Raw genomic sequence first — 72,089 nt, forward strand, 5'->3', positions numbered from 1 at the left:
AACCCCATAAATGCTTCCTTCTGTGCCAGAAGATGGAGTTCCTGGGTCATGTAGTGAGCACTGAGGGCATGGCAGAAGACCCAGGGAAGATCGCTGCAGTTAGAGACTGGGTCATCCCGTGCAGTGTCGCAGAACTCCACCCCTTCCTTGGTCTTACCTTGTACTACCGACAGTTTGTACGGGACTTCAACAATACTGGCAGACCACTCCACCGCCTCACCAAAATGGGGCGGTCCTTAAAGTAGACCAGAGAGTGCGCTGCCATCTTCGACCACATGAGGAATTATAGAAACCCCAGTGCTGATGTACCCCGATCTCGCACTGACTTCATCCTTGACAACGATACCAATAATGAGGGAATTGGAGGCATGCTGTCCTAGGCTGGGCCTCAGGGCAAAAGGGGTGGTGGCATTTTTCAGCAGTACTGTACAATCAGCTGCCTTGAGTGGAATTACTGCATGACCTGCAGGCAGCTTCTGGAAATTATGCAACCCTGTTGCCACTTCTGCCCCTACCTCTGTGGATGGCGATTCCAGCTGTGTACAGATCACACGTCACTCACCTTGTTACTGAGCTTCTGTAACCCTGTGGGACAGCTGATGCGCTGGCTGGAAGCCCTCCCGGAGTACGACTTCAATGTCCAGCCCCTGCCAGGCAAGCTCCATGGCAACGCTGATGCCCTCTTTCATTGCCCTGTGAGACGGATGACTGTTCCCACTGCCGCTGCACTGAGCAGCGCAGCCAGAGGTGTGTCACAGCAACAGCAGCACAGGAGAACACCAACAGTGAGGGACTGGTAGATCACCAGCAGCTGTGTGGGGAGCAGGCCAAGAATCCTGTGCTGACCCGAGTGAGGGACTGACTGCAGGCAGAGGCATGAGGCAGGGAACAACGCAGGATGGGGGGTCAGCCCATCGCAGGGCACACTCCAATCAGGACTTTTTGGACTGTGGAGGGAAACCGGAGTACCCGGAGGAAACCCCACGACGACATGGGGAGAACATGAAAACTCCACACACATGTGACCCAGGCGGAGACTCGAACCCGGGTCCCAGAGGTGTGAGGCAACAGTGCTAACCACTGCACCACCATGCCGCCCCCATTTCCCTGTATCAACTCTGGGAAATGCTACGTTCTCATGGCTATGGATTATTCCACTAATTGTCCAGAGGCATACGCAATTCTGGATCAGAGCACAGTGACTACGGCCGGGACGCTTGTCGCAGTTTTTTTTTAAAGTATAACTTGTCATCTTGGTCATTCACCACCAGCACGACTGGAACTGTCACCTGCTCCTGATTCACTGGGCGTGTTCCATGGTGCCGGAGAGCACTTGGTGCACACCAGCTGCGTTGATGTTCAGGCAGGAGCTGCATGCCCTGGTGGACTTAAGTGTTCAGGCCACACAAGCTGGACAGTGATTGGAGGGGACTGGGGGAGATCCCCAAGCACCTCTCCGATTTAGTTAACCACCTGCTGCTGACCAAGAGACATAAGACCGTGGTCCTGCACAGGGAATGCCTGGCACCTGTCACCCCATGCATAGAGCTGCCCCTGCTGCAGCTGAGGACGAGGATGTGGCAGAGGATGGAGGTATGCTGGGGACTCTAGGGACTGTCATTCCAGCTGCGGTGCCAGCCCCCGTAGTGTTTGCAGGATTTTGTGGTGGACTTGGGGGTTGCTGTGAGAAACCTCAAACACAATTAGCTAGTGTTTCAATTTGATTTTCCAATTCCTGTATATTTTATGTGAGAAAAATTATTTCCTTTATTGTGTATATATAAAATATATGTATATGTGTGTGTGTGTGTGTGTGTGTTTATGTATATATCACGATATTCGTCAATTCCAATCCAAATCAGGAAATAAAACTGGAGTTGGAATTTAAATCTTGCTGAAATTCGAATTCAATTCCAATTCTGTTCCCCATTGTTTTTTTTTCCAATCCCAGCTCCAGTTGCATTTCCTGATTTGCACTGAATTTGACGAATGCATTCTGGAGTGGCCCCAACCCTGACTTATGGCTCCAGAAATATTCCCATTTAATTTTCATGGCCAACTCACAAATACGATTGATATGACGAATGTCAAATTTGCAATTCTGGGGAGGGGGCGGCTGTAAATGTAAAGTTTTCATGATTAATGCAAGCCTAAATCCTTATTGATTTGTGTAGCCCCATCTGGAGAAAGCTTTAAAAAATACAAAAATGAAATTTAGCTGTTCCTTCATTTTATTAACCTGGTACTGAGTCAACATGGGCTTGATTTCGCCTGACATTTGCTTTGATTTTTATTTTTGTTCTGTTTCTGTCATGTAGTACCTCTGAAAGCCTTACTTGGAGACGATGATGAATAAATCACGTCCAAAAACAGGTTCCACTCTTATTTAAGTTTCTCACGCTGGCAGCTTGCATTTGCTGTCACCAAGTGCAAACATTTTCTAAAAAAGGTTCTGAATGTTTTATGACTGTTTCAGAGAAATTTGGTGAAGTTATTCGATTTAATATTTTTTCAGAGTGATTTGAATCATTACTGTGACAGGATGTAGGATCAGAGCTTAGATATATTTACAAAATACTGCTATTTGTTTCATTTTTTTATACTCTTGTTCCAAGATTAAATAGTCTATAGGAAGCTGGATAAATGAGAAAGATGGAATCCTATGAGGTTCATTGATAAGTGGTTATCGCCCGTTTTTATCCAATAGGAAGTGAGGCTTGGGCTCAGAGGGTTGTGCCAGTCAGCATGCTAACAGCCTTTGAGCCCAGTGGAGGCATGATTATCTGTTAGCCCGAGGAGCTGAAACAGCCTCATTCCAGACACTGTCCCAGCGGCATAACCTTTTGAGATATACTCCACCCCCTTCATTCTTGTGTCATTCTTATTTGACAGTAACTGGAAGTTACATGGGGGCGGCATGGTGGTGTAGTGGTTAGCACTATCGCCTCACACCTTTGGGACCCGGGTTCGAATCTCCGCCTGGGTTACATGTGTGTGGAGTTTGCATGTTCTCCCCGTGTCGTCGTGGGGTTTCCTCTGTGTACTTTGGTTTCCCCCCCACAGTCCAAAAACATGCTGAGGCTAATTGGACTTGCTAAATTGTCCGTAGGAGTGCATGTGTGAGTGTGCCCTGCGATGGGCTGGCCCCCCATCCTGGGTTGTGCCCATTGCTTCCAGGATAGGCTCCGGACCCCCCGCGACCCTCCCCAGTAGGATAAGCGGTTTGGAAAATGGATGGAATGGAAGTTACACAGTGACATCCACACAACAGCAGCTAATTAAGCATTAGAACTACACATAGTATTCACCATAGTTTGTGTAATTGATTGATTTATGGTCTTTGGTATGCATCTTGATATAATAATATGTAAGTTTATAAAAAAATTTAATATTTTGTTTTGGCTAAAATTCCTATAGCCAGATTAGGTAGCCGACAATTGGTCTGCCGAGGCCCCTGCCTTCAACTGCCACCTGATCTACACTGCACCCGACTCCCACGGTCCCTCCTATAGGTGGTGGGCCCACAGGAGGGTAGACCCTTATTACCCTTTTGGACTATGCCTGGCCAGGCCCCATGGGTGGAAGTCTGACTACCAGGCGCTCTCCTGCGAGGTCTCTCCCAGACCTGCTTCCAGGATGAGGTCATAAGAGTATAAGAGCTTATGCAAATCATACATAGTTAGGCCACTCTCCTAGGTGGGGGATAAGTTGCAGCTTCAGGCAGAGGAGTTTAAGTATCTCTTGTTCATGAGTGAGAGAAGAAGGGAGCAGGAGACTGACAGGCAGATCGGTACAGCGTCAGCAGTAATGCAGATGCTGTACTGTTCTGTCGTGATAAAGGGGGAGCTGAGCCGGAAGACAAGGCTTTCGATTTACCAGCAGAGATCTATGGTCCTACCCTCACCTATGGTCATGTGCTTTGAGTAGTGACCGAAAGGATGAAATCATGGACACAAGTGGCAGAAATGAGTTTCCTTCACAGGGTGACCGAGCCCAACCTTAGAGAGAGGGTGTGGGGCTTGAACATCCTGGAGGGCCTCAGAGTAGAGCTGCTGCTCCTCTGCATCTAAAGGAGCCAGTTGAGGTGCTTTGGGCATCTGTCAGCGATGCCTCCTGAATACACAAAGGCGTTCTGTCGGGTTGAGGTCAGGGCTCTGTGCAGACTAGTCAAGTTCCTCCACACCAGACTCGCTCATCCATGTCCTTATGGATCTTGCTTTGTGCACTGGTGCTCAGTCATGTTGGACCAGGAAGGGGCCATCCCCAAACTGTTCCCACAGAGTTGGGAGCATGAAATTGTCCAAAATGGCTTTGAATACTGCTGCATTAAGAGCTCCTTTCACTGGAAAAAAGGGGCCAAGCCTGACAAACAACCCCACACCATAATCCCCCCTCCACCAAACTTTACAATTGGCACAATGCAGTCAGGCAAGTACCGTTCTCCTGGCAACCGCCAAACCCAGAGTCGTCCATCAGGTTGCGAGACAGAGAACCATGATTCGTAACTCCAGAAAACACGTCTCTGCTCTAGAGTCCAGTGGCGGTGTGTTTAACACCACTTCATCCAACACTTTGCATTGCGCTTGGATGTAAGGCCACCACTTCATGGCTGAGTTGCTGTTGTTCCCAAAGTGCTTGATTTTATATCCCTGTGGCTATGGAAGTGGTTGGAACACCTGAATTCAATGACTTGCAGGGGTGTCCCAATACTTTTGTATATTATTCATGCGCAATGTCATGTTATATGTCATTCTCTTGTATACCAGAGAATATACAGAACATTGTGTAAAGCTACCACAGAGTAATATGAACTTTCATAAAATGAATACACCATGAAAATAAAATTTAACCCCTTAAATGTGTTTACAATAATCTTAAATGTAATTTAACTTGAGTCTGGTAATTTTGTTTCTTTGTCAAAGAATAAGTAAACACACAATTACTTGATGGTATATGAATAAGCAATAATTCTCTCATTCTCATTTTCCCATTTTTAAATATAACACTTCAATTTATTTCCAGCTCTTTTGCAGCACATGGAAGCTGTATTTTTCTCACTTCTAATTAACTTCTTGCCTGATCATGCACAGCACTTATTTCCACTTGCTCCCATTTGACCGGGTCACATGAAATTCTCTTGTGAGGATTCCCCATTAATAAGGATTAATGCAAAGTCTCCGCATCCCTGTTGTTATATCATGACTGCAGAAAATCTCATTTTCGAGTCAGTTTAACATGCAGCATGTTCAGAGGGAATTGCACAAATAGCGGAAGAAAGCATCTCCACAAAGACAAACCAGAGCTATACCAAAACACCTGGACCGTTACATTTGTGTCATAAACAGCCATTATATGTAAACATCAATTACAAAAAAAAAAATATATATATATACCTGCAGCATATAAAGCTTATATGTAACACAATTACTGAAACTTCAGCAGCAGAATATTCAATATAGTTCTTATTAAATTTTTATTTTATATAAACAAATTAAATTATTGTAAATACATGCTTGCTAGTACAATTGCAATAGCTTTAGATAGCCCACCAGTAACTGCATTATAGTGATTTTTATGCGTTTGAACATTGTTTAACAGTGTGTTGTTTTAATTTTCAGACTTATGACTAAGTAAAAGTAAATGGGAGGTCACATTGGTACATTTTTTCAGTGGGACATAAATCCATGTGTAACAATTTACTGATGCTTGGAAAGTAAAGCATTTTTCCTCAAACAGTTTGTAATTCAACATTTCCCAAGTAAGGTGCAGGAAGTCACATTAATTGAAACTGTTATAGTCTCATCATTAATGTGAATGATACTGAATTATACAGAACACACCCTTTAGACAAAAAAAGTCTAAGTCTAGTTGCATGGTATCAGCTTAGTAAAAAGCACCTAAAAATATAACTAAAAGTCCAGCAAGTTATGTTTATAATGCTGCATTGCTTCTTAAAGGCCAGCAAATGCTCTAACTTTAAGAATTTGGGTTAGTCTTTATGGTAGGGGATTGTCTCAGTTAAGTATTCTGTATTCTATGGTATAGCGTTAGTTAGTGTATTGGTGCCTCACTCTTGCTGGGGTGGGGGGGTTAAATTCCGTTCCACTACTGTAAGTGTATACGAGTTCTCATGTTCTTTTTGTGTTGCACAGGAAATGTAGTAGACTAATGTCTGTCTGTCTCTCTAATATATGCTGTGATGAAAATGCTGTTAATGCAAAATTTTAAGAAAAAAAACCTGCTAGATGTAGTAATGATTAAGCTAATCATTTCCCAAATAAAATGTGACTGTGCAGCCTTGCCGTGTGAGGCATTCGCTCAGTCGGCAATAAACTGCATTTTCTCAGTCTATGATTTAAGGATGTATTAACAAAAATAAATGTTAGTCCACGCGTTTAAACATCTCAGGCAAATTGGCAGTAATGAGTCAAGAGACCGTGCTTGTTCACATACATTAAAACAGCAATCATTATGAAATTAGGACCTGATTAATCCTGTTAATGACGCTGCGGTGCCTTTGGGAGTAGACAAGCCCAGATGTCAGGCGCGCGGCGATGAAGCTCCTGTGCATGATAAGCACTGTCTTCTGAAGAGCCCTTAAAGCGCGAGCGGTTTTCCGCGCTCTCCTGTGCTTGAAATGCTAACGAGGTGCGCGGCAGACTGCTAATGACAGCAGATTCCAGTGAGGGGTGGAGGGGGTGAATAAATTAAAAGGACATCTGAACTGGAGAGAAGAACCAGCAGCAAGAACCTTGATGTCCTCAATTAGGATGGATGTCACCCCCTGTCTGCGCGGCTGTAATAAAGCCCTCACTCGGTATTCTGGATCACACGGCTCCAGCACTGTTAACATTTTAATGTCTTGGGTGTGCTTGGTAACATTAATTGCTTGGCCATTTGGACGACTCCTGAATCCCTTTAATGTCGCCCCTAATGGAAATCTGATCTCAAGCATAGGACTGTAACATTAAAAAATCATAAGTAATATCTATTGAACTAGTGAGCTGTCATGCCCATACTGAGCTGTTTCAAATCTGATTTTATTATAATTGGCAGAGGAAAACTACTTTTTTAAAACTGAACAGCAATGTGGTCCAGCATTCGCTTTAATTATTTTGTGATATCCTCATCACAAAAAGCAGCAGTTTTTGGTTTCAGTGAAAGATTGTAAAAGTATGAAGGTGTCGTAATTTGCAAAAGCATCTATTTATTTTAGGCGCCGTTGAGGCAAATACTAAAATGTAGGGCTATACTTTGAGAAGGATACTTTGCTTAGATTCTTGTAAAATTCTAGGATGCTCATAGGAAGTCTTTTGTCTTTCTGATGTTTCAAAACTATGATGTAAAGAACTCCACAGCAATAGACCTTCCTAAGTTTCTCCAAATGACAGTGTTCACCTCAAGGATATGACAGTCACCGTATTATTTCAGATATCTGATATTCTGAACCCAAACACAAATTGGTAAAACCCCATTTGCTAGCAGTAGATACTGTTGATACAATTTGTTCAGATAAGCTGGAGGTTATTTCTTCTATGCAAATTCGGCAGGGGGCTACAATGAGATACAGGTTCTGGGAGAGATTTATATTTGTCGTTGTTTAATTGGTGATGCATTATTGATTTAATGGAAAGTGGATGGGCCCAGGAGACATGTGACTACTTAATGAACAACTCGATTTACTCGACAAAACAACCAAGTAGAAATAGTTTCCCCATAACGTTAGAAAAATTGTATATAATGTGCTTTTTTTTTGCTTAGCAAACATAACAATGTTAAAAGTGCCCAAGATATGTGGAGTTTTGTAATGGGTTTTTACACATCGCGCCATCTTAAATGACTGAATACTTGCTAAGCACGAGCAATTCAAATCCAATGGTTTGGCCTTAAACCAGTGTGTTTATTTTCACAAGAAATGAAGACAATGGCTTTATTGGTCAGTATTTTGCAGAAAATGCAAAGCAATTTCCAAGAACCCTTGAGTGACAGGGCCCCCAAAAAATCTGGAACATAATCAGATTCGTCTGAGTGGGTTGTGGGCCCGGTATGATATGCTTTCATGGGGCTCAAAATCTACTGCAGCTTCCCGAGTAAGTCGGGCGCTTTTCAATTTTCCTTTCATAACTTGGCTCCATTTCTGTGGCATCACAATTGTATTTAGGTCACATACTGCCACCTAGTGTGTGACTGTGTACCTGCAAGCATGTCACTGAGAAACATTAATGTAATTAAAAGTAATCTATTAAAATGTATTATTCTCCTAACAATGCATTCTAATGATTATTATTTTTTAAATTGTGTACATTTTCTTGTGTTTATTTGCATATGTGTTTGTGAATATTTGCAGGAAGTCAACAACAACAACAACAAATTTATTTTTATATAGCGCATTATCACAACATTACATTGTCTCAAAGCGCTTTACAGTATCCTCACCCAAAGCCCCCAGTGAGTAAGCCATAGGCGACAGTGGCAAGGAAAAACTCCCTAGAAGGAAGAAACCTTGAGAGGGACCAGACTCAAAGGGGAAGCCCATCCTCCAGGGGCCGGCAGGGATAGTCAAATAGAGAGAAGTCAACTTCGGCCTGCACAAATCAGGCATTGTATTACTTTTTGCTTGAAAAATCCATTGTACATTCTCTCTTCCAGTGCAGGGTCACCGGAAGGTGGAGCACGGTCAGCACAGGCTACAAAGCTGAGGATACCCTGGATGGGATGCCAGTACATTGTACATCACAGGCACGTACTCACACACATGCTCAGGCAGTATGGGCATTTTATAGATACCAGTAAACCTGCTTGCACGCCTTTGCATTGGAGCTCAACATGGAAAGGACTTGTAAACTCTACACACAGAGTGGGGGCAGGATTCTTACCCCCAGTGATGTGAGATAATCTGTTACCCTTGGAGCCACCAGGTAGCCTCTGTAACACTATGTTCAGATCACATTGAATATTTCCCAGAAAGTAGCTGTAGATTATTAAGATTTATTAGCTTATTCTCGTGCTACATGTTAAGTATTATGTCTTTCATATCTCATCCTATCTATAAAAATCATTGTTAAAGTTTTTGTTTACATTTTTTTCGGAATGAAAATAAAGTAATTTTAAGCAGATTATGTACCCGTGAGAATGAAAGTGAATTATCCTGAATTTCACATATGGAAAATCTGCAAAAAAAAGGTGTGACTCATTAATGTCATACTGATAACAAATGAGTCATTAAGGAAGAAAGGAAGAAGGTTTGTAGGCAGAATGGCACCTTCCTCTGCTGTGGTGATCATTCTCATCTAAGCGGATCAGCGCCATGTGATGCGCGGTATAAATGCCCACTAAAGATACACGGTAAGTGAGACTGCTGGCGGATTTTCTTCCGAATTTTATACTTCGTTGTCTCCTGTACCCTCAGACAAATGAGACTTCAAAAGGTCTTTGTTATCATGTAACAGAACAAAGAAGATCAAAATAAAATGAATGATTTATAAGTGGTTGATATTCATAAAATATTAATGCCTAATTTTAAATATGTATCAGGTATTTATCTGAGCACATTAACCCTCTTTTGTTTGATATCCAAACACCGTTCACCCTGGAGCAATGCAAAGATTCCTCAGTCTCACGGACCAAAATATATTTTATGAAACCTCTTAATTGTTTTCATAAGAACAGTATCTTCTTCTATATGCTCCATTCATTTGATTAAATCCGGTATTGTATCTGATGACCTGCAGAGAGCACACCTGAACCACACGGTCAGGAACAAACAAAACGAACAGGAACACCAAATACCTGGTACAGGTGTGTTGGGAGCTGGGAGGAAACTAAAATGTCAACTATGTGGGGGTCCCTGAGGACTGGGATGAGAAACACTGATCTAAGTATCTCATGCTCACAAAAGCCATACAGACCAATATGATACCGAGCAAGTTAGACTCTACTATCTGTCTAACTTCAGCCAACAAATGAACTTAAAAGCCGTGTTCCGCATGATGTCTTGTGCTGCTTCGTTTGTGGTTTGTCATAAACAAGCTGTGAGCTCTTCAGTGTTCTGGCAGACAAAACAGCCATGTTAACAAAGCCAGCGCCACCAGCCTGGTCTCGGGCAAACATGACGCCTGAATTTTTCATGACCCCTTCGAGCAGAGATGAGTGCCGTGAAGGTCATTGCCCAAAGTGGTGAAACAGATGCAAATCTTGACTTAAGGACATTAAATTAATGTGCAATGTGTGTCTGCAATGCTGCTGCGCTGCAGTCAATAATGAGTATTTTTTAATAAAGGATGTTTCTGATTATGTAATTGGGTATAATAAATACGGAGTGCCATGCATATATTAAAATGAATAAGATTAGAATAAGAGAAGATATGTCAGTTTCACTTTGTCTCCTAGTTTCAGTCACAAAGAGCCTTTTTTTTTTCTTGATGAGTCTTGACATTTGATCATTTGGCATTTATCAAAAGTCCAGTCTGAAAAGTCATAATCATATACACTGTAAGTTCGATATCACACCCCAAAATAAAAGCTTAAACCTGTAAGGCCTAAAGAAAAGCTTTTGACCCCTGGAGATATTTTGGACATAAACAGAGGCATTGTTTTACAATGAGGAAACTATGTGAATTCACCTTTTCCTTCAATTCCCTCCATAATCAATATAAAAAGGATGAATGAGAATTACCAGGGATCAAATCTCACAGCCTCACCTGATTCTGTAGCCCTTAATGAGTTGCCGTTGTCATTCTCTACAGAATTGTTTTATACAAGGGCCTTTGAACAGTTTGGAGTTACTGAGGGTTTTCTTTGATCATCGAATCTTTCTGACTTTCAAATCGCACAGAAGCCTTTCTCTCTCTCTTTCTCTGATGATTGTCCTTTAATCACTCAATTGTTCAGTGATTCTTTTTGCTAGCTATTTATTTGTCTTCCTTCCAGCCCTGGCCAACATTAAGTAATATAGAAAGAAAATGAATAAAGAAAGAAAATAAAGTAAAGTAGAGCTGCTCAGGTGAAGGGTAATGAGCTCAGGCATGGTGTAAATTTGATCATTAATGTTGATAAATGAACCAAAGAGAGAGAGCACAGCCCTAAGATTCCCGGGTGCGTTTGAAGGTGGTGTTTCTAATGATGACCCCTGGCGTGCCTTTGACACCTGAGACTACCCAAGGAGGAGCAGATGAAAACGAGCCCATTCTCATTTCAAACAGAATTTCGCCCAGCTCCTGATCACAGCGACAGCTCAAAGTCCAGGGAGAGAGAGACGGAGCATGCTCTCCAAGCATCACTTGGCTGCTCCCCTGGTAATTGTCGCAGGAACACACAGTGACATGACTGTAGGATGTGAAGGGTCTGGATGTACCCAGGCTGTTATTCCCTGTTTAAAGATTTAAACCATCAGGGTATGATAGGTGGCTTTGATGTTTGCTAAGCACAGAGCTTGGTTACAGGAGAGGGGAAGGAATGGTGTTACCAGGAGGCAATCGTGGTCTCTTTTGTCTGAGCCACAACCATGAAGGGGAGAAATGGGAGAACCTCTTTCTCAGTACAGTCACTTCACAAAGAAGATAAAAGCTGGAGGTTGAAGCAGGGTCCAATTCTAAGTCTGAGGCATGCATTAGAGCGAGCTCCGAGATGCTACTTTATGGTACTCTAGCAACTTTTTGCTAGTTTTCTAAATTCTTGCTTTTTTAAGTTTGAGTATTCGCTCTGTGTTCTTTTTAATGGGTAATTTGTAGAGGATTTTTTTTGTATTCTATCAGTGTTTTCAATCATACAGTACGTACGTTGCATCTATTAAGAAAATGAAATTCCATCATCTGTTGAGAAATTATAGCGTTGTTAAAGCGAAGTTATCGCTTGAGCTGCAGGTGCTGCTATGAATTTTTAAGTACGGTCATATTTTTGAAGGTTTTGTGGTACCCTGTGATGGACTGGCATCCCATTCAGGATGTGCCCTATGCTATCTGGAATATGCTGCAGGCCTCCTGTGACCCTGACAAGCATAAGCAGTTAGAAAATTAATAGATGTGTACAAAATAAAACGTTGACATCTGATGTCATTTTTTAATTACGTTACCGTATGAGCATAAAATTTGTTCATTGATTACAATAGGGATAATATTTTTTCCATTCCTAACACACAGTGCCTTCCACTGGCCGAAAATAGCTTAAGATCTTAATTACCTGCCCACCTATTCTTAATTAACTCATCAAGCTTAGAACAAACTGCTCTATTGTGTCTCCAGGCTCCATCTAGAACTATAGAGACAGTGTGTGACAGTTTGATGTTTGATTAACGTGTGAATTAGAATCTCTACAAAGAAGATGCATGAAAATGAAAGTGTTTTAACTATGGTTAGTCTTCAAGTCCTTGAGGGTTTCATTTGTTCAGACAGAACTATCTCTGGCTCTCTTTTCATAGTTAATCATCCTCGACCACGAAAGAAAGAAAAACAGCTAATGATAGCACTGATATGCCCTTCAATCTTTTCATTGATGTTTCCATTAAATTAAAAATCATAGCCTGTCAAAAAAATAAATTACTAATAAAATCCCAGTGTTAATGGAAAGATTAACGGACATTACGAGCTCTATTGCACACGCAGTGCACATCGGCACCAGGTGCGACGCAGGTGTCTTTGCTAGCATAAGAAAGATGCAGCTCTCATTTCCCCATCCAGCGTCCTCTTCTTTTAAATAGCAAATGCACTTGCGCCTATCTGAGCATGGGGTGCTGTTTGCAAAATGCTGTACGTTATGTTATCCTGCTTAGTTATTCTACATTTAGCATTGCTAAATGCACTACAGTTTTCACCTGTTTAAAACATTTAGAGGGACATTCATAACTTTTCCAAGAGAAATGTCTTGTATACATATCAGAATACAAGGGCAGGCCCATGTATACAAAGATAACGAGGGTAAGACAAGGGACAGGTGCAGGTCAATTAAAATCAAACGTTATGGATGGGAACAACAAAGAACTCCACTAGAAAGAGGTGACCAGCAACTGCTGGCCAGGCAGGGACTGATTCCGGCAATAATATGGTGGTGTTACTGCCAACCAATGGAACATTGTGCAAATTTTCGTTAACTTTCACATATTATTTTGCTTTACTGAGAAACTTTCATTTGTGGTTGAGTTACATTGTGTTTGAAAAATAAACTGGTACATTAATGAAAATGAATGCAGTATTTTTAGGACTATCTATGAATTCCAACTAATAGCATGGTAGAAAAGGCATGGCATTTGGCCCCAGAACTGAATCCTGTGGGCTTTCATTTTCCTAGTGACATTATTAGGGAATTACGGTAATAGGATTTCTGAACATAACTAGAAAACATCTAAAGAGTTATTTACACAGTAACAAAACCATTTCTTATCATAATTGCTGTATCACGTGATACATATACTGTGATACTTTTCCAGTGGCTTACATCCCTGGTTAAAATGTCTGCTTTGTCACAAAAACTGAAGGCAAAAACTGTGGCCTAATAATGTCAGATAAGCTGGATCAGGTCATTGGGAATGCCGTGTCCTTAAAAGGAACAGATGTCAAGGAAGCCAGTAAAAACTAAACATCTGTAGTGAAGCCAAACCCAAAAAAGTGAAAGGAACCAGAGATGGAGGTATTATAGTGGTGGGCAGAGTGAGCGAGGAGGAGAGAAGCAAGAGAATCTGCAGCCCCTGTGATCAATAGCTGACTGATGCATGGAAGAAAACGTGTAAAAGAATTCGGTGACATGTCATTGTAATTTAATGTGCAGTACTGTGCAAAAGGCCCTCAAAGAAAATGTTTAAATCTGGGTACTCTGTGTATGTTTGTTCAAGTTAACATTAGACTGTATGCAAATGAGCACAAAAGCAGTATTTATCATCTAGTTAGCAAAAAAAAAAAGCAGTTGACACTGAAGACTGAAAATGAAACTAAATCAAAAGTATAACAAGTCATTTCCAGAAAATAAAAGCAAAATAACTAGCGCAGTAAGTAAACTTAAACTGAAAACACCAAAAAAGCTAAATAAAAATGAAAACTTCAAAACTAAATTAACACCGGGGTGTGTCCTGTTTGTGTGTTGCTAGTATGTTTGTTTTCTCTTCCTGGTTGTCCAAAAAGTTCACTATTCTAAATATCCTAAATGGACAAACAGTTATTTTAAAAATAATAATCATTTCCTCCATGAATATGTTTTTTAGTATACTTTTGTTATGTACAATTAGTGTAAATGAAAAAAACAAGATTCCTGTAAAACCATTCCTGACTAGAGTGTCAAATCCGAGCAGTCTTCTCTTCTTTGCAAAACCACACAGATCTTCTTGACTAATAGAGATCAATCTACTGCAAATTGCTCAAGTAACCAACCACCAGGAGCATTTAGCAATATTCCAGTGGGAGTTGTTCATCAGTTAGCGCTTGTTGTATTTATTAGCACTTCCTATAAAATTAGTAAGAATCGTTTAACCTGTTTAAATTACTCTCACCCCAGACAAATAAGTTGCATTTTTGTGAATTGTTTTTTAAGGGCTGATTTTCTGTCATGATCGAATTTGGACAATTAATTGCTTGTCCTGTTTTGCCCTAGTCAAATTCATAGATAGCACCATTAAATACAAATAGCTGTTCTGCTACTACAACATTCATTATTTACGTCTAAGAAAACCATTCAACCATCCAATCAGGTTCCATATCCACTTCTCTGTTATTATCCAAGTAGGCTTATTTGTTTTATGTTTGCATGTTGGTCATGTTTCCTCATTTTTTGGGGAGGCATGAGGCTCAGTGGATGGCCTATGGTTGGCAGAGTGATGTCACTGTCTGGCTTTGAGCAACACCCTTAATCTCCAGTTGCTCCAGGGATTGTCTCACACTGTACAGTACCAGTCAAAAGTCAGGACACACCTAATTTTAATGCCTTTGTCTCTATTTTGCCTATTTTATTCACATTATAGTAAAAGGCCTACAATCAATGAAATAACACAGAAATGTTGAACAACTCAAAATTTTCTCAAATTTTAGACTCTTCAAAATAGGCCCCTTTGACAATGACAGCATTGCATTCCTTCAACCAGTTTCCAGATGTAGCCACAGAGTTTCCACAAGGTCTGGGCACAAGTTGGCTACCTTGCTCTTGCTCTTCAGTCCAACTCATCCCAAGCTCTATAGGGTTTAGGTCAGGGAAACGTTTTTGTTCACAAAATAGTACTTACTCCATACCCCTGAGGTGTGCGTAGGGTTGTTGTATTGCTGAAAAACAACTGATTTTCAGCAGGTGTCTCCAGACTTGACTGGTACTGTACGTCACTTTGGATAAAAGTGTCAGAACAATAAATAAAATGTCAGTCAGAATATTATTACTGATTATACTTGAAACAGTGGGGTTGCTAATAGATTGATCAGTTATAAGACAAATCATTAAAATACAAAAAGTGTGAAGCACAGGGAGAACATTGATGCATTGGTGTGATGAACTCAGGTTAGGTTCTCTGCTCCTCTGTAAGATATTAGATAAATCAATCTGTGGTTTAAGAGAAGGCGGCTAATAAAATCTCCCATCACAACCCCCAACCCTCTCGTCCAGAGGCTCCAATTGCTTTCCAGAAGAAACAGGTTGTTTACAGAAGATTTCCTAATTGTAACAAAGAAACCAGACCCAGAGATTAGTTTTAATCTTAATTACACTTCCATACTCAACACCTAAACCAACTTCAATATCAGATTTTTTCTTTAAAGACACCTGTTTCAAAAACATCTGGAAAAAGAATTGCCGAAGTTGAGACTTTAATATCAAATGAAAAAGAAATTCCCTGTGTGATCGGAATAATTATCTAGCAACCTTGGAGCATTTTGGGGGGTTAAGGGCTGTTACACCAAAATTACAATGCATTATGTAATAACACCACATTATGCAATAACTCGACAAAATGTAACACATTTTCAACATATAATGCAGTGTTATTACATAATGCATTGTCAATTTGGTATATTCTTTCAAGTTATTACATAATGCAGCGTTATTATAAAATGTGTTGTTACATGGTCCTTGCTCAAAGGCCCAAAAGACTATTTGACTATTCTGACAAAGCAAGAGTAGAAACACAGGCACAAAGACCTAACCTGTGTGAGTCACGCATTATAATAGCATGTAAAATAAAAGCAACACAGATACACCAAAAGCTGAAGTCTTCAGAGGAAAGGGGGGATTTTACTGAAAAGATACATACTGTCAGTAACTAATTTCGTTTCAAAGTATCCTTAGTACTGTCAAATATATTGGAAGATTATGATGAACATGTTAATAACAGTGTCATTAATTTTTATCTAATACTTACACTTCTCTTGCTAATCTAAATCAGGGGATTGCTCTTTGGTCTTAATCACGTTTTTTGGAAAGTCCAATGTACTGTGTGTTCAGCCTTCTATAAAATGAAACCTACAATCAAACTGAATTAAAAGACTTCAGGGTTCACAAAATCAAGTGCAAATATTTTCTGTCAACCCTTTTCTTCAAAAACACATAGCTACTTTTATGGTAGAAAAAAGAAAGCCGTGTGCTGGAGCTAAATCAGTACTGAGACAAAAATGCTAGAGGGCACATCTACGTGAGGTGTGTGTTCTTGAAGCACTCTTGGGTTTTCTTGCTAGGTTCTGTCAGCTCTGCAATTGAGAAGTGCAAAAAGATCTCCCACACTGCCAAAGCATAGGAAGATAAGGCCAACATTACATCACAAATTCAATTACAACAGCAATCATTTAGGAAACATCTGAGACGTTCAGCTCCAGAAGGAATATGTCAAATGATATTCTTTCAAAGTCTCTAGACTGGAGATGTTGTGGTAGCTGGGTGAGTAGGAGTAGCTCTGGTGGTACTTGCCAACCATTGAAATCATGGATAATTAGAAGATGTCAAAGCAACATGTTCTACTAGCCAGATTTCACGGCTTTCAAGATGAAAGATTTGAGGGCAGGCATTTTGATGAAACAAAAGTGGTTTTATTGACTTAAAACTAAAGAGAGACTGAAAATAAACTAGACCATGAGCGGTCAAAACAAGAGGACTACAATCAGGAAGGCTATAGACTGAGAGGAGGGGTAACATTAATGATGGGACTGGAGAACACAGGATTGTGAAGTAGGTATATATGGAACAAACGAGGGAGTAATGAGAGGCAGCTGGGAGTGATTATCAAAGGGGGAAGGAATGAGAGGTAAGACAGATGAGTAACAGATGTGGCTTGCTAGGGCCATGCTAGGGGGGAGCCAGGAGGGTCAGATGGACATCGCTGGCAGGACAGGACACCAGGCACCTAGCTATGATCTTCTGACTCTACTTGCTACAGTAGCTCTTTATTTAGTTTAGTGCCCCAGTACCCTGTGCTCTGAGTGGCTGGGAATAGGTTCCAGTCCCCTCTGCCATTCTGTGTATGATGAGCAGCTGGATGATGGATGAATCGATGGACTCCAGCTTTCAATTAAAGCTTTGAAATAATGAGCAAATCCAAATATCACTGTTGAAACTGGAGGGTGAAATATTTACCTGATTAATATTGATTTTAAACAATACTGCTAACTGTGTTTAAATAATCATTCATGTAGAAAAATGGACACTTACCATAATTCTTTTCATCAGTCCAGTATCTGGGTTTTATTGTTACGTAGTAGCATTCCACAATGTTCTATAATTGGCTTTGCATTACTTTGGCAATAAATTTATTGTACTTTATTTTATTATTAAAGGAAACTCTGTCATTGCTGCTCATTTTCAGAGAATACCAAAATTGTGGTTAGATTGCCCTCTACTGTCTAGATTATAGCATTGCAAGACTGGTTAGGTGGATGGATGGTTTAAACATGAGTTAAATTTAAAATAAATTATTTGCATTAAAATGAGTCTGTGGTGGGTTTTTGTATTAGGAATTGGGGGTGTGTGTCTGTGTTTGGAAGGTTGTGGGATTCAATCCCGTGACCCTTGACGAAGGATACCCTTCATAATTTAAAAAAGATATTTAATATTAATATGTAGAAGTATTAATGTTTTTCAACATTATATTTATTAGAGCTTTCAGGGAAATATGTCAAAAGAAACTTAGTAACCTCATCAGCAACATCCATCCATCCATCCATCCATCCAACTTGTTACTACTTATCTTACTCTGGGTTGCCCAAGACCTACCCTAATAGCACAGAGCACAAGGCTAGGGTACGCTCTGGATGGGATGCCAGCTCACCACTGGGCACAAACTTACAGTGAGATACACTTTTACATAAGGTGGCGCCTGGCTCTGTGGGTTCGGTGTCCATGCAGGTGTCTGGATGGTTGTTGGTTTAAATCCCATCACTGGCAGAGTCATCATGCTACTGTTCGGCCCTTGAGCAAGGCGCATGCCGGATAAATGGCTCACCCTGCACTCTAGTGCCAAGCTCTCCTCTGATCTGTTTGTGTGTGTATCCCATAGGAGAGCAAGATGGGGTAAAAGGAGATGGAAATGCTACATTCATCACAGGATATAGATACATTCAACATACATTGTAGGGGCAGTTGTGGCCTAATGGTTAGGGGTGTGCCTGTGATCATAAAGGTTAATGGTTCAAATCCCTGACAAAGCAGCGTGTCACTGAAGCACCCAAGCACTAAATAATAGCTGCCTACTGCTATGCTACCTATGAGTTAAATGCCACAGACACATTTCATTGTTTTTCAATATGTGTGGTGTGTTAATTCCGGTTAATCACTTTAACTTCATTTAGAGATGTTATTCTCACTGCATGGAAACTAACACAGCACGTGGAGAGCATGCAAACTACACCCAAACAGACTAAAATCCCAAACCTCAGAGATACGAGCCAGCAGTCAGTAACGTAAAAATGACTCATGAAATCTGCAGGGGAAAAAACACACCTAAATCCTACACGTAAGAGAAAAGCGGCAACATGCGGAATCTCCGCCCGAACACCAGCACAGTTCATTTCTAAAATTACATTTCAGATAACAGGGACATAGTTTATCATAACGAAATATGAGGCCCCCGCCCAGGTGGTGCCAGTAAGTGCAGTCCTTGTAATCCTCCAGCGGCGTAAGTTATACCGGATAGCGGAAATCGGCGGGACAGGACATGTCAGAGGGACATGGATCCTGCCTTCCACAGGACGATTTCCCCGTGAGAAAACAAAACGGAAACCTCCGTTAATAACAGGGTAAGAGAAACCTACAAACTTTTGTTCTGTTTTAGTTGTTTTTGTGATCTTTAGAAAGTGGTTGCTTTCCGTGTAGCATTAAAATCAAACTTCAGAAAACCGAAAATTCGTCAGTATTTATGATAAAACAAACTACGTGCGCAGTGAAATGTTACGCATGGGTAAGTACTCTCATTTTCGTTCGCCTCACAATGTACTTATTTTTCATTACTGTGCTTTTATCATTCATCAAGGAGCATTTAGTTCTCTCTCCCAGTCATATATATATATATATATATATATATATATATATATATATATATATATATATATATATATATATATATATATATATATATATATATATAAAACTTTGTAGGTTTCTTATATATATATTTAATTTTTCCATGATCCGGTGTGCGTAAAAATGTGACCCGTCGCCACGAAATGAGTCTTAAATCGCACTGGTATAACTGCACCCATAAGACTCATTTCGTGGTGATGGGTCACATACTGTATGTGCTCTTCACATAACCGCTGTAAAGCGAGACAAAATAAATATTGCAATATATGTAATGTAATCATATGATTTCATACATGCAGACTCTGACCACCATTTAGATTTAGTGAGTCATTTAATATATTTTATATTTAACTCAATAATACTAAATTTAGGCTACTATTTGCCTCACTTGTACGTTGTTTAGGACAAAAGCGTATGTTAAAGAAATTTACTGCAATGCTAATTAATGGAATTATATTTAGACAGATACAACTGAAATAAAATAACGGGGAGAACAAAGCTATAGTTAAGAACTAATAGTGTCCCATGAGGTTCATTACATTAATAGGTGCATAAAATATTACGTACATACAGTTTAACGCAGGGGCAAATTATTTTTTTTATAATTTCAAAACAAACTATAAAATAAAGCAAGTTAAATGACAGAATTCTCTGGAAAAGAACAGATGTTAGGTATTTTGATTTAGTGAATGTTATATTTAGAGCGTCATCCTGGGGAAGGATTGTCCTATCTGTCGCAGTTTATTGTTGCTGAACTTTGCAACGTTTCCTAACAGGAAGACACTGGCAAAGGGTAACGGAAGGAAAGGCCGCATACAGATGTAGGAAAGGAATAGAACATGTTTGTCTTATCGTGTTTCCTCCCATTTTTAATTAATAAAAATGATCATCACTAGCGTCAAGACATTGGAGATTTATAAAAAGGTCGGCTAATAGGGAGGGGGGTGTCCTATTTTTAATGAAAATGGAGAACTAATTAGTGTTCATGTAGCATATTTGCAGGCTAAAAAACATTAAAAACAGGGTCAGTGACGACACTGCTTATCATATCTTACTGTTTTGATAATAATTCATTAATAGCACTGATGATACTTTCCATTTGAGAGGAATCACTGTTTATTTCATTTACTGTTTAAATTTCACATTGCCAGTTGCATATAATCTAAATTACCCCAAAACAAACACTAACTGCAAACCAGTGCTGGATGTAGTGGCCTTTTGTGTATGAGAAGCTGTAAATGTATACATTTCTCAGTATGCATAAACATCCTCTGGCTTTGCTCTGTTTGTGTCGTTCCTCGCAGGAACAAGCAGAGAATTTTTTCCACTGAGCCCGAGAGCCTCAAAGGCTGCTGTGTTCTCCATATTGCTCTGGCTCTCCATAGCACAAATTGGGACATAAGATTGCAGAAGATTTCTGTTACTTGGGCTGGTTGCTCTTGGAAAGTATTAAAGTATGGTAACAGTAGTGTGAACATATCAATACTCAGTTTTTAACTGAAGAGAGTAAATATTACTCTTTTATATATATAAATGATATATTTTATATATAAAAATATGTCATATGTACGTGTCAAAAAGCATAATATCACATTATTCTTGGACCACATTCATATAATTTAATATCTGTGTGAACTTCTAACCAAACAGACACAGTCTCTAACAACTAGTCTTCAAAATAAAGTCAGAGACTTTCTGCCAAAGAATTAAATCTGACACTTTATCTGTATAATGTCTAGGCCTCTCCAAACAGCCTTCCAGCCGTCTGGTAGATCTCGGTGGTGGCTTATTGCCACACTAAACAGCAGAGTCCTGAAGGCTATTTTTAGAAGACATATATAAATATGTAATACATATATAATATAGATAAATCATAACATCCAACTCAATATTGGTACAACAAAGTTAATATACACAAGTACAATGTTAAGTGTAGTAAACAACGGAGAAAGGTTAACAAGCACAAACTAAGTACCAGAGAATCTCAGTCTGCATAAATAACAACTCGAACATCATTAGAATGATGATTTCATAACTAGCCTGTTTATTCACACAGGAGCCATGATTCCGGTAACGGAATTCCGGCAATTCTCCGAGCAGCAGCCTGCATTCCGTGTCCTCAAGCCCTGGTGGGATGTCTTCACCGACTACCTCTCTGTGGCCATGCTTATGATCGGGGTCTTTGGATGCACGCTGCAGGTGCGTGTCATCTCGTGTCAAACAAGGCCATGTTTCCATCACCAGGAGGATGTTTTAACACTGCTTTTTCCTTACATGATTTTAATGATGCTAATGAGCATTAGGATGATGATTATCTAATGCACTGATATCCCATCCGAGGTGTATCAGAGCCTACCTGGGATAAGCTCTATCCCCCAATATCTCTATTCCCCACCACGACCAAGACCAGTTAGAAGCAGTTAAAAGATGGATGGATGTGTTTATATGAATCTATATAACTATTTAAATTGTTTGATAGCAATCATAGATAGGCTTCTTGTCACTGCTGGTTTATGATCCAGTTTTTGTTATATTTTAGCTTATAATAGCCGGCTACTCCAGTTCTCATAGATCTACACCCAATGCATGATCTTTGAAAACTAGCACATGCTTCTGATATTGTTGCTGTTAGAATGAAATGAAGTAGGTAGCTAAGTCCAACAGGCTTAGGTGACATTTAAAACAATGTGAAGAGAGTGATATTTACTTCATCCTGTCTGTAGAAATTAGAATTAAGTGATCAATTGTCATTGTTGACACACCACAGCACACAACAATGAAATGGGTTCTCTTCATTTAATCCATATGTGACATAGCAGGGGGCAGTAATTCAGTGCCGGGGGAGCAGTGCCTTGCTCAGGGTGCCTCAGTGGTGCCTTGCTGATTGGGGATTCGAATCTGCAATCTTTCAATTACAAGTGTGCTTCCCTAACCATTAAGCCACCACTGCCCACTTTACAGGCTTCTGACTGACAGGAAGTATCTCTGCAGAGCGGTGAGGGGCAAAGTCTCTAAGGGATGGTACATTGGCTGACCCTCCTCACTGTAGCACAGAGGGGTTTGACCTCAGTTTCAATCTGTAGGACACAATCAGTTTTGTTCATTATCTGATTGTGATTATCCATTTATTTCATTTCAGGTAATGCAAGATAAAGTCATTTGCCTTCCCAAAAGAATGTCCTTGCCAAACCAAGCTGTACCGTCACAAAACACATCTGCGATCATGCTGGATCCTACCTTAGCTCCTCATGCTGATTTTTCACCTGAACCAGCGGTACAAGAAATGAAGGGATTAAAAACAAACCTGGACCTGCAGCAGTACAACTATATAAACCAGATGTGCTACGATAGAGCATTGCATTGGTATGCCAAGTATTTCCCTTATCTAGTTCTTATACATACAATCATCTTCATGGTGTGTAGCAATTTCTGGTTCAAATTCCCAGGATCCAGTTCAAAAATAGAGCACTTCATTTCCATTTTGGGCAAGTGTTTTGATTCACCATGGACCACTAGAGCCCTGTCCGAGGTGTCGGGGGATAACCCAGAAAAAAAAGAAAGCAGGAAACCAAACCATAACATATCGACATTAGAGAGCAATCTAGAAAAAAGCCACTCCCTCAGGTCCATTGCTGAGAAGTTTGTAGTTGACAAGCCAGCTGCAAGAGCACTAGACAAGAAAGAAGGTGAACAAGCCAAGGCTCTGTTCGAGAGAGTAAAGAAATTCCGGCTGCATGTCGAAGAAGGTGAATTGCTGTATATCATGTATGTTCGCCAGACTGTGTTGAAAGTGCTGAAGTTCATTTTAATTATCATATACAACAGCAACTTAGTATCACATGTGCAGATGAATGTGATGTGCAATGTAGACATACAAGACATGACTGGATACAAACACTTTTTTTGTAACCATACAATGGCGGACTTATTCTCCAAACTATCATATTGTTACTTGTGCTTTGTGAGTGTTTATGGACTCACGTGCCTTTATACATCAATATGGCTGTTTTACCGCTCACTCAAGGAGTATTCCTTTGAGTATGTGCGTCAGGAGACCGGAATTGATGACATCCCGGATGTGAAAAATGACTTCGCTTTCATGCTGCACATGATCGACCAATATGACCCCTTGTACTCCAAGCGGTTTGCGGTGTTTCTTTCAGAGGTTAGTGAGAACAAACTGAAGCAGCTCAACCTCAACCACGAACTGACCGCTGAGAAGCTGCGGCAGAGGTTACAGATCAACTCCAGCAACAGGCTGGAACTCAAGTTCTTCATGTTGTCTGGCTTGCCAGATACCATTTTTGAAGTGACGGAGCTTCAGTCTCTAAAGCTTGAGATTATGAACAATGTGACAATACCTGCGGCCATTGCGCAGCTGGAAGACTTACAAGAACTGTCGCTATACCAGTGCTCTGTAAAAACTCACACTGCCGCCACCACTTTTTTAAGGGAAAATCTGAAGGTACTACGGGTAAAATTTGATGATAGCAGGGAGCTGCCCCATTGGATCTACAGCCTTCGTAACGTAGAGGAGCTTTATCTGATTGGATCCTTGAGCCCTGACATTTCAAAGAATATTAACCTGGAGTCCCTGCGTGAGCTCAAGTCCCTCAAGATTCTCTCTCTGAAGAGTAACCTCACTAAGATTCCCCAGAGCATCGTTGATGTGTCTAGTCATCTACAGAAGTTCTGTGTCCATAATGATGGAACTAAGTTGGTCATGCTTAATAATCTGAAAAAGATGGTCAACCTAACCATTCTGGAATTGGTGCACTGTGATCTTGAGCGGATTCCCAGTGGCATATTCACACTTGCGTGTCTACAAGATCTGGACCTGAAAGACAACAATCTCAAGTCTATAGAGGAGATAGTACACTTCCAACAGCTGCGCAAGCTTACCTCCCTCAAATTGTGGTACAATGCTATATGCTACATACCTGAGAATATCAAGAAGTTGGGTAGCTTGGAACACCTCCACTTTAACCACAACAAGATCGAGATTCTTCCCTCCCATCTCTTCTTATGCAACAAGCTACGCTACCTGGATTTGTCCTTCAATGATATCCGTTTCATTCCTCCTGAGATTGGTGTCCTCCAGAGCTTGCAGTACTTCTCTGTTACCTGTAACAAGATTGAGAACCTTCCAGATGAACTGTTCTTCTGCAAAAAACTCAAAACCCTCAAGCTGGGAAAGAATACTTTGTCCCTACTTTCTCCAAAAATTTCCTACTTGGTTCTGCTAACACACTTAGAGTTGAAGGGCAATCATTTGGAGGTTCTGCCAGCTGAGCTGCGCTTCTGCCGGAACCTTACTCGCAGTGGATTTGTTGTGGAGGACAATCTCTTTGAGACACTACCATCAGATGTTAGGGAACAAATGAAGCTTGAGTAACCTAGAGTAACCAGACTCCCAATTCTAACTGGCACATTATGAATGAAACATGTTATATATTTTTTATAACATCAGTGTTTTTTCTACATGGTTCATATGTTTTTAAATGTTTCCAGTATTTGCAGGAAACATTTTAAAGATCCTTATACATGCTTTCAAAATCTGAACACAGTTTCTCAGATAGAAGTTCTACGTCTGCATTTTCTTATGAAGTCAAGGATTTATACTGTACTGTATATGCTTCATGCCTGCATTTCAGTTTATTTATTTCAATTTCATACTTATCATACGTTTTATTATTGATTCACACCGGAAAATATTTTACCATTACAGCACACTGGTTTCAGAGCACAAAATTGCCAATTATCTGAATAAAAAAAAAAGAACTTGATAAATTCAAAGCTGTTTATTCTAAAATATAATAATCTATATTTTTCATGTATCTATTTCTATGTGCACCTTTTATTCCCATAACTTTTGAATGTGAGGAATGATGTATACATGAAAACTAACCTGCTGACACAACAGTTACAGTCATTTATGTGTCTGCACTTGAGCTGGAGAAGTGAAAAGCAACATTATTAAGTCTTAATTACACAAAGTATCCACAGAAGGTTTTTATCCCCCAGTTGACCACTTACATAGACTCTAGTAATTCAGTTCAGTTCAATTTAATTCATTACTTTATTGCTTTCATTGTACAAATCTGCACAATGATGTTTGCTGATAATAAATAATATGCACAAAACAGGCAATAAATATGTACAAAGTATGGATATGAATTTTAAGCCAGCCAGCTAAGCTTTATAACAGCCATTACTTCTTAAATTTCTTAACCCTAACCAATGTACACCAATTAGCCATAATATTAAAACTACTGACAGGTGAAATGCATAAAATTGATTATGTCATTACAATGGCAACTATCAAGAGTGCAAGTGAAGGATCATGGAGCAATGGAAGAAGGTGTCCTGATATCACATTTTCTGTGACATCATATGGATGGCCAGGTGTGTGTGCCTGGTTTTTCTGGGTAAAAGATGGCATTAGGATGCACTGTATGAAGAATGCAAGCCAGCAGAGGCAGTATGATCCTCTGGGCAATATTCTGCTGGGATACATTGGGTGATGGTATTCATGTCGATGTTACTCTGACATGTACCACCTACCCAATCATTATTGCAGACTAAATACACCCCTTCATGGCAACAGTGGGCTCTTTCAGCAGGATAATGTGTCCTTCCATACTGCAAGAATTGTTCAGGAACGGTTTGAGGAACATGAAAGAGAGATCAAGGTGTTGACTTAGCCTCCAAATTCCATCTGGTGCCAAAAGAAAACTCAGAGAGTAATTAGACAATAACAATTTGGCTTTAATGAGCCCTTCAGCATATACTTTTAAGTTGATTTTTAAAAACACTTAAATTGTTTTGCATCTGAATGTCAGTGCATGGATCAACTGAAATATAATTTGAAAAAAGGTATATTTTATAATGAAAATTACTTCAACAGTAAACATACATCTTGCCCGATTTTCCCAAAGATCTAGTGCCATGTCAGTATAATGTGCAATTTTATATTTATTGTTCATAATATCATATAAAACTAAATATGAAAAAGTTATTGTCTAGCTTGTAGTCTTTATTTCCGTTTAACATATCAGTTTGCAAATAAGTGCCACATTTTGAGTTGCTCTTGAATAAATACTTGTAATCCTCCACACCAGTGGTGGCACTGTTATTACTGCAAGCTTCCTTTTAGGTGGCTGCTTTGGGTTTCATGGCTAATGTAAGTCTAATGCTTCTGTTGCATTCTGGGGGCTGAAATATAAATAAATAAATAAATAAATAAGTAAATAAATAAATAAATAAAGGAAATGCTGCCTGATTCACATATACATTCGTTAGTTGTTCATCATCATCATCAAGTAGGCCTAATTTTGGCACAAATCAAAAGACCATACCTGACAGCAGGATAAACAGTGTTACAGCAGCAAGGCATGCAGGACAGACGTCACAGTTAGAGGGGCAGACAGGCTGGAAGGACCTGACAGCTAATGGATATGTCACAGTTCTGGGTCTCCAGGGAGAACGCCCCAGGAAATCTATGGCTTTATGCGCATTTGCATGAGCCATTTTTGACAAAACATATCTCAGAGTACCATCTGAAAGGCAAGGTCCCAAGTAGGGCTGTCACGATATAATCGCGATCATATGGTGCATGCTCAATAATCACCCGGGCTGTATATGATGGGCCTAAATTATCTGGGTGCCATCATTTTGGTGCTACAGTATACAGACATTTGCCCACAATTTGGTAAGCAGATTATTAGTATGATAATTCTGTGGGGGGAAACTAGAGTACCCGGAGTAAACCCCACGACGACATGGGGAGAACATGCAAACTCCAAACACATGTGACCAGAGTACCCGGAGGAAACTCCACGACGACATGGGGAGAACATCAAACTCATCACACACGTGACCTAGGCGGAGACTCGAACCTAGGTCCCAGAGGTCTGAGGCAACAATGCTAACCACTGCACTACCATGCCGCCCCCATACTTGATAACTATTATAGACAAAAATAATCTGAAAATTCAAGGGGTGTGCATTGTTCCCTGTAGTCCACTGATCAAAGCACACTTCACTAGATGTGCCTGTCTTGTCCAGTTATTAACCCATTTATGTATTGTCCCATTGCACATTATACGGATACCTTCTAACAAAAAAATCAATTAAAATTCGTACGTAAAGCAATCTGGGAAACAAAGGGGTGTGCAACAGTCGACATGAGCCCTAAATGATAAACCACCATGTCATTACAGCTGACGGGACCTATTATATTAGCTATTAACACGATTTTGCACAAATCACGAAATGGTTTGAAGTGCAAAAATAATCGGTGAGCATCGTTGTCTGTGTACTGGACATCACAATTCTGTCATTAAAACGCCCCACCTTACTTCCGTTAAAAAAGTTACTAAAGCCAGAAAACTGAATGTCGAATATGAAGCTAACTTAACCGCGGTCCAAGAGGCGCCTGAAAACTTACAGAAAAGCTAAGCCACCTCCGTCCCGCTTGCAGTTATGATAATCACGTTGTTCAAGGTCTCGCTCAAAACGGCAGCATTCGCTGCAAAGAGCCAACATTCAAATTCAAATGGGAGATAAGATCGCTGACTTGATACAACGCAAGTCAGCCAAATGCCACATTTAAAAGAAATATACCTGAACTATGAAAAGCTGCAAGGCGGTTAATCCATTCAGTTGCCCTGCCAAAAGAAATTTTAAAACAACTTTTAGTCAACAATATTAACCCAACATCTAGTACAAACAAAGCAACACACCTGCATAAACCGCAGAAGTATTACCACCGGGACCAGGAGAGCGGTGGAGATTCCCAAACCTTACACCTTACGTACACTAATACGGAGGAACGCCCGTTAAATGACCAATTGGGAATGTACCCGTGCTTGTGTGTTTTCAGAATCAAAGATCTTCATTTATATACTGTAGTCACATGCAAATACTGTAGTATTAGAATTTGTACGGAGTAGCTACCATTCATTGATGTTGGATTATAAAAAGACTGTCCATGCAATGTATACCACTTTTACAAAAGAAAAAAAGATAAATGAGCAATTTAAGCAGCTCCAACCAATATTTTCCATCAATCGGACAAGGTACCAAAAATATATATTAAAATATAGCCACGAACAGGATCAATAGATCATCTCTCTGTATCTATTAAACATTTGAATTTGATCTCAGCATGGGAGAGACGCTGCTGAGAATTTGCTGGGAACTGGCGCAGACTGGTTAGCCGATCCAGAGCGGCTCTACCTCTCAAAGTCGGACGGAAGAGGGAATTATTATTGGCATCGTAAGGAGAAACGAAACATCGCGTTTGCTTTCTTCTAAACTTGCATCTAATCGGCATATTTCGCATTGCAAGCATAGGTATATATAATAATAATTATTATACAGGACACCGTATTGTGCACTGTAGAAGACGGAAATGCCGGCGCTTAGTTAGATACACGGGAATATGGCCTAAAGCCTATAAACTGTGCGAGCCAATTGCATGCTGTGACTGCAGAGGAGGGTTTTATTGTATTTACAGCTAGTTTAAGATGGATCTATTAGCAGGTGAAACGAAAAATATTGTGTAATATTGTAGCGTGCTAAACAATCGTTTACTGTTTATATTTATAAGAATGGCGCAGCTTATAACAATGGCGTATATGATTATTCCCTCATTATAAGAGTAAAGATTTTTTTATGCCAACATAACTGTATAGAGATACTGGACATTTGATCATCTGGTACAAGGCATGTGCTGTGGTTTAGATGGTTTGAATATATTGTTTCACATGTCTGCCCGTCTTACTAATCAGTAAGTATGTTCATTTTTTTTGTAAATGCTAGTTCACGTCAGTTTATTTATGGCGAACTTTAAGGTATGCTAAACAACGATCAGTTTGTTTATTATAAAGCAGAATGGCTTAGCAGTGTACAGTTTTTGTGCGATATGAGGGTTGAGCAAGGCAAGTTTAATAGCCGCGTGAAGATGCATTTACTTTACCAAATTCTACGTTACCCGTTTAATCAAAACAGCATATTATACAGATTTATTTTCTTTATATCTACATCTTTGCTGCTGCTATCACGTGGTATGAATGACATTAATTATTGATAGCACAAGGCTTGTGGTTTTCATGTTATGTAAACCGCTTTGATGAACCCATAATATTGCCGCGTTATGTTCTATAGGCATGTAAAAGTTCGGGGGCGGCGGTGTGGTGCAGTGGTTAGCACTCTTGCCTCACATCTCTGGGACCCGGGTTCGAGTCTCCATCTGGGCTACATGTGTGTGGAGTTTGCATGTTCATGTCGTCGATAGGCTCCAGACCCCCCCCCACAACCCAGTAGAATAAGCAGCTTGGAAAATGGATGAATGGATGGCATTTGTAAGGCCCAGTTGTTACACCAACCTGAATTGTTCAAACATAGATAATCTTTCGTTGGTTTCGTTGGAGATTTTCCCATAATAATGAGCAGTATCATTTGGTGACTATAGTGCCATGAAATATCTTGCACTTCTAAAATGCATATACTGAAAATCATGAAAGTGGGTTTAGTATAGTGTGTGGTCAAGTGCTTTTACCATACCAACAATTTTTGAAAGTTTTAAACTGGCATGTGTACTGAAACTTGTAAGAGCACATTTAAAGTTGCTACAAAGTGAAATGATTTTCAAGATTAACATCATTATAATTATTTACACAAATATCATTTTCGTTGAACACTGTATGATGTTCAAAGCAGTTAGTGACCCTGAAATTGTTTGTTGCTTTTGAGTCCTGGGATGTCGTTTTGGGTGACTCAGTAAGATGTGCTGTGGCTTGACACCTCCAGGGTTGGGAACAGCCTCCCACTGTGTACTCGGGTGATTACTGAAAGTTTTCTTGAGGAACATTTTATGGGTAGTCACATTTACACCTGAGATGTAATGCTAAACTAAGGATTGCCGTGGTGCTACAAAGTATAAAGTTCAGCCAGTCTTGTTTATTGAGTTTATTCCTCTTTGGTGAGGCATTAAGCACTTTGTGTTTTTATAAAAAAAAGATAAATAATATTAAGTAGTGCAGTGGTTAGCACTGTTGCCTCACACCTCTGGGACCCAGGTTCGAGTCTCCGCCTGGGTCACGTGTTTGCATGTTCTCCCCATGTCGTTGTGGGGTTTCCTCCGGGTACTCCGGTTTCCCCCCACAGTCCAAAGACATACTGAGGCTAATTGGACTTGCTAAATTGCCCGTAGGAGTGCATGCATGAGTGAATGGTGTGTGAGTGTGCCCTGTGATGGACTGGCCCCCCATCCTGGGTTGTTCCCTGCCTCGTGCCCATTGCTTCTGGGATAGGCTCCAGACCCCCCGCGACCCAGTAGGATAAGCGGTTTGGAAAATGGATGGATGGGTTAAGCAGTCAAAAAAAGTTGCTAAGGCACAGTGGAGTAAGAAATTGTGATAAAGAATATAAAATGTATAACCCATCAGAAGGTAAAAATGGATTTGCTGAGGAATGTAAGCTAGAACATTGTTGCTGAAGATGTAGAGCCAACTTGATCAGCAACATGTTCACTCTCTATTATGAGATGAAAAATATCTATAACACAGCGTGCATTATTAAATTGTTATATTCTGAGTCACGTAGCATGAGCGTGTGAGTTATTGTGTGATAGAATAAATTCTATGAATTCTTACACATCTGCTGGGTGTAGAAAACTAAAGTTCTTCTTAGTGACATGGGTGCGGCAGGAGAGGGCAGAGCCAGTGGCAGTGGGATTCTGGGTTAATTATTACGCCTGGCATTACTCAGCACGCATGTCAGTAAGAAAAGAAGCCCAGTATCACCCAGAAAGGAGGACCTCAAACATCACAAGCTGACCAAGTTGAGCAAACCTGTTTTGTAGTAAGGAAAGAATAATGAGAGGCATGGAAGGTAGTGGAAATGCTGGAAGAGCTTGGAAGTATTAACATGCATGGTCTCTCTTTATTTCAGCCAGAAGGAGAAGGCTGAAAATACAGACGGACATGCTGGAGTTTGAGTGGGATTCCGAGGACCTACCCAGGGCTTTGCTCTGTAAAACGCAGACGATCATCTGATAAGTCTAACATGCCACACATAAGGTGACCTGTCAGCTGGCATGCACTGCATCTGAGGCTACACTGCAGCCAAGCGGCAGCATCTCCTAAGGCAACTGGACAGACACTGTCAGTTCCAGAGGTAGTGCACCCAGAGCATTGGATAGCCAGCCTGACTTCCAAGCCCCAGGTAGCTATTTGTGATTTGCTCATCAAATTTACTAGGGAAAAGCAAAGAAATCATATATAGCAACTGCAAAGAGACTCTGCATTACTTTACATTATGGGGGTCTCTCTTACTCATCATTTATGTAGCAGATGCTTTTATCCAAAGCATTGTATGACTGAGAAAGCAGGGTCAGTTAGTCCCTAAAGCAAATGAGGGTTGAGGGCCTTGTTCAATGCCCCAATTATGGTATCTTTGCCAGTTTGAACTGGCAACCTGAACCTGCTGAGCCTCACTCCTCCCCCACACTTTCTGTATATTGGTCTAAAGCTTCTTTGTCACCTGATCTTATAGCTGGCCTGAGGTTGCCGCCACAACTGGATGTCCTTCTGAGTCTTTGGTCGGACACTGAGGGTTGAGAGAGAGAGAGAGAAACCCCTCCATGGGGACCCTATGTTGGCGGCTATATTAGATGTTTGGCTCAGGAATCCCATTAACCTTGCTATATTTATAACATTCCCTCATCTTTTGTGAAACCACTAAAACTCATGGAAGCACTTAACAAACCAGGACTGTATATCACTGTGCAGAGGAAGCCCTAGTGTTATGAAGATTGGGGCATTTCATAGATCCATACATTTCCTATAAATGCGTGTCCTGTGCCATGTTGTGGGGCTGCAGAGCATATATCAGTAGCTATGATCGCAAGGCAAGGAATAAACCAGGATGGGCCTATTTAACAGATGTCTGTAATTGTCCAAAATTTGATTCTTTATATATTGGTATATATTTACAGCACCACCCCCACCCCAATAAGATTTTTAATGATTTATAGACAGCTACATACTATTCCTGAATATTTTACCAACACTTGGACCACTCTTTTGACTGTCATTGCAAGTACTTTGATTACAGAAGATAAGCAAGCAGACTGGCATGCCCAGAGTGTATCTGTCTGCTTTGCGATTGATTAACTTCCTGTCCAGGGTATTTTCCTGCCCTGTGTGGCCTCATAAAACTGTGCTAGATAAGTAGTTGGAAGATAGATTGATAGTACGAATACAACACAAAAACGTGCAATTTTCGTTATTGACAGTTTACCTAACGATTGTCAAATAAAAAAATTCTAAGGTTCCTTCTAATTGACAGATGCTTATGTACTGATTTGGCTTGGATATTAGATGACCCTGATTATATGCTGCATTAGATGACTCCCCTCCTTTTTCAGCAACTATTTTTTAAAAATACCAAATCATATGCTTCAAAAAAATACTATTTTATTTCACAAGAATATATAAGCACTTAACCACCTAACTGTTAAAAAAGCAACCACAGGCAATCGCACCACGATAAGTGTAGTAGGCAGCAAACATTTCAAAAAGGATTTATTTTTAAGGGTGTAAAGGAAAGATAGCCAATATTACAAACTCCACAACTCTACTGTTATACGTGAATAATGACATTTAAATTCTAGCCCTCCCTCAAAGCCGACCACAGTATTTTAGATGTAACTTTCGGAAAGAAAATAAAAATGTCAATGTCTTATATTATAATTATTGACATTATAATATATATTATAATATAAATTATAATTTCTTTGCTTTTGACATGCATTGCATTATTTATTGACTTCATTTGTTTTAAAGTTGTGTAAAACAATTATGCAACATGGCTCAGAAGTAAATTATTCAGCTGATAAGTGCTGTGGTTTGTGGTTCAGAGAGTGCTCTGGTTTGTACATACATACTACAGATTAAGTAAAATGGAATGTTTCTACAAAGTCAAATTTTTAAAACCTCTTTTTACATCTGTTCTAGGAATGTTTACCCTAACAGAAGTAGCCTCTCTTAATGAAGTCCAACCAACATACCGAATACTGAAACCATGGTGGGACGTCTTCATGGATTATCTCGGTATTGTCATGCTGATGTTGGCCATATTTGCTGGCACCATGCAGTTAACCAAAGACCAAGTGGCTTGTCTTCCCATTTTGGAATCTGGGGAAGAAACAAGCAAGTCAAACACGTTCACAGTGCAAAGGCCATCTGAGAGCGCTACCACTGGGAATGTGGTGAATGTCAACAGGGTCACGCTAGCTGCTGCACCACTAAGTTCTAAGGATCAACCAGACAGTATTGTTCGTGAATTCCATTTCTCTCAGTCAGTCTCCGTCAAAGAAGACAAGATACCAGGTCAGCCTTTGGCAACAGGGGTTAAAACAAATTTGGATTTTCAACAGTATGTCTTTGTTAACCAGATGTGCTACCATGTAGCCTTGCCTTGGTATTCAAAGTACTTTCCGTACCTCGCTCTCATCCATACCATTGTACTCATGGTCAGCAGTAACTTTTGGTTCAAGTACCCAAAGACTAGTTCTAAAATTGAACATTTTGTATCAATCCTGGGGAAATGTTTTGAGTCTCCTTGGACTACAAAAGCTTTGTCTGAGACAGCCTGTGAGGACTCGGAGGAGAATAAGCAGAGACTTACCGGTGCCCCCTCTTTACCGAAGCATTTTTCAATGAGCAGTGAAGAGGGAAGTCCTAACCAATCTGCTCCTGTGTTGACAAAAGCAGGGGTGAAATTCTCCACTGAGAAGCCTGTTATTGAAGTTCCGAGCATGACAATCCTAGATAAGAAAGACGGAGAGCAGGCTAAAGCTCTTTTTGAGAAGGTGAGAAAGTTCCGTGCCCATGTTGAGGACAGTGATATGATCTACAAGCTTTATGTTGCACAAACCATTATCAAAACAGTGAAGTTCATTTTGATCCTTTGTTACACTTTAACTTTTGTTGCCTCCATCAATTTTGATCACAGGTGTGAACCTAATATCAAACACCTAACTGGGTATGCAAGCTTCCACTGTACGCATAATATGGCATACATGTTAAAGAAGCTACTTGTTAGTTATATCTCTCTTATATGTGTCTATGGCCTAGTATGCATTTACACTTTGTGTTGGCTCTTTTGGCGTCCTCTGAAGGAGTACTCCTTTGAGAAGGTCAGAGAGGAGAGCAGCTTCAGTGACATTCCGGATGTCAAGAATGACTTTGCTTTTCTTTTGCACATGGTTGACCAATATGATCAGCTCTACTCCAAGCGTTTTGGTGTATTTCTATCCGAGGTAAGTGAGAACAAGCTACGAGAGATAAGTCTGAACCATGAGTGGACCTTTGAGAAGCTGCGTCAGCATGTGACTCGTAACAGCCAAGACAAGTTAGAACTACATCTCTTTATGCTTTCTGGAGTTCCTGATGCAGTGTTTGATCTCACTGACCTGGAAGTCCTAAAACTGGAGCTAATTCCTGAAGCTAGGATCACAGCTAAGATTTCCCAAATGACTAATATTCAGGAGTTGCATTTTTATCACTGTCCTGCCAAAGTTGAGCAGACTGCATTCAGTTTTCTTCGTGACCACCTTCGGTGCCTTCATGTCAAGTTTACAGACGTTGCAGAGATTCCCACGTGGGTATATTTGTTGAAGAACTTGAAGGAACTATATTTGGTGGGCAACCTGAACTCTGAAAATAACAAAATGATTGGTTTAGAATCACTCCGTGATTTGAGGAATTTAAAGATCTTGCATCTGAAGAGCAATCTCACAAAAATTCCTTCGAACATCACAGATCTTTCCCCGCATCTCACAAGACTGGTGGTGCATAATGATGGTACTAAACTTTTGGTACTCAACAGTCTGAAGAAGATGATGAACTTAGCTGAACTGGAATTACATAATTGTGAACTGGAACGAATCCCTCACGCTATCTTCAGTTTGACTAACCTGCAGGAGTTGGATCTCAAATCAAATAATATCCGGACCATTGAAGAAGTCATTAGTTTCCAGCATCTCAAAAGATTAATATGTCTGAAATTGTGGCATAACAAAATCATTACAATTCCTTTGTCTATAAGCTATGTCAAAAACCTTGAATCCCTCTACCTTTCACATAACAAATTAGAGTCTTTGCCTTCATCACTATTCAGTCTACCCAAGTTGAGGTACTTGGATGTGAGTCATAACTCCATTGTTGTGATTCCACTTGAAGTGGGGTTCTTGCAAAACCTCCAGCATTTTGCTATCTCAAGTAACAAGATTGAGGTTGTGCCCAAGCAACTCTTCAAATGCACCAAGCTAAAGACATTGTGTCTTGGACAGAATTCTATTTCTAGCCTACCCGAGAAAATAGGCCAGTTGGTGCATCTCACACATTTGGAATTAAAAGGAAATTGTTTGGATCGGCTTCCAGCCCAGCTGGGGCAATGTCGCTTCCTCCGAAAAAATGGTCTTATTGTTGAAGACCATCTTTTTGACACACTTCCTCTGGAAGTTAGAGAAGGCATCAGTCAAGAATCCAGTGTTAGTTTTGGAAATGGTGTTTAGGTAGAGACAATCAGCAGAACGTATTGTTACTCATAAAAACACATTTAACATCACTTGCAATCAGTGGTGACAGTTGACTGAAGCTTCTGGTTTGCAGATCAGTAGGGTGTGCTTTGACCTTTTATGCTGAAGGAAAACATTAACGGCAACCAACACTTTTAAAATGATTTTTTACTATAAATGAATTTGGTCTCATCAACATATTGTTTATTAATTTATTTAGACAACTTTGGAAAATATTAGCCACTGTGTTAGTTAAAAATAGCATATTATTTGACGATGTACACAGTATTAGTGAGATATGGTTTAGTAACTTAATCATGATTTTTTTTTTTATTGTTTTGGAAATTGCTTTTCTTAAATTTTTCAGTTATGGAAGTTTCACTGAAGCAAATGATTAGTTCTCTTTCTAAAGCATACAAAGCAGATCACCTCCTAGCCTTTGAATTGCAAAGTCTCAAGTTCTTTTCCTTAACCATCTACCTGCTGTCCTGGATCTTCAGTGCATATGAGTTAGTTCAGAGGATTCTCTACCTCACTTAAAAAAATTTTCCTTCATACCTACATATATACATGTGGTGGCCATTTTATTAGTTATGCCTGAAGTCTGACATCAACAATCACACCATGTTAAAATCCCTTACATTATCAAACTAAGTCATTCTAATGCTTATTCATACAGTAACTTAACCTCAGTTAGTTTCAGCTGCCTGATTTGCTGTTGGTAGGAGCATGTTGTTTATGTTAATGAGCAGGTACCAAAACACTGACCCCTGGGTTGTTTGTGTGTATATAAGCAACTTTATGTTTTATGTTGGTCAGATTTTTACTTGACCAGTCCATTTCATTTAAAAGGCTCTGAACGTATTATACTTAATGAAGTACAGATAAGGAAATTATGTAGACTAATAGCATGTCTTTCAGATGCATTGTTTTTGCGCCATTTAAAAAAAACAAAACATAAAAAAAACGTTGGAGTACCAGCAGATGGCGCTCTTCCCTTTTAAATCCATTCCAGATACCATGTGTTACGTAAATATGTCACCAACAGTTCACATTGTCCACATTTTTACGTTCTTACGTTCTCCAAGTAAAAAACTTAAAATGTTGTGTTTTACTTAATATCGTTTAAAATAGTTTTTAATCTTATATCTGTCCACAGTAGCAGTGTGTTTATGTAATACATATCTTTTTAAATTACTAAACCTAATTAAGAGTTGTAAAGCATCAAACGATAAAGTCATCTCGGTATGTTATTGTCAGCATTTCCTGTACTAAATGTTCTGGAAAGGATGATGTTTATTATTATCATTGTTATTATTATTTATTGTTCTTTTATGTTACTGCCTCACCTGTGTTCTCTTACAATACTGCAGCTCACTTTCCTTCCATGAAGTTATTGTTGTTGATCTTTGTTGCAGTTATTTAATTTGAATGACTACATCTACTTATTAGCATATATTTTCCCACAGTGAAGCAGGTCATCAACTCTTAGTTTACTTGCATACACACACCAGACAGTGACACAAAATTTTGCTGTTTTATGTAATAAAATTGTAAACCTGATTTGAATCTCTTTACATGCACACACAAAACATATGCACTGTTGTTACACTTTTATCCCCTAACAACCGCATGTGACCAACCTATGGCGTATTCTCTTAATCACAGTATGTAGCAGATGTTTGCAATATTTCCTCCATGCATTTATCCTGATATATTTACAATGTCTGGAGCCTACCAGTAGATATGTTTTAGATTTATGACATTTTTAAAGGAAACTATTGTATCAGTCCTTTCTGCTCTTCCATTCCATACGCTTGAGAATGAAAATTATGTTAAATGACATTGAACAGATATCTAAGAACAGTTTAATTAAACTACAACAAGAGGTTCCTGTAAATTTGACTTTTAAATGTCATTGGGTTTTAAGAAAAATAAATTCAGTGAAATCAAATTTTCTTGATTCAATTGTATTTTTAAGGATACAATAACTTTGCCTGTCCATGTATAGTTCAAATAAATAGGGACTTTACACTGACACTGCTTTTCAGTGACTATGAAGTCCCTCATAATAGTTGACTTCAATGTATGTGAATATTCTCTGTAGACTATTATCATTGTCCTACAAACACATGCATTCATAATGTATAATATAAATACTAGTAAAAGCTTTGCATGCAGTAACAGTTTGCTTTGAAAGACATTGCATGTTTTTTGACAACTCGTTAAGCACAAAAGTGTAATGGTATTGTAAGGATAACTATTGCAGTGCTGAAATTTAACGACCATAACGTAGGTTTTGTGCCTTTGTCATGTTTAGGTGAAGTAAAAATTTCGTTTAATATCTTACATTTATCGATCCCACAGCTTACTGTACTCCGTGGTAAAAACTGAGTAACGACACTTAATAATACATACTTGCTTCTAATTACCGCTTAACAGATTCTCAATTAGGTCAATTTCGGAGAATCCTGGGACGTTTTCAGTGCAGCTTATGATCACAATAACCGTGATCTAGAAACTCTCCACAATACAAAATATAAAGATGTACACTTTATACCTGCTACACTATACATTTTGACAACACACCAGAGCGTTGGTACTTTCCTTTTTTAAAGTCTAAAATCATTTATTACCGCATTGCAATAAATAACATAGGCTTCCATGCATAATTTTAAATCCGCCCTACCAACACAACAGTCCGACAAGAAAACGCGAACGGCAGCGGTCCACTTTCGTACGCGTGACCCAGTGATGTCATTTCCTGATTTCCTGGACATACCAAGCTGCTTCTTCCGGTGTGGGTCACGCGTTCGAAGACAGTCGGGAAGGTGCGCTAGATTGCGATCCAATTTCAGTACTTAAAGCTTAAAAAGTCATTAATTACACGATAACCGTAATTAATTACACGATAATCTGTTCTGTGTAACATTCTGATGTTATCTTAAAACTAATACTGAAATCGAAAATCATACGTTTTTGTTACGTTGTCTTTTTTACAAGTAGAACACTACAAATAAGGTCATTGCGTTACATACCAGTCTGTATTCCTCACACGTGCAGTATTAACTACACTCAATTTAAATTGCATCTCAGTCTTGACTTAGATTTTTTACTGGTTGATTCCATTTATGTAGTCACATAATAATATTTTCTATCTCGCAGACATGAACATTGTGCGGAACACTGCACTTAGACGCTTCTGTTCTAAATACCCACTACTGCGTTTACCTTTAGCTGGACATTTACAAGTTTCTCCTTTACCAGTAAGTTACAAGTATGCAATGTAAAAACATAATGAATATTCACTTTGATATTTGGTTATTAATTTCATTTATTATGTTTTGTATTAGATCACCTACGGACAGCAGACGCATTCCTTTAAACGGGACATGGCATCTTTTAGGCATAAAAATTCGAAAAGAATTGAGGGTTTGGATAAGAACATTTGGTGAGTGTAGAAGCAGTTTTGGCCGCGTTCTGACACTGTATATGTGTTGCCATCCTGGGATATATCCTTTTCTGCAGTGTAATTATGTCATCATGTTTATACTGTATACTGTATGGTTAGTATACCCTTGGGGCAGGCGGCCAGTTGACCCCTAGAGGGGGGTCCTTTTTTTATTTGTTCCCCTACTGGTCAAACCTGAGGAGTTTTTATACATCTCTTCTGGTGTTTTATAATTTATATTTCTTTTTCTGTGTGTACAGTGCGCTTAGTGTGTTTATAAATGCAGAGCAATGTGTGGAATGGCACTGTATGGATATAAAGTTAATTTATTATCAGTTCAGCCAGCATTTAAAATGCTGACAACAGATTATTCAGTGATGTTTGCTGTTATTATTCCGGGGATTTGCATGTCTTTCCTCTCATTCATCCATTGTCAGGGTGGCCCTCACTTCTGTAGCAGCAGACCCCTCCATTGTGAACTTGGGCCAGGGATACCCTGATATCCCCCCGCCTTCCTATATAAAAGAAGGTCTGGCACAAGCAGCCGCAGTCGACAGGATGAATCAGTACACCAGAGGCTTTGTAAGATCCTGCCCAAGCTGCTTCAGTTCAAATTATTTGTTTCTGTAATACCAGTGAGTCATTCTGATGCTTCTGTATGATGGACATAAGCACGAAGAAGTGAATATTATGCTTCTGTGTGAGATATTTTATAGTCAGGTTAATTATGGGGTGGTGGCTCGGCAGGTTAGGATGCTGTACCTGTGATCGGAAGGTCACCGGTTTATATCCCAGGGTCGGAAGAATGTTACCATTGGGCCCCTGAGCAAGACCCTCAACCCCAGTTGCTCCAGGGACTGACTGACCCTGCCTTCTCAATAATATGTCGCTTTGGATAGAAGCATCTGCTAAAGAAATTCAGTTGTTATTCTCAGACTAAATCCTTACATTTTATTTTACTACTTAGGTACTGCAGACACATGTATTTTTAGTTTTAAGTCTGTTTGTTCATACAGATTTATGTACCAAGATTATTTGTTGTATTATTTTTTATTTATGTTTTTCTTTTGTCTTTTTTTTTCAGGGACACCCATCTCTAGTCAAAGCACTGTCTCAGGTCTACGGGAAGGTGTATGGCCGTGAAATCAACCCCTTTAGTGAGATTTTGGTCACTATCGGAGGATATGGCTCTTTGTTCAGTGCCATACAAGGTCTTGTAGAAGAAGGAGATGAGGTTCGGGATGCATCACGCTGCAGGTTTTTATTGTCACATCATTTGCCTGTACTTTCTTCTCAGCATCTCTCTGTTGTAGGTAATAATCATTGAGCCTTTCTTTGATTGCTACGTACCTATGGTGCGAATGGCCGGAGGGATACCTGTTCTAGTACCTTTAAGACTAGTAAGTATGATTAATGTTTGTACATTTATGCCATAAGTGTAAACTGGACACAGCCTGCAGCTCCAAGTGTGTTTCTCCACTGTTCAGAACTCAGAAAACGAAGCAAACATCAGCAGCGCGCACTGGGTGCTGGATCCGGATGAACTAGAAAGCAAATTTAACTCCAAGACTAAGGCCATCATAATCAATACCCCTAACAATCCTATTGGGAAGGTGAGTGAACAGTATTTGGTTTATGCCACTTCACTGCTGAGACATGTGAATATTACGTAACTTTTACACTTTGACGGTAAGGAACATATTCATGATTTCCATTGCAAAGCTAATTTAACAATTGTTGTTTGCCTTGCATGTTTAGGTTTATGTGTCCAGTCCGATCCTTATAGGTCCAGTTTCTGTTCTTCTGTTCATATGTATTTCATGTGATCTTTACTGTGTAAAGATATTTTTTCAGTTGAATTGGTGACTATGTTATTCTTCATGTTTGTCTTTAATGTAGTGATCAGTAAAGACAAACAGTACAATACTGATAATTACAGAAAGTACACTGCTCAAAAAAAATTAAAGGAACACTTTGAGAACACATCAGATCTCAATGGGGAAAAAAAAACACTTCTTGTATCTTTACTGATACGAACTGGGTAATGTGTTAGGGACGAAATGATGCCGTTCGATGGAAATGAAATTTATCAATGTACAGAGGACTGAATTCAAAGACACCCCGAAAATCAAAGTGAAAAATTCATTGCAGCAACTCAAAATCGTGTTGATGCGCCATCCTGGACGAGCTGGACTACCTGTGACACCTCTGTAGAGTACAGGTATCGCCTCAGGCTACCAGTAGTGACACTGACCGTCGCCAAATGCAAAACTAGTGAAAAAACAGCCAGAAAAGATGACGAGAGAAAAATGACAGTGACTTCCACCTGATAGCCCATTCCTGTTTTGAGGGTCGTCTCATTGTTGCCCCTCTAGTTCGCCTGTTGTTAATTTCATTAACACCAAAGCAGCTGAAACTGATTAACAAAAAACTGATTAACAACACCCTCCGCTACTTAACCGACCAGATCAATATCCCAGAAGTTTAATTGACTTGATGCTATACTCTGATTAAAAAGTGTCCCTTTAATTTTTTTAGCATATATGAGGAAATTATAAAAATATATGGGCATTTTTTTGTTAGTCTTTCAGCCCCCCCTCTCTCTCTGTTAGGTATTCACTAAAGAAGAGCTCCATATGATCAGTGATTTGTGCATCAAGTATGACACACTGTGCTTCAGCGATGAAGTCTATGAATGGCTGGTGTACAAGGGCCACACCCACACAAAAATAGGTATTTTTTATGCTTTGACGTATACCTACACTACAGCTTTTCTCTTCCTGTCTCAGGATATGTAACGGTTCATCTGCCCTTCTATATTGACAGCTACTCTGCCTGGGATGTGGGACAGAACAGTTACGATTGGCAGTGCTGGGAAGACCTTCAGTGTCACTGGATGGAAGGTTAGTGCGGAAAATTTAGCATATTTGCATAAAAGCATTTTTGGCTTCAGGGAAGACAGGGATTTGTGGTTATGTGTTTATTAGATATGGTTGATAATGTAATATATAGATGCATGCAAAACACAGAATTGAATAAGTAGAATAATATGTTACAATAGTGATCATTTATTCATCCTCATGGGGAAATTCTCTCTTTGCCCCAATTCCATGGGACACACAGGCACATGAGACATCCATCCATCCATCCATTCATTTTCCAAACCGCTTATCCTACTGGGTCGCGGGGGGTCCGGAGCCTATCCCGGAAGCAATGGGCATGAGGCAGGGAACAACCCAGGATGGGGGGCCAGCCCATCACAGGGCACATTCACACATCAGTCGCACATGAGACAGTATAAACAAATCTCATAGAGACCTAAGAGACAACAAAAGGCTTTTTGCTCTGTATCCTTAGAAGAACCTTTAGACACATCTGCCTACATTTTCACAATGGTATACTATTAAAAAAAGGTAGAGCACTGCTGATTTTCCAGCCTTCCTTTACTATGAACCAGATGTGAAGCCTCTGTAGCCAATCAGAATCAGTGATTATTAAACTAACTACTTGGGAGAACTGAAAACATGGCCTGGATTTTGAATCGAGGTCAAGGTTTGAAGACCCTGGCCTAGAGAATAATTGAACCACAGAACTATCTGTAGATAATGATACATTGTAAACTCAAACGAGCAACAATCATGATGTAATCAGGCTGTTATAAGGGATCATCTGACCCACTGAGAAATGCAAAGTAATTTGATTGCCTCTAGCGTTTTATCAATAAATCCTTTATCACAGGGGTGGCATATCTTATCCGCAAAGGACCGGTGTGTGTGGAGGTTTTTGCTGCGACTCCCTAATTATATTATTAATTAGAGGACTGATTGGCTGAAGAGTCCTCATACCTGGGTGTGAACAGCTGACCTAAAGGTTACCCCAAAAACCCGCTTCCACACCCGCCCTTTGCGGATAAGATTGGCCACCTCTGCTTTATCATTAAGTATACAAAAAGCGTAGCTGGATGTAGTACGAAATCTACGATCTTTTGTGAAATTAATTCACAGCCAGGGTCAAACAAGTAACTAGTAAGTACTAGAAGTAACTATTAAATATTAGACTTAGTATCATGAATTTTTGGGAGAATCTGCACAGCACTTATCTCAGAATGACCTGTTCTGAATGAGTGTGCTTATTGCTGTAATTGTATGTTAGATACTGGTGATCTCACTGCTATAGGACAGTCTTTGTGAAGAGGTTAAATTCCCACTTCTGGGTAATTTTGCAATCAGTCATTTTAGTATAAAACTAGATCAATACAGATTAACCTACAATGCTCAGAGGTTAATGGAAAAAATGCATCAGGGGAAGAATGTGCATTAAGAATGGAGTATATTTAACACGGCTACTTAAATTCTGCTCATCTTTAGGGTCAAGTTCACCTCTCTTAAGGCTGGGTGATGTGTGATATTAATATGAATATTGCATGTTTTGCACATGCAGTTCTCATATAGCAAGGACCATGGTACTCAGCTGGGTTGACATCAGACCTTTACATACTTTCAAACTGTCTGTACATTATACTGTGGTATACAGTGTTTTAAAAAAACATTTTTGTTTGCTGTACAGGTCTGGTATTTTGAAATCTTGTGATGAAATTGCTGAGCTCGGGGGGTGGAGGGTATAACTTTCACTAAAACAGTTTTACGGTGTCATGAACGATACTGGGCACAGCTAACCGGAAAGGTAGCGGATTAGTGGTTATCAAAGCTAACTCCAAAGTTTCATTTGATGCCGCTAAATCAATAAACCATAAAAAACAATTTGCAGAAGCTAACAATAACTGCTGACAGCTAACTTTTACTATATGAATTTAGCTTTGGTTTGGTTTTTGGCTCTGAAACTCTTAAAGACAAACCTAGGGCGCTAAAACATTGACCTGTTTAACACTGGAGTCCCATCTGTCGGACTACAGTGATTTATTGGGTATCTTTGGATTCTGTAGTGTTTCTGGAATAAATCTGCATTAAAATGTTATTTCTGTGATATTTCGAGCGCAAAATATAACCGTTTCTGTCAGAGGGCTCTTTCACAACTGGCCGATGCTGACATTTTGCCCTCTGAAGCCACTTGGGGACTTGGGGGCAAACATGGCGCTGCTTACCTGGAACTAATTCGGGGGAATTCAGCTCTTTATTGGTCTATAACTCTGTCAGTTAGAACCCTGGAAAATCCAACTGGGGGCCTGTATCATGAAGCAGGATTTCTTTCTTAGCTGGATAACTTGTCGGACTTATGGTGATCTGGGCTAAATGTATGTAAACGAACATGAAGTCCATTTAAACTGGGGTCCATAGTCCATTTAATGTTTATTATGGAACTTCGTTATTTTTACCATCACATGGGTATAATAAGTATTAATCTCAAGCATAATTAACCTTACTTGTTTGTTTGTTGTACTTTTTGCCTTAAATGATTAGGAAACTATATGCAGCAGAACTAATTTGTATATATTTTTCTGTTTCTAGCTCGGTTGGTCTATTGGCCCTGATCATTTGATTAAACACCTTCAAACAGTGATGCAGAATACCCTGTACACCTGTCCAACTCCTTTACAGGTATATTCTTATATTTGTTGTAGGTGTTGCATTAAGTGTTGAATAGTCTAAGTAGAACTGTAAGGTTCTATACTGTATATCCAGGGGTGCACATAACTGGTACGCAAGTACGCATTCACCTTTAAGAACGATATGTACGACAATCGATTGTTTGTAAAAGCACAAATGTGTACTTATTTTATGTGCATTTGCACTGCTACATATATAAAAAATATAATGTAAAAATATAATGTATTTTAGTCTTCATATACTAACCCGACTTCATTTGCGGTATACGGGTTAAAATGCAAGGTATTTTCTTGTCTTAGTAGCGCAAATGCACATAAAATAAGTACACATTTGTGCTTTTACAATCGATTGTCACATGTATCGTTCTTAAAGGTGAATGTGTACTTGTGTATCAGTTATGTGCACCCCATGTATATCAGAATTTAACCATGATTGACTTGTCCCTTTTAAAGAAGTGTCATTTTTCATTCGCTAAGCATCCTATTTCCCCTGTAGGAAGCAGTGGCTCAGGGGTTTCTCCGGGAATCTAAACTCATGGGAACCCCAGACTGTTACTTTTCTTCTTTGGCCATGGAGCTGGAGGGAAAGAGAGACCGCATGGCTGCCATCCTGAGGACCGCAGGCATGTCTCCCATCGTCCCCGAGGGAGGCTACTTCATGATTGTGGACATCACTGCATTAAGTATGAATAATTTTTGGTCGTTGTTCAGTGATTTATTTGAATATTCATATTTTTAATATTTCAATACCCAAAGCATTCATTTTTATTGGCCATGGTGTTCCAGTGTTGGATTTGCTGTGTCGCCTAAGCAAAATATCAGTGCTCCAGATACAAATAGCTATCATATAGAAAAGTATTATACTTTGTAGTAACAATATTGCTGTCCTGAATAAGGGATTCGAAGTTGGTTTTGATATAATGAAAAAAACAACAACAACAATAATAATAATCATCATCATACATGAATCATTAAAGGAGTTTTACAGCTGAAACAACTGACTTCCCACTTAGCAGAATCAGAATTGAAATAATTACCAAATATCGCAAAATGAAGACAATTTGTCGTTACAGTAACAAGTTTTTCTTTCACTTATTGCTGTAGTTCTTGTGTAAAAAATGCAATCTATTACATCTTTGAGTTGTAAGTTGCATGTGACAGCATTATAAACTCTTTGTTGTGCAGTTACAGTACATAGAAGTATTTGAAGAGTGATTTTTGCAGAATTCACCAAGTCACAGAAATGCTGCTTATTTGAGAACGATACCAGTGCTGATTTAGTAAACATAAATGGAGGATGATGAATTTGTTGAAAGTGTTTGAGTCAGAACAAAGAAAATTAATATTAGATGTTAAATAGTTGATTTTCTCAAAAATGTTTCATGTGGGTGAGTGAAGTTTGCTCTTCAGTTTGCATGGGTGATGAGTTTGAGTGTCTGTTTTTCAGCCCTGAATATTTTCATATTTGTTCTTCTCTGTTTACTGCTCAGTAAATACTAATTTAGAATGTCTGGCATGCAAAAACAATCAGGATAATTAGGAGCAGCTGAATTGAACTGAGGGGTTTTTGGCAGGGAGCTCATGATCAATTGCCATGAAAAGGAAAAAACTGTTATTAAAAACACATTTAACTCTCTGTTAACATGCTGTTCAGTATTTAAAAGTATGCATTACTGTTCATGGTGATGCTCTGGGACAAGTATTTTGTGTTGCTGTAAATGGGTAATGTTTTGATAATTGTTACTTTCACTAGGCTGTTTACATATTACAGGGAAATTGTGAAGATCCATTTTACCAATATAGTCCTTTGGGCAATGTGCATGAAACGTTTAATGGAATACCTTAATGCTTGTGATAAATATTCCATTCTGTTTTCTTTGGAATACCTTAATGCTTGTGATAAATACTCCGTTCTGCTTTCTTTGGAAACAGACCAAGACTTGTCACACATGGGCGACGACGAGGCATATGACTATAAGTTTGTGAAGTGGATGATCAGTGAGAAGGTACATAGCATTTTTTTTGTATCCTGTTATGTAATTTTTATCTTTGGTACTGGCTTTAGTAATGCAAAATGTTTACAAATCCTCTTTTCTTATCTAGAAATTGGCTTCCATTCCTGTAACAGCATTTTGTGGGGAAGCGTCCAAGAGGCAGTTTGAGAAATATATCCGTCTGTGCTTTATCAAGGTAACACTCGACCTGACTGAAATATGTCCTGCAAAAGAGTTGTAAGGAAATGGCGTCCTTGTTGACTTTTTTCACAGCAGTTTGCGAATTTGTCCTGACTATTCGGATAAGTTTCGCCCACTCTTGGGGTTAGGATTCTTTGCCCGCGATCAGAATATCACCAATTCAAATTTCGTAGTCGGCAGAGTGATTTCACCATTGAGTCCTTGAGGAAGAGCCCTAACCTTGACCTTATTTTGTCCATTGTACATTGCTGAGGAACGAATGAATGGATGATGACTTTGAAATGGTTTCTGTAGTTATCAAAAGTATGATAATGATTAATGAATTAAATGAACCAATAGGACATAAGGTATATTTATTATACAATTTACAAGACTTGTATTAGGCAGAATATTAATCTTGAATAGCTGTTCTGTTTTAATGCCACAGTTTCCCACATAAATATTTCCCCTTTTGCAGCAAGACAGCACTCTGGATGCAGCAGAAGTTATACTGAAGAACTGGAATAAAAGTCCTTCTGTATAGTAGAGCAGCCTGAGGAAGTTCATTCAGCTGAATGTATGTGTTTTAGTCTGTCAGTATCCAGCTACAAAAGCATATGGACGTATACTCACTGAGCACTTTAATGGGAACAGCTATGCACCTGTTTTTTCATGCTGTTATCTAATGAGCCAATCATGTGGCAGCAGCACAGTGCATAAAATCATGCAGATACAAGTCAAGAGCTTCAGTCAATGTTCACATCAGACACCAGAATGGGAAAGAATGTGATCTCTGTGATTTTGACCGTGGCTTGATTGTTCGTGCCAGACAGCTGTTTTGAGTATTTCTGTAACTGCTGAACATCTAGGGTTTTTGCACACAATAGTCTCTGGTTTACTCAGAATGGTGTGACGAACAACATCCAGTGAACTGCTGCTCTGTGGACGGAAATGCATTATGGATAAGAAATGTTAGAGAAGAATGGCCAGACTGGTTCAAGCTAACAGAAAGGCTAAAGGAACTCCGATAAGATTCGAGATTAAAGACGTTTATTTGTCACATACAACATACAGTGAAATGTAACCCTGGTCACTTCCAAGCAGCTGTGCATAATATGAGAATAAGAACGTGGGAAAAGAGTAAAATATAAAGATAACAATATAAAATAAAAAACATAATATATACATAAGTGACATGGTCAAAGTGATTATGCTGTGCAATATAAGCACAATGGTATCCTCTATATATAACTGTGTTGAGCAGAAAAGTACAGATGGGGCACGGGCTCAACAAAAGCAGTCAGTGGAAGACACAAAAAACATAGCTAGGTCATATGAATCTCGAATGTGCTGAGGCACACAGATGGCTTGGCCAGAATTTGGCGTCAACATTCATGGATCCACCCAGCCTCGTGTCGTCAGTCCGGGCTGGTGGTGGTGGTGTAATGGTGTGGGGAATGTTTTCTTGGCACCCTTTGAGCCTGAAAATACCAGTTGTTCATCACTTGAATGCCACTGCCTATCCGAGTATCGTTGCTGACCATGTGCTCCCTTCATGGCCACATGGCCGTCTTCTAATGGCTGCTTCCAGTATGATGATACGCCATGTAAAAAGCTAAATCTGTTTCAAACTGGTTTCGTGGACGTGACAAGGAGTTCAATGATCTTCAGTGGCCTTCCCAGTCACCGGATCTGAATCCAGACCTTCGGGATGTGACAGAACGGGAGATTTGCAGCAGGGATGCACAACTGACAAGAAATTGTGTGATACAATCATGTTAACATGGACCGGAATCTCAAAGGAATGTTTCCAACATCTTGTGGAATCCATGCCACAAAGAGGCTGTTTCGAGCCCGAAACGAGGTCCTACTCAGAATTAGTATAGTGTTCCTAATAAAGTGCTCCATGAGGGTATGCCTGTCAAAACATTAAAGTTACACTGGATATAAAAAGTGCACACACTCCTGTGTGCAAAGGTGGAATAAGTTATCTTGGTTTAATTAGTGAGTGTCCTGCTTCATTACCTCTGCTTCCTCTGATAGACTCCAGACTCACCACAGCCCTGTATGGATATGTGGTGATGGATGGATGGATGGATGAATGGATGTATGGGTGGATATATCGATTTTTGAAGATATTAATCTGCAATCAACATGGCGGCATTGAATATACACATACGAAGCCCATAAATTATTTTAAACGTTACTGGCCTTAGACAATCTTATAGGCAAGTTTATTTTTTCATGGAGCTAAGAGCCATTTATCTGTTTGTGATAATTGGAGTAATTATCTTTACCTGTTCAGGACATTGGAATTTTTGTGCACACTTCATTCAGCAGTCAAATAAAATGTTTAAATGATCTTTGTGTTCCTGATACTATGCCTGTCAAAGTGTGTCAGCTTAGCCATTTCAAAAGCTCTCCTAGAGTCATCCCAGTATTTGCCACAACCATCCAACACACCTGCATATTGTTTTACTTGACCACTCACCCACCTTGTGTGGCTAATCAATACCTCACTGAGCTATTTAACTAATTGAGCTGGTGGTGAAAATTAAACAAATACATGGAACGGCTGGGGTGCCCCTGAGGTTAGGGAACCGAGGCAGTGTTCATCTAGCCGTCCAACAAGATATCAGTAAGTTCTTGGAGAACAGAAGATATTCTTGTTAGATTTTGTTGTGCTGTTGTTAATTGGCATGTGCTCTAATGTATTTTTTTCTGATGCAAAGCATTTGCTTTGACTGACTAAGGTTGCATATTTATTTTCGGTGGAATTAAATTGAGTACTTCAGTTATGTTTACAGAATCATTTTTAAGCCAAAGCAGGGGGTATTAGTGGTTCTTCCTCTTCATAGAGTTTGTTTAAAAAGCTCATTCTGAATAATAATATGAATATAGATACATACATATAAAGTTATTTTTAGACAAGACAGGGAAAAAATGTAAAATATTTAGAAATTTCCAGACTATTGCAACTAATAGACCTGCTATGGATTCTGCATTTATTTATTGATTTTTGTTGATCATCAGAATCACCAGTCTGAGCTGCTTGTCAGTACCAGAATGTGCACAGGATGAAAATCAAAAAGCAACATCCCAAACGATGACGTTGGGGGTGTTTCTGTGGCATACGTGCTTAATTAATCTTCATGTAGGCCACCTTGAAACTCAAAGTGGGGAAATGCAAGCTTTCACCTGCTGAGCTTGACAGACCCAAATATCGCAGCTAAGTGGCTAAGTATCCCAAATATGAACAGAAAGCAAAATGCAAAGTAGGCCTATTGTGTAAAGTTGTTCACCATTTCGAACAGCAGAAGCATTGCTGTCTAGTGGAAGCCAGTGGTGGACCCTGGCAAGATGGCCAGTTACTCCTGGTGGCGCCAACCTCCACCCCTCTTGGCAACTTTTACTGTCTCTACCCCCCATACAGTCTGGAAAAATATGGCATTTTAATATAGAATGTGTGTAAGAACCCTGATAAGAGATTAAATTTTAGAGACTTGTTACTCTGCTTTAGATCTAGTCACTTTAGTGGTCTCTTCATCAAACAAGATGGAACCAGCATGTTTGAAAGTTGCATTTTGTAATCTACGAATATCTCTGCATGTCAACAATCTTATGTTCTCCCACAGCACAGTTAGCTCCAGAAGAACCACTTGTTTGGTTGCTCTGGACCACAGGACTATGTCTGGTCTGAGAGTTGCAGTTGTTATCTCCTCTGGAAACTTAAGTTGTTTCCCGAGGTCAACCCTCATGTCCCAGTCAACGGCAGATGTCAAAATTCCTGTGGCCATTGATGTTGTATTAGAGCTCTCCCCTGCCTTAACAAACCTAATGAGGCTGGGCGTTGTTGACCTTGTGATGTTGCGGGCCTTCCTTCTCTCCTCCTCCAGACCTGTGGCCAGCTCAGCCAATATCTGGTCGCGCCTCCATCTGAACTTGCCATCTGCCAGACTAACTTTACACGATGACAGCATGTGTTCAAGGCTTGCTGGTCTCCCACACAGCACACACCCTGGGCTCTCAATCAGCCCCCAATGATGGAGGTTAACTGGCGATGGCAGGACATCATAGGTGGAGCACAGGAGGAACTTGATCCTCTTCTCCTACATGCCCCACACATCCCTCCACCCAATGATCTTCCCTGGACACTGCCCCAGCATGTCCACCTCCCCTGGATTGTCATGGCCACTGCCCTCGTCTGCCTGTTATCCTCCTCCCCTGCATATCCCTCCCCAGTAACTACAAACTGAGCCGCAAGTTTTCTGCAAGTAAGTTGTTAAATTGGTCAACAGAATGGTCATGTGACCATTCTAATCTGCAGCATTTATTTAGCATATCTGGATGCAATAGAATAATAAAATGCAGTTGCTTTTATATGCCCACTTCAGAAGATTCTGGACGCAAAATGTAAAAGTTTGCTTAGTTGACTTCTTACAATATTTCAATCTCAAGTTTTCAAATTAGACCACAATGCTAAAACAGCAATTTTTTTTTATGATTAAACTAGAAATCACAATACTGACTGCATTATATGCACCTATATGCCTAGCAAGGAAATAACTATATGTTCAGGAAGAGTGCAACCTGAAAAGATAGCATGTATAAATGCTTTTAGGGAGATGACATCGGTTCCATTTAATGTTCCAGAGAAAGTGGTAACATCAAATTGCTACAGGGAATTTGGGGAAGCCTAGCAAACAGGAAATATATAAAAATATCCTTTGGGGAATCTAGTATATCTCATAAGCATATTCAAAAATTCTGATGCATGGGCCAGACCTCAGAGATAGTAGTGGGTTCCTTATAAACCATGTCAGGAATTTTTGGAGGATTATGTCAAAGAAATGCTGTTTCCTATTTCATAATGGAATGACAAACTTTGTGGATGTAGGTCGTTACATTTATTTTTGTCATCTGGGATTATAATTTAAAATAACACATTAAAACACATGAAAGCACACTATTGCATTTCTGATATCCAGTTTGCTCCAAATAGAATATTGTGAAACATAATGGACTTAAGGTGCTTGTATCTAGCCAGGTCACACAGCCATGTAGACATGCAGAGCTGGGTTTCACACAACACACATTAATCCTGGATGCTCACATTTAAATGACATAACTGATCATGTGATTCACAATGTTCATGTTGTCAACCAGTAACAAAGGATTTATCTCGTACAACAAAATGTGAAGGCTTTTTAATACTCATTTTAACCACAGACGCTGTTTTCCTGGATTTTTTGAAACCTATTCACTTTCCTCATAGGCTTTTTTTGAGGGAACCGGATGTTTGACACACTGAACATGGACCAGAGGAAGCAAAGGAGAGAGCTGTCTGAGGAGCTCAGAAAGAAGATTATCGATAACAGTGTTAAAGGTAAAGGCTATAAGTCCATCACCAAGCAGCTCCATGTTCCTGTGACCATAGTTGCCATCCATCCATCCATCCATTTTCCAAACCACTTATCCTACTGGGTCGCGGGCGGTCCGGAGCCTATCCCGGAAGCAATGGGCACGAGGCAGGGAACAACCCAGGATGGGGGGCCAGCCCATCGCAGGGCACACTCACATACCAGTCACTCACACATGTACACCTATGGGCAATTTAGCAAGTCCAATTAGCCTCAGCATGTTTTTTGGACTGTGGGGGGAAACCGGAGTACCTGGAGGAAACCCCACGACGACATGGGGAGAACATGCAAACTCCACACACATATGACCCAGGCGGAGACTCGAACCCGGGTCCCAGAGGTGTGAGGCAACAGTGCTAACCACTGCACCACCATGCCACCCCCCCATAGTTGCCAATATTATTAAAAAGTATAAGGTTCATGGGACTGTAGCCAACCTCCCAGGACGTGGACACAAGAGGAAATGCAACCCCAGGTTGATCAGAAGGATAGTGTGGATGGTAGAATAAGAGCCAAGGAAACCATCCAAAACCATTCAAGCTGAGCTCCAAGGTCAAGGTGCGTCACCTTCTGATCGCACCATCCGTCACATTTTGAACAATAATGGGCTCCATGGAAGAAGACCCAGGAGGGCACCAATATTGGCAGAAAAACACAATTTGCCAAAATGCATGTTGACAGGTCCTGGGAGAATGTCCTTTCTACTGATGACACAAAACTGGAACTTTTGGGCCAGTCACATCAGCTCTATGTTTACAGAAGCTGTAAAGGAAATGAACACCATACCTACTGTGACACATGGAGGGGGCTTGGTTTTGGTTTGGGCTGCTTTGCTGCATCTGGCAGAGGGAACCTTGAGTCTGTGCAGGACACAATGAAGTCTCAAGACTACCAAGCCATCCTGGAGCGAAACATACTGCCCAGTGTCAGAAAGCTCAGCCCCAGTCGCAGGTCATGGGTCCCCCAACAGGACATAATGACCCAAAACAGCTAAAACACTCAAGAATGGCTGAATAAGAAAAAAACATTGGACTTTTCTTAAATGGCCTCCATGAGCCTAGATCTTAATCCCATTGAACATCTAGTGAAAGATGTGAAAATCGCAGTGTGGAGATGCCACCCTTTGCTCCGGAAGAGTGAGCCAAACTACCTGCTGGCAAATGCAGAGTCTCATTGTGAAGTACAGAGATCACATGATGGCAGTGATTGCTGCAAAAGGTGGTGCCACAAAATGTTAAATTAAGGGTATCATATTTTTTGTCCGTGCCGTTTTCCATCCATCCATTTTCCAAACCACTTATCCTACTGGGTTGCGGGGCGTCCGGAGCCTATCCCGGAAGCAATGGGCATGAGGCAGGGAACAACCCAGGACTAGGGGCCAGCCCATCGCAGGACACAGTCACACACCATGCACTCCTACGGGCAATTTAGCGACTCCAATTAGCCTCAGCATGTTTTTGGACTGTGGGGGGAAACCGGAGTACCCGGAGGAAACCCCACGACGACATGGGGAGAACATGCAAACTCCACACACATGTAACCCAGGCGGAGACTCGAACCCGGGTCCCAGAGGTGTGAGGCAACAGTGCTAACCACTGCACCACCATGCCGCCCCCCGTGCCATTTTCATTTGCTTAATTATATAAAATATTCAAATGAATCAATAATGAAAAGCAAAGTCCAATTTGTGTTAAATATGGAATAAACAATAAGGGATGCCATTAAACTTCAAGTTATTTCGGAGATAGCTGTGTCTTTTTGTTTTTTGTGGAAGGGTACCAACAAATTTGTCCACGTCTGCATGCCTAGTGAGATCTTTAGAGATACACTGTGTGTGTTTTTCACACTACATTTACTTGGCTTTCCTTAAGGGGATCCTCATCATTTTCATCATTATTTTTTCCTGTAATATATTCCTTTAATTTGGTTAAACCTGCTGTCCTGTATAACTGTCCCCCAAAAGACATATTTACTACCCATCCTGCCATATGTCGTTTTCAGTTATATTGCGATATAAACTGCTACTATGATATATTCTTTCGAGCATTAAATGAACATGTTATCCTCTGTTTTTACATCATTGCCTGTAACCTTGTTTACGTTTTTCCTGAGCAAATCTGTAAAAACTACAGCAGGTATCATTATTTCACAGCAGTCATTCGATCAAAAAGCACACAGAATGTGCGCGGACGGTAAGATCAAATACGCTCCTAACTATTGGAGATGGATAAGCAGTGAGATAAATAGTTGTGTGGACTTGTCGTCAGCTGATAATAGATCTCAAGAGATTCCTCTGTGCCTGGAAGGGGGCATATGGGGAGAGAAATAATGATGAGATTAGGCTTTCCTAATTATACAGGCCTACTTCTGTGTAAACAATGATCAAAATAAGATGGGGAGGGAATCCTGAAATTGCAGTAGTTTCACCGAGAAAGAAATTAATTCCTTTAATTTTCACTGACTGTTTGGTTGGTTTTCTATGTACTTAGGAGTCTTGTAAGTCCCTTTAGCAATTGCTGCCGCCATGCTTTGAGAAATCTTCACGGGGTGCACGTGGGCAGTGAGGGGGACCTTCGCCTGATGGAAATAATCGGTGGGCCGACAACAGCTGGTCGTATCTCATAAGCAGCTGTGGGCTTCCGAAACGGGGGAAGGGAGCCAGGAGGTCAGCGAGGCCCACCAGAGTGTGATCCCGAAGCCTCGTGGAGGAGCGGCGAGCAGCATGCCTCCGGATACGACTCGGGGAAAAGCCCGACAGCGCTGAAAAAAACAGATTGACTCTCAGTGTCTCATTTAGCTTCTGGATTGGACTGGCTTCTTCCCTGCTGGCAACTTTGGCCATGTGACAATGGAACAGACACCGCAGAGGGGACATCTGTTTAAAGGATATTGAAATTATATTAGTAGCTTTGGATGCCCCAGTTAGGAGATTTCGGTCAAGACAAAAAAAATCACTCAAATTTCCTAGAGTAAGTGCTAATTTTAAAATAGTTCTATGGCACATGCTTTAGAAAATAATTAAAAGAAAGCTATGGGTGGAATAATTTTACTCATGACACATTGAATATTAGTTGGTTTTATTCATTTAAAGTTTGACAGTTAGGTGATCAGTAAAGTATAAATTATTCAGTTCAAATAAAATAATATTGCATGCCATATTAATGGCCACTATCTGGGCTTGATATCTTCACAGTTAACATTCGTACAGCAAAGTTCCCTGCATCTGAGGGTGGTGGTCACAAAGTTTTAACCTCTATGATGTGGAAAAAAATATGACAATAAACAAGCATGTATCAGTGTCTTTCCAAAGATTTTTTGGTACTGTCTGCATAGTCCTTGCTTTCATACTTTTTTTATGAAAGCTTTTGGATAGCACCATTGTATAAAATTGCACTATTGACAGATTCTGTGTCTGTAAATGTCCACAGCCATACTTATACCAGTATTATTTCACTGATCTGTCTGGAATTGTCTACACACCCTGGCGACTTCATAGAGCAGTGAAGCTCCTAGAACAGATATTTAAAAGAAAAATGAGAAGCAGGAGTTGCCAAAGCGGGATGCGAGAGGGTTATTCTGTTCTGCTGTCCATTAGCTTAGTTTTACTTCAGGTCTTACCTTCCTATGAAGTCAACTGTCAGACAAGCTTTTACTGCTGTTTCAGTGCTTTTGCCTGCTAACTGCTATAAATGTAATTTAAATGAGGCCTATTCGACTGCATTTGACTTCATTAGTTTAGAATAACAGTTTATAATCTTTGAGATGGTGGGGAGGCTTTTCCTTCTCATGAGGGAGAGTCTGTTGACAAGGGTTGTTAATTCAATTCACCTGTCTGTAGCTCATTATTACACTCCTTAATGTATGTTCTCTCATCTTATTTCCAGTAAACTCACTGAAACCCTGATGCACATCTGGTAAGTTCCCTTATACACACCTGAGATTAGCCTCTAGAAGTTACATATTCAATAAGCCTATTGTTCTTTACCCCTCACTGGGTGACACTGTTTTGTTTGTCATCCTTAGCAGGGTGATATTTGTCCAGGCTTTACATGAGTACATCAGCTGCTCTAATTTACCTTTAACAGTGTAGAAAGCAAAATAAGGGCCTTATGCAGCAGGTAGTTACAGAGGAAGTGCAAAGACTTGTCATTTAAGATTTGACTATGAATAAACTGTAATCATTTGATAATATATTACTAAATAAAAGGGTTTACTTACAATAAAGTTTAGAAATGTCTTACAAATATCTTACTCCTGTCACAAAACTTTTACCAAAGAGCTTGTAAATGTTCAATTATAACAGATTTCTCTGAATACTAACCCACTGTCTTATATTTAAATACCATAAGCAAGATATGTAGTACATTTCTATATTTGTCTGTGAATGAATCTTTCTAAACTAAGTATGCTGAAAAATTCAGCCCTGCTTTTCAAATAAACCATTAAAAGTGCTTAAATTTCGTCTGGTATATCCTGTGTGAACCCTGGTGTGTAGAATGGATTTCGACACATATGACAGAGGCTGTGAAATGCCATAAGAAAAGTGAGCCTAGGACTATGGTTTTAAGGCTTAGTATTTCCATGGAACAGATGGGCACTTTCGTGACTGTATAAGCGTGGATTATTTCATTTCCTACATCTGGGACTCCACATGGCAGAGCAGAATGCTGCAGGAGAAACCGTCAGAAAGCTGGCAGGGAGGTTGGTCTCCATCGGGGGTTTCTCTAATATCCAGTCCAGCCAGCAGGGTGCAAATGGCATCGTAAAGGTTGCACGTTTGGCCTCAAATACAAAATAAGTGCTCGAGAAATATGTCACTTCCGAAAACGATAGACCAGTCACATCTTCTACATACATGCCCCGCACATTTCAGGTTTAGGTTGCTGCTGTTTTTAATATTTATTTTGTCAACAATGTTGCACCTATACATGAGCAGGAGTTAAAATGTGTTTTATTATGCATACGTCTGCAAATAACCTCTACTTTTTAGAAAGGCTGACCACTTGTTTTCTGGGCATGCTACCCAAATTATCATATCTATTTTATGCTATGTTATGTTTTGAATGTCAAAAATTTTGCAATTAAGGATCCATGCTTGATAAACTTTCTACTAAAGCCCATCAATGATCTCCATATTCTTCTGTTCTAATGATAAATTACTCTTGGTAGTATAAAGAATACTTGGTTAACTGTAATGGGCTCCTGTGATGTTTCCACATTATGTACTATGTGATACATACTACATATAATGTGATGTTTCCACATTATGTACTATGTGATACATACTACATATAATGTGATGTTGGATACATGGCCAAACGTAAATTTTCTATTTATCTTTCATACCTCATTGGTAATGAAATGGTATGATAAACTCTCCTGAAATCCCACTTCCTTTAGCTGGAAGTTTACTTTAAAAAGAGAAAATAAATATATCTCTTTATCTGATGAACACAAAAACGTTTGTTCAAAAGTGAAAGGAGAGCACATTGCAGAGCAGTTTCTGAGTAATTTAAGCCTCCATTAGTGAGCTAGAAAACTAAAGTAGAATTGTTTAACGATAAAATCCGCAGTAGATTTGAAATAACCATATTTTAAAAATATACTCACTGCCAACATACATAAATAGTGATTTAATGCAGAACATTTTTTAGCACATTAGCCAGCTTTTATTTATATTTTAGGTAAATTTATCTTGTCCATTGAGCTTGCTAGATAGTGTTATATTATCCTGGCATTAATGTGACATGACAGTTGCAAGTATATTAATATAAAGAGCAGTTATAAGAAACATATTATTGCAATGATCTTAATCACTACTTGATTTTAAAAACAGTGGCATTTTAACTTTTTAAAAATAGTATACAAGGACAATTAATATCACCCCAGTTCAGCTGCATATTTGACACACATGCCCACCTTGTATCACGTTTTAACCATTACATAAAACTAAAAATGTAAATATACTCTTCGTTTGAATGATAGGTGGAATGAAAATAAATAAAGCACAGATGGAGCACGGTACTGTGTTGGAGACATATGTTGCTAATATTATTGGAGATGAATGAATCGAAAAGGTGAAGTTAAGGTGGAGAGACCTGCTGTGCTTTAATCAGGTAGGACATAGCAGGTACCTTTGATGTACCAGCAAAAAATTGGCTGTAAGTGTGGCAGGACCAAATGTCCCAGTTGTGGGAGATTTTTGATCTGTGTTTCAGGCAATCTGTGGTTTGGCAACCTGGTTATGAGGATCAAAGACACCTTGGAAAAGGATAATAATAGTAATAATAATAATCATAATAATAAGAACAATAAAGAAATGTAAAATATAAATAATATGGTACGTACTATTTCAAAGTTTTGAGTCAGTTTTTGTAATATTTTGTGGTAATATGTTCTATAATATTTTAACATTCAATGTAACACTGGACTCAACCATTACAAACATAGATTTCTTATGCAGAAGTTAAAATAAAGACATTTTAATTACAAGGAATTCAGATCATTTTATCACAGTCTGCAAGAAGGGATGGTTTAGTGGTTATCAAATGTAAGGCCTGTGGGTTTGATTCACCCAGCTTTATATGTGGAAGGCGTGTATTCTCCCTGTGCCGATGTGTTTTTTTCATGCTTTAGTGCGGAAATATGGAGTCGGGTGAATTGATATAATAATGACTGTGAGCCTTAAAATAGACTGTCCATGTTTCTGTATTGAATTGAGTCATTATACAAGATGAATGGGATGTCTGCAACAGATGAAATATTTACTCTTTGAGGTCAGGCATTCATTTCTTTAAGAGACTTCTTAGATGACTGAGCATGATATTCGATGCTGAAACCAGAAATCTGTTTTCTTTTATTTAGCCCAGATTTACAAACTGAACCAGTAATGTCCTTAAACAATATAACCTTGTATGCTTGTGTAATAAACATACGTATTAGGTTCCTCTCCCTAACACACATTTGTCAGCTGGGTTTTAATGTCATTTAAACCTAGTAGTTTTGCTTTAAACATCAGGTCTGTTTTCCCCCACTGATTTCCCAACCATCTCATCCAGGTGTAGGAAATATGAATCTTGGAAATCAATGAATAATACTGATGTAATTCACACTTTATTTAAATCAGCATTGTTAAGTGATAGTAAGTCAAGGCCTTTCTGCAGTGGAGGGAAAAGTATTTAAATACCCTTTAAAGCTCACATAGGCTCTCTATATTGAGCTGGAATAAGAGAATGTGATACCAAGATGCTACATAATTGCTTTGCACCTGCTGTTGCTGCTGAAGGTAGGGCCAGTCGACCCATTAGGCCACACAGGCAACTGCCTAGGGTGCCATTTTCTGAGAGGGCGCTGACCTAGCAAACCTCTGGTACCACCCATAGGGTGCCATTTTCTGAGAGGGCGCTGACCAAGCAAACCTCTGGTGCCACCCATAGGGTGCCATTTTCTGAGAGGGCGCTGACCTAGCAAACCTCTGGTGCCACCCATAGGGTGCCATTTTCTGAGAGGGCGCTGACCTAGCAAACCTCTGGCGCCATCCATAGGGTGCCATTTTCTGAGAGGGCGCTGACCAAGCAAACCTCTGGTGCCACCCGTAGGGTGCCATTTTCTGAGAGGGCGCTGACCTAGCAAACCTCTGGTGCCACCCATAGGGTGCCATTTTCTGAGAGGGCGCTGACCTAGCAAACCTCTGGTGCCACCCAACCCCCCACACTCCGCATCTCCCAGCAAGGAGCATGTACAGCGCCTAGACTGAGACAAAGTGAAATTAACGGTGAAAATTCACTGGGGGGAGGGGCAAAGGAGGGCATATTGGGGTACTGGTGGTGCCTTCACATGAGGGGGAGGAGAACCCTGTGTTTTCCAGGCATGTAGTCGGCTTCCCCAGAGCAGCACCCCCCTTGAAATTAATTTCTGGCTAAAGACCTGCTTTCCTGGGCAAACTAGTGTCTCTAAACTGCCTACAGAGTGTGTTTATATGTTACGTGGTGAACTAACATCCAGTCTCTGACATGTACTGTACTGCAAAAATGCCCCCCGTCCCATGACTCTGTACTACATAAAAGTCGGATGGAACTTAATTCTCTAAACGGGTTCTCTAATCAGGTTCCTAGTTGAAATTACTTTGTGCTTGGGGCCAGTGAATGGCTTGGCGGGCTAAGCCTCTGTGCCAGTGATTCGTAGGTTGCTCAGCGGAATAGTCCCATGTCTGTCGGCCCTTGAGTAAGGCCCTTAACCCCTAACTGCAGGGGTGCTGCATACTGGCTGATCCTGGTCTCTGACCCCCAACCTTGTTTCTCACCTGTCTCATGGAGAGCACGATGGGATTGTTGAATTTCTGTGAATGGAAAGTAAAGGATCATTTGTAATTCTCATAACTTATTCACACTGGCATCTCGTGCTGTGTGACCTCGAACCCTATGACATGTATACAGTAGTTAGCAGAAGAAAGCAAAGCCAATCATGGGCACCAGTTCTCCAGTTAAGGTGGCCAGAAGTTTAAATGTCTGATACCTGGATCTCAGGCACCACTGGTATGCGGACGATCACTGCAGGTGGTCTCATTATAACAATCAGGCGATGTCTTATTCCAGCCGGTCATTATGATGCTCATAGCAGACAGTCATGAACCTCTGTAACCTCTGGGATACAAAAAATGTGAGAGAAATCAGGTTTGGTTCAAGGTGGGACGTGGCATTTGACTTTTTAATTTGTGTGTCAGTAGGCATGGTTCTGGATGAAAAAATACTGCATTATAGCCGTATTACTCAACAAAAATATGCTACTCATAGGCTCCTATAGGCCTTTTAAACCCTCCCAATTGACCGTAGCCCCAGGCCACCCCCTTTCTCCTCATCTGGAGTCGCCATTGCTTCAAGGTTGATAAATCTACAACTGATTTATGAGAACGCAAAGGGAAATAACATCTCGCAAGCTAAACGTTATGGTGGTGAAGGTTTCACAAGATATTCATTACACAATTGCTGAATGTTCTGAAACCATTCCTTTTAAAAAGGATGCAGCTAAAATGCAGCGTACATTTTACAAATTTAGCCAGCTGTTTGATATGAAGAATAGCTTTGGCGCGCATGCAGCTACACATTCACTAAGTGTATTAAGAAAGGCCAGTGTTCATTGCAACTTAACATTTCTATCCCTAGATCTTTTTCCTACTGCTAGATTACATAAGGTCTGTGTTCTTGAGCAGTACTATCTGTCTGATTGAATGTTCAGTGTGGTTAATTAATTTCTCTAGGAAGTGAAGTGATCTTCAAATGGGAATTAATATTTTGAACTTCATGTTGCTAATTCATTTCCAAATTTAATTATCTCAGAGAAGGAATGCTGCATTGGTAAGTGGACTTTTTAATTATCATTTTGAATGCATCTGAAAATGTTGACGCCTAGAGGTTGAGTTAATTAAAATCTGCATTATTTTAACATTAATTAGCTCCCATCTTTATTTTGCTTCACCATATGGGCATGTCCTATGGTCAAATTGAGTTAATTAAGCTAATTAACCTAATAATTGTAATCACTGCAGACAATATGAGTGGATAGAGAATGACTACAAGTTTATGACCAAGTATTTGATATTCATTGATATGAAGGGGTAATTATTTCTGATTGCTGGTGGTAAGCACTGAAGAGCAATTTCGGGATATTAAAACTAAAGTTCAATTACATTTCTTTATATAAAAATAAAAGATGTGCAGTGCTTCAACTGCAGCATTTTGCTACATATAAAAGTGGGTCCTACCCCATACTAGCTGACTTCTGCTTACAAAGCAAAAGGAGAATTTATGAGAGGAGACATTTTGGATTTGGTCCTGTGACAATATATATATATATATATATATATATATATATATATATATATATATATATATATATATATATATATATACTGTATGTGTGTGTGTTTATTTATTTATTTATTTATTCATTCTCAAATTTAAAGTTGCAGTGAAATGCAGTGGATTAATTGCCCAGGCTTCCTGTCAGGCAGTGGGATGTGGGGTGACAGGATTTCTGTATATCTGAGAAGGAACAGCTGTGATCGCCCTGTGACAGTGGCAGCATCACTGCAGCCCAGCTGGCTGGATACTCATGCTTAGGCCAAGCAGTGTAATCTAATAATGCAGGGGAAACATGCAAGTGATTTCCACCATTTGTAAGCTTTCGGTGAAATACCCCAATTTGGTAATTCATTTTTTATGTGATTACCTGGTAGTTGCAATTACATTGACTGATTACTTTGTCCTAAACTGTCCAAGTAATAATTCATACAGTTGTATGTAAGGGTTCTGGCGTCCTGTTCAACATGGGCAACACTTTACTTGATGGGGCACAAATACTTCATAATAATTCAGTCACTACTGAAGTTCAAATCATGAACAAATATAGTTGCTACTTCAGATAAAATCTGCATCACAATTCATTAATGATAAACAAATATGAGACAAATGTTTAACTTGTGTTATTCATGACTTGTTCCTTCTGTAGTTCAGAAAAGTTTACGGAATAAATGCATATAGTAACAAATATAGTACTTGTTTGAGATAAAACATACATCACGGTTCATTAATAATGTATTAACACGAGGTCAGTATGTAAGACTTTTGTGGTTAATTAATACCTTTGTAATAACATAATACAATATTAATTGTACCCTGTCAAGTAAAGTGTTACTTCAACATGTATGTTTAATGAGGGGAGACTGGGGACAATTATCAATTGTCAAACTGACTTTAATTAAAAAGTCAATTTTCAAGTCCTCAAACTGCTTCTGAAAGGCTTTTTGGTGGTTTTTACTTAACTAAAGAAGTTAATGTGTTGGAATGTGTTTATGTATCACATGAAAAATTGGACAGATCTGCTGTATACTCATTATTTGATTAATCAAACTGGCATGTTTTGCTATCCTGGTGTGAGTTGATTAGCTAAGAGAACCTTAGAGGTGGGTGTGAATCTCCAACAGTGAATGGAGGATTCCAGTGGGTTCTAGCTGTCATCTACATGATTTTTGTAAAGCCAACTGTTAGCACAGAGTTCTTTTGCAGGGAGACATGCACACCGACTTAAAAACAGTCACTTTTGATATAAGGAGAGCTTTGGGGCTGAAAAATACCAAAATAAACTACAAAAAACTTTTGTTTCATTACTCTTTCAGACAGCTACTGCTTCAGAGCCGGGTACAGGGCTATTGAAAAATGAGGAAAGACTGAACTTACACACAGAGCACAAGAAACAGGACTGACAGCATTATTCTGCATCGTTATCTTGATCCGAACCATGAAAAGCAGTTCCAGTTTTGTGTGTTTAAATCTCCCCCGAAAGCAGGCCAAAATCAGCTCAGCAAGAAATGGCTTAATAGATTAGGTGACAGGAGGGAACGGGAGCCAGCAGCCAGAAAAGAGCAAGAGGACCATCTGCTGAAAGGCCATCTCCTTTCAACGGGGCCATCTCGCTTCATTCCCCCCCCTCGCCCCCCCCAAGGAATCCAGGCACCATGCCACCAAGCTAATTCCATCACCCTGCCACGAACTGCTAATTAACGTAATACATTTCTTTATTAATTACTTTGTTTGGCAGAATAGTTTGACCCTTGTGTTGCTTAGAACAAAGTAGATTGCTGAACATCTTTCTACAGTTCCATTATTGCCTGTTAATTTAGGTTTAATTTTTAGATAAATTCTATAATATATATAATTTTCAGTGGTTTATCTAGTTAATAATTAAATGATCACTAATACTCGATTGCTTTCTGGACACTGTATGCAAATGCCGACTACACTGATATTTATATATAACTAAATATTACATTTAAGTTATATAAAAATGCAGTCATATCTAAGCGGAATCCAATCATCATTGAAATCATAGACTGGGTGTAAATTTAATTTTAATGCAGCAACTTATTTTGGAAAAATGGAAACAGAATTGCTGGTAACAAGCAGTCATATAAATGGATTATACATACTTTCTTAATACATTACGGTACATTCATAAAGTATAAACATGGATATAAATATTTATAGAAAGGCATAACACATTATAGCCGTGTGTATTATGCATTATGAATGATCTATGAAGCTCTCATCTACAATACACTATAGATACCTTGCATTATAATGGTCAGTATAAAACAATGCTTTGCATTGAATTATGAAGGTATTTATATTGCATTATAGATGAGAGCTTCATAGAGCATTCATAATGTATTTTAATGACTGCTTTAAGTAAAGTATTACCAAATCGCTTTCACATGTTAAACTAAACTTCTAAGAAAGGTAATGGAATATTCTCTAATCATGACACATTTATCCATCCTCCAATTGATTATCCTGAGATGGGATCATGACAGCGGCCCAGATGCTGTCCCAGGCAGCACAGGGCACAAGACACCTTGCGTGGGACGGTAGTCTATCTTAGGTCACTTTTGCATACACTCACAAAAGAATCCAAAGGGTTCTGGTATTTTTTATCATCATTGTATCCCCAAACCTCTCTGAAATCCCCTGAGATCTCTAGAAAATCAGGCACAAAATTTACCCAAATGTTCAGTTTTCAGGCACGTTATTAATCATGTTAATTAAAGTGATCATGTATTATGTAAAAACACAGAGAGACAAAAATATGTCATTTTTTTATTAAAAGCCCAGAGTAATCTAACTTCACAATGCAGTCATGCTTTGCATAACAACGGGGTTAAGTTCAGAGGGATGTGATGTTAGGTGATGGTGTCATTGTGTCAACATCATGAAGTACTTAAACAAACCTAGATGGTATAGCTTACTACACACCCAGGTTACATGATACAGCCAAAATACCAATAGCATAGTAAATCCTTGAACTAGTCACATAGATTATTAACATTATCAAGTATTATGACTTGTTATACTTTTATACGACTGGCAGAGCAGTAGGTATGTTTAGACCAGCATCACCACAGACTAGTGAGTAATGTGTTGTACTATGACATTACAACTGCTACTACGTCACTAGGCAATAGGAATTTTTCAGCGCCATTATAATCTTACGGGACCACTGTCATATACATGGTCCCTCATTGACTGAATGCTGTGCATTGCTGTGTTAGAAAGCATTTGCTGATGTTTCTTTGGAACATGGTAAAATGCAGTTTACACATAATTCTGTATAAGTTTTGAAATGTTTTATTTGGGCCATGTAAACCAGTTATGGGAATACATATTACGAATAGAAAATAAATAGCTAAGTGTTTAAGTACAGGGCGTAGACCCAGTATGTTCACAAATCACTAAAAACCGCAAAACCGCATCCCATCGACCATTATAAGAACCCACACCCTACCTGCCTATCTGAAACGTACCATGCTGCAAGCATTACATACTGTAACATACTGCAAGCATTACATTTTCATAATGAAGCACAAAAATAAGTATCATAACAAACAGGCATAAAAAAATCAATATCAATTGTACAATGAAGAAAAACAAAAATGACTGGCAGAAATATACAGAACATTTGGTTTTACATTCTACATTCATTATACATTTATAGAACATTCATAAGCAGCATGCAAGTACACTTTAACATCCTAACATCCCTTAACAGCTTTAATGTACATTAATAACAAACATTACATGATTATGCAATTATAATGTTTGTTATTATTATATAATATTTGTTAATGTATATTACAGCTATTAAGGGATGTTAAGGTATAAAGGTATACATGCATGATGTTTATGAATGATTTCTAAATACTTAATGAATACATTATGAAGGTGTACTGAACGTTTTATGTTCAGTTTGCAATATAAAAGCATTATGAAGGTGCAGTTAATGTAAAGCATTACCGAACATTTAAACTGTACAGCTATGAGCTGTAATGCACATTTTCCACCCAGAAATTGCACATTACTGCAGGCCTCCACATTTTAATGAAGGCCCCATGGAATCTGCACATCAGTCCTGTCCTATGCAGCTTTACAGGAAATGCAGGTACAATCTCCAGAAAGTAATAAATCTGGTGAAAAGTGGAACAAAAATCAGCATCACTTTTGTCCCACTGTAACTGTATTCTAGACTTTTTCACTGGCAGACCCCAGAATGTGTGTGATCCCCAAAATGGGCACCCCCCTGCTGTGTTCCCTCTTCACGTGTGACAGTGTACCCAGTCACAACTTGAATATCATCAAGCTTGCTGGTGACACAATATTTGACTTGATCACCAACAACTATGACTCAGAGGTTATGTTGCTGGTAGAGAGGAGAGCTCTCCCTTAATGTCAGCAAAACCATGGAGACCATTGACTTCTGAAAAGCAGGGTGCTCCCATTTACATCTGTGGAGATGCTGTGGACCATTTAACCACCTGAGAGTTACAATCACAGCCATTACATGGACACAACACAAGAAGGTGCAGCCGACGCCTCAAATGGTCTGGTATCCATCTTTGTGCTTCCTCCTCCCTGAACAATAGGCCATAATTAGAAGAAGACCCAGAAAGGTCAGGGTGGCTCCAACAGCTGTTGCTTAAAATGTTGCCAGTGGAGTTCCTCAACTTCTACAGAGGCACCATGGAATCCATCAAATCATGCTGTGGAAAGTGCTCAGGCAGATGGATAGCAGAGCACTGCCGAGGGTGCTGAAGGCTGCTCATATCATCATCAGGACACATCTGCCTTCCCTTCAGGACATGTTCACCACACGCTGACTCAGAAATGAAGGCGACATCATCAAAGGACACCAGTCACCGAGCAAAGAAACTATTCCAAGAATCTACAGAATGCATGGAAATTCGGTTCGCAAACGGCTCCAGTCAGTAAGCCATAAGGTTACTCAATACCCGCTAATTATAACAGTACAATGGTATGATAGATGCCATTTACATTACTACCAATCTCATCTGTCATTTGTTTACTGTGATACTATTTTTGTGTTACTGTTCAGTATTTTTATTGTTATGTTATTGGATGTGTTAATTATGGTGTGTTGTCACTACTGCCTTATTTATTGTCATTCCTTATTATTAACCGATACAGCTAAGCATCACATTGTACATACATGAGCATCTGACAATTAACTATAACAGGAGTAGTCTTTCGATATTATCAAAACCTCCAAAGTTTTATACTGTAATGTCACTAAACTTTGGAGACTATACAAAAATCAACACAATAAGCAGCACACAGTTCCAATTGCAGGAAAGTTGCTTGAAGGGATCTTCAAGCATAGAGCAGAGTACACCAACTGGTTCCTCTGATCATACTCCCCTGTATGAGAACGTTTGTGATTTATGTTATTATATACTGGTTTATTGCATATTGAATTTTGTAAATGATGGGTTTACATTTACAGAATGTAACAAAAGTAGACATAAAATATCGATTAAAAAGTCAAGGGGAAATATACATTTTCACAATGCTGAAATGATTACACTTTGTAAATTAAAACATTGACCCATTTACAATTTAAAAGCACCCATATAAAAGTCACATCAAGCTCAGCTATTGGGTGAAATACTGGGCCATTGTATCAAGGCGGTATCAGCTGTCCAATGGTAGGGTAATCAGAGCTGTGTACATAATCAGCTATTACAAATCACTCTGAAAAACTTAAACCCTGCAAAGGCCTATAATTAAAGGCCTATGATTTGTCTGCTCCAGATTGTCATGTTACAGTATAAATGACAATGTATCATAGATGCTGGGAGTGATATTATGTTAGAAAACCAATGTTTACACAGGAGAATGTCCAAATTTATACTTCACAAAAGTGCTTTTTTTCAGCATTTATGAGCAAAGCAGTACAGTTTTTCTAAGAAATATGATAGTTTACAAATATTTAATCTTTTATGAATTAAATTAATACATCATACCAGTTTATGTACCATCAAAGGGCGGGTGAAATTCTCTACACTGAATATTGAGTGTTTGTGAGATCGTGAATTAATGGGGTCAAAGCTACATTTTCAAGAGAGGGGTGTAGTTACATCAAACAAAAACATAATTACACATATTTTACAGTTCCACTGTAAATGCAAGTGCACAGTTATTTGTCCTATTTTGTAATCTGAAAATTCAACCAAACAAATGTGCAACACAAAAATATAGAAAGATATATGACTACACTTGAAGGGTGAGATGAATCAGCTGGAACACTGCCCTAACTAAGGACTAAGTCTGAAGAACCGATCGCACATAATCCGGTTCATCATTTTCTTCTTAGAACCACTAATGTGAATCAGTGGATCCTGGCCCAATCACTTGCTTTCTCTCTCTTTTTCCTGAAACTCAAACTAGCTGTGATTGGTCCACTTGTAGGGAGTCCTTGGTTTCTCAGCTCAGCCACAGGTACCCAGCGCCAACCCACAGAAGGACAGGGGTGTAGGAAAGGTGGCAGGGTTCCAGCGTTGAGGTTTGTGAAATATCAGGTGATGACAAACAGAGTAAAATAAAGGCACACATCCTTCAAGTCGTCTTCCCTTCTAGCAGACCTGCAAGGAACCGAAATGGAGGGAAGAATGTTCAAATATTTCATTAACACGAGGCATCAAAAAACTAAAATCCTCTTTGGGATTCACCAACAGGACCATGTCCATACTCATGGAGGGTTCATTTAGTGCTATTTTAGCTAAATGTAGTTAAGTTCACTGAGTTAGTAGTTGTGGACAGGCAAGTGTCACCTGTACTCCCAAGAGAAGGAGCAAGGTCAATACCAGAATGGTGTAAGAAAACACTAGCAAAGATGTGCTGTCACCAAGAACAGAATGAGATGTTGTCATGGATTGTGATAAGGGCAAATGGATGAACTAATGGCTTAGAAACACACTGTGAACCTTCAATTGCAGTTTATAACCCTTTATATACCTCTTTGATATATGCTGAACAGTTTAATAAAACTGAAAGGTATGAAAAATTAAAATGCTTGTGACTGTCTGAAATTAGAAGTACCAGAAACCATCAAAAAAAACCCTGGATTTTTAAAAAATAATTAAAGCATGAAAAGATTTAATGACTGCATCGTCTACTGACAAGTAGATGATTTTTAGTTTGCGTGAGGCTCTGTTCTTCCAATTAATAAAAGAGGTGAAGTCAGCTGAATTCTACATTCACGCTTTCAGGCAAATTAAAATGATAGAGGCAGGGTGGTTTACCTCCCTAGGGTTAAAGCACAATTTCAGCAAGTCAATCTGCCTGAACAAAGATGTCGCAGAGCAGCTGAAGCAACCACTTAACGAATGAACATCAAATGCCATGTGTCGTGGACACAGACCGTACTACTTCTCACAAAATAATAACCAACACACAATTTATATCCAGATTATTGCAATGTTCTCTACCACGGCATATAATTTTCATTGAATTCCTGAAAGTATAGGATTAACTAGTATGTCATTACATTTTCTGTCCCAAACCAGATAATCTTCTTATGCAACAAGTAGGCTATTTGGGAATCTAGTTAGTAACTTCCTATCTTAACATCTTACCTTATAAAAGGATAGTCAAATCAGGAGTATAAATGATACTTATTTGTATCACATCCTATCTTCATTTAGTAACTACCTCAGTTAGTAACCTATGGAAATACAACGGCAATGAAAAGCATATACGCAATTACGACCACATTTTGTGCATCTGAAAAAAACACTGGAGTAAAAGTAATGTTGGCGTAATTGTACAAGGGCCACCACAATTTTGATTTAGTGACCCTTCTGCTTAACAACCTGGTTGATGGAATGGAACGCATTCACAAAACAAGGAGAGAATGTGTTGTTATAAACTACTAAATAAGACATTGAAATGGTATTGATCTTTTGACACAACACATGAAACACAACACCGTTCAAAACGTCATGTTTCTATGGTCAGTTAGGTATATCCTGCATTTTCCTATAAGGATACTATATCGAGTTTAGTATCCCTTTGTCCAACAGTTAACGTAATATTGTTTTAATTTATTGCATTTTTAGTTGCTATATTTTGTGTTACATAACAGAATATAGTTTATTTCATACTCCCACACTATCACACTTACTATTACAATCTAAGAGAGTTATAAATAATTCTAAGTATATTATTATATTGCATTACACATTAAGTTAATATTAAATTTAAAGAAAAAGATCACAGGTCACAGAAGCAGAAATAATGTTCAGACATATATGTATACAAGGCAAGAACACAGCCAATGTGAGAGACTTGCAAAAAGATCATTTCAACTAAAAAGACTACGAGTAAAACTCTCATTTTCTGAATATCTTCACGCAGCTAAATTAATTGATGCAGAGAGGTTAATGGGATGAAGTGATGTCCTACCTTCTGGTCTGACAATAGTGGGTTCATCTGGAGTGAATTCAAATGGCCGTTGATAAAAGCCGTGGGTCTGTCATGCTCACAAAACAAGCTGCCGTTGATGTAGTGGAAGCGATCTCCAGGGAGCAGACGATTCCTGCAGGTGGAGCACGAGAAGCACTGCCGGGCAGAGAGATGCGTGACTCACCACGGGCCCCCGGGGAAAGCCCTCGGGGTCAAGCATATGCAGGACGAACGCTTAACCACCAATGTTAATTAATAGGTAAACTTATGCAAATTAGTTAGAGAATTAGTTGAGAAGGCGATGGTTCACTCTCAAGGGTGTCAATAGGGCGGCTTTAGCCCCCCGCCCCCAAATAAATTAAACACTAATTAGTTTACATAGTGTGTTCTTGTTCATTTTCATTAAAATCAGACCCCCCTAGATAAGGCTGAACCCCCATTTTCATCAGTCTCTAGTGACGCTCCTGTTCACTGTTTTCCTACATCTCGCAAGTAAAATAAGATCCTTTTACATTTATGTACCATCAGAAATAGCTGAAAATTAACACTCACTTCAATAATATGTGGGACTATGCGAGGCTAAATGTGACCCGTGCTGGCAAAATGAGTCGGAATTATGAGCTAGAGTCCAAAAATGTCAAAGAAAGTTAATTTTCGTCAAAACTGAGATTTTTCCCAAAAATGAGTCCATTAAGTCATCTATCTATCCCAATAATCAAAATAGCAAATAAATACCTTGAACCATCATTATTTGAATGTTTTGTATGGGCTTTGTCTTCAGAAATTAGCCCTTTATCTTAAATTTTCTTAGAAAACCCATGTTTTTCTCCACTCACTCGCGGCATGACTGGGAATCCCCCCACCGATTGTTTGGTACCACCATGAAGTGAGGCTCGCCTGCTTTCTAAAAATTTGCATAGAATTTCCAATGACATCACTCTGAACCAACAGAACTTAATTTTATTAAAGACCCGTTGATGTAAACAACTTCTAACGGATGTAACTCGGTCATTTTTTGTCCGATTCCAACAAACCATACATCATTTTGAAGGTTTTAAAAAGGAGAATCTAAAAATAATAACTCCATTTTGAAAATTTCCTCATCGTGACTCATT

General features: G+C 39.4%; 4 protein-coding genes across 9 annotated transcripts in view; 3 read left to right on the plus strand and 1 right to left on the minus strand.

The window, feature by feature from the left end:
• The first annotated feature begins 18,913 nt into the window (after nt 1-18,913).
• Nucleotides 18,914-25,263, plus strand: LOC125744437 (volume-regulated anion channel subunit LRRC8C-like). Of its 2 annotated transcripts, none has more exons than XM_049016369.1 (3): nt 18,914-19,184; nt 21,524-21,666; nt 22,607-25,263. In XM_049016369.1, exons 2-3 carry the CDS (start codon nt 21,529-21,531, stop codon nt 24,860-24,862), a joined length of 2,394 nt encoding a protein of 797 aa, XP_048872326.1. In that variant the 5' UTR covers nt 18,914-19,184; nt 21,524-21,528; the 3' UTR covers nt 24,863-25,263. The 2 variants fall into 2 exon arrangements, with proteins under 2 accessions (XP_048872326.1, XP_048872239.1); XM_049016282.1 differs by lacking the exon at nt 18,914-19,184 and adding an exon at nt 19,203-19,345.
• Nucleotides 25,264-28,660: 3,397 nt separating this feature from the next.
• lrrc8db (leucine rich repeat containing 8 VRAC subunit Db) lies at nt 28,661-37,177 on the plus strand. 3 transcript variants are annotated; one of them, XM_049015958.1, is made up of 3 exons: nt 28,661-28,747; nt 31,426-31,698; nt 33,492-37,177. In XM_049015958.1, the coding sequence occupies exon 3, from the start codon at nt 33,494-33,496 to the stop codon at nt 36,053-36,055; it is 2,562 nt and encodes an 853-aa protein (XP_048871915.1). In that variant the 5' UTR covers nt 28,661-28,747; nt 31,426-31,698; nt 33,492-33,493; the 3' UTR covers nt 36,056-37,177. The 3 variants fall into 3 exon arrangements, with proteins under 3 accessions (XP_048871915.1, XP_048871898.1, XP_048871907.1); XM_049015941.1 differs by having other exon boundaries at nt 28,680-28,824; XM_049015950.1 differs by lacking the exon at nt 28,661-28,747 and adding an exon at nt 28,855-29,260.
• A 1,564-nt stretch (nt 37,178-38,741) lies between these two features.
• LOC125744650 (kynurenine--oxoglutarate transaminase 3-like) lies at nt 38,742-49,607 on the plus strand. 3 transcript variants are annotated; one of them, XM_049016735.1, is made up of 14 exons: nt 38,775-38,889; nt 39,224-39,324; nt 39,412-39,509; nt 39,947-40,091; nt 40,594-40,743; nt 40,823-40,909; nt 40,997-41,122; nt 42,122-42,242; nt 42,336-42,412; nt 44,975-45,064; nt 45,569-45,755; nt 47,005-47,078; nt 47,176-47,262; nt 47,725-49,607. In XM_049016735.1, the coding sequence occupies exons 2-14, from the start codon at nt 39,226-39,228 to the stop codon at nt 47,788-47,790; spliced, it is 1,407 nt and encodes a 468-aa protein (XP_048872692.1). In that variant the 5' UTR covers nt 38,775-38,889; nt 39,224-39,225; the 3' UTR covers nt 47,791-49,607. The 3 variants fall into 3 exon arrangements, with proteins under 3 accessions (XP_048872870.1, XP_048872692.1, XP_048872777.1); XM_049016913.1 differs by lacking the exon at nt 39,224-39,324 and having other exon boundaries at nt 38,742-38,889; XM_049016820.1 differs by lacking the exon at nt 38,775-38,889 and having other exon boundaries at nt 38,906-39,324.
• Nucleotides 49,608-67,949: 18,342 nt separating this feature from the next.
• Nucleotides 67,950-72,089, minus strand: part of LOC125745088 (LIM domain transcription factor LMO4-like) — a 9,908-nt gene continuing 5,768 nt past the window's right edge. The window contains exons 4-5 of the mRNA XM_049017618.1: nt 70,975-71,130; nt 67,950-69,152 (exon numbers count right to left, since the gene is read on the minus strand). Coding sequence (XP_048873575.1) covers nt 69,144-69,152; nt 70,975-71,130 — 165 coding nt within the window. The 3' untranslated portion in view covers nt 67,950-69,143. The remainder of the gene's footprint in view (nt 69,153-70,974; nt 71,131-72,089) is intronic.

Source organism: Brienomyrus brachyistius, chromosome 1 (genome assembly GCF_023856365.1).
Source record: "Brienomyrus brachyistius isolate T26 chromosome 1, BBRACH_0.4, whole genome shotgun sequence".
NCBI lineage: Eukaryota > Metazoa > Chordata > Actinopteri > Osteoglossiformes > Mormyridae > Brienomyrus > Brienomyrus brachyistius.

Coding starts and splice junctions, on each gene's coding strand:
- LOC125744437 (XM_049016282.1), top strand. Junction 21,667..22,606: donor TCTTTGGATGCACGCTGCAG/GTGCGTGTCATC, acceptor ATTTCATTTCAG/GTAATGCAAGATAAAGTCAT.
- lrrc8db (XM_049015958.1), top strand. CDS start 33,494: ATGTTTACCCTAACAGAAGTAGCCTCTCTTAATGAAGTCCAACCAACA.
- LOC125744650 (XM_049016735.1), top strand. CDS start 39,226: ATGAACATTGTGCGGAACACTGCACTTAGACGCTTCTGTTCTAAATAC. Junction 45,065..45,568: donor CCTGTCCAACTCCTTTACAG/GTATATTCTTAT, acceptor TTTCCCCTGTAG/GAAGCAGTGGCTCAGGGGTT. Junction 47,263..47,724: donor TCCGTCTGTGCTTTATCAAG/GTAACACTCGAC, acceptor CCCCTTTTGCAG/CAAGACAGCACTCTGGATGC.